General features: G+C 40.6%; 1 protein-coding gene across 1 annotated transcript; it reads left to right on the top strand.

Annotated features, from left to right (window-relative positions):
• Positions 1–14,940: 14,940 nt before the first annotated feature.
• On the top strand, positions 14,941–65,271 carry BCAS1 (brain enriched myelin associated protein 1). The gene is made up of 12 exons (XM_050907583.1): positions 14,941–15,021; positions 15,106–15,187; positions 24,500–25,083; positions 30,655–30,810; positions 31,361–31,405; positions 36,197–36,337; positions 39,512–39,547; positions 39,892–40,095; positions 48,104–48,271; positions 54,489–54,554; positions 58,353–58,619; positions 64,080–65,271. The coding sequence occupies exons 1-12, from the start codon at positions 14,953–14,955 to the stop codon at positions 64,152–64,154; spliced, it is 1,893 nt and encodes a 630-aa protein (XP_050763540.1). The 5' UTR covers positions 14,941–14,952; the 3' UTR covers positions 64,155–65,271.
• Positions 65,272–72,089: the final 6,818 nt, after the last annotated feature.

Below are 72,089 nucleotides of genomic sequence, written 5' to 3'. Positions count from 1 at the left end.
TGTACGTGGTGTTGCTGACCAAGACATTCCGGCCATTTCCAGGTACCGGTTAGTGTTTATTGCCAGGGGATGGCTAACTTGCATTTCTTACAATCAGCTGTGCCTAGATCTGTGCTGCTGACATTTCACCTCCCCACTGGAGGACTAAACTAGTGGAGGCATTCACTGCATAGTCTCAACCCAAGCCAGTACTGAAGCTAGCCAGGAGACATGCTTTTCCACCCAGAAGGCATTCTCTTTGGCACCATTCCCAAAGGCAAAGTGCAATCCCTCTGTACTAACAAGACTGATAGGTGCTTTCACCCAACCCACATTTGCTTCTGGGCTTTGTTTATCTGATCTATAATTTGCTTACTTTTGCGAGCACTACTCATGCAGCTATCACCTGGATTGTTTTATTGTATTTCCTCAATGTTGATTTTTAGAGATGTGCAAGACTTTGTGATACTACACCAAAGCATTAGGAATCTGGACAATATTGGCTAGGGACATATAAAGGGAGAGAATCTTAAAGTTTATGACTTTACAAGTCCATGAAATCAAAGGGAATGTTATTTTGGTCATGCATCTGTATAATGAGCTAGTTCCAAACAGCCCAACTGCAAAAGGTGTATTTTCTAAATACCACACAGTCACCTGTTCTGCATTAGAAAAACCTCTGTCACAGTGATATTAGCACCTCTAATTCAGTTGCTAATATACTCTAGAATAGGTTGACAAATTAACGCAACATCTGAAGTCAAACAAATCCTCTGATGCCTAGCAAAGAGGGCAGGAAGGAATCCCCACTCTTTGCCCTTGGAGGAATACCTGCTAGGGTTTTTAACTGGTAGTCAGAACATCACCTCTGCCCTCCAAAGCTTGTCTGTGAACTGAATTTTGGGTGTTATGAGGACTGCAGTGGGGCAACAGATAGGAGAATGTCATTACAAGTCCTGAAGGACAGGGAAGAAACGACTTGGCATTAAGTTCTCACCTTAAAAAACTGCATCCTAGACATTTTCAGGTTAATTTGTGAAGGAACACAATTTAACTCGCTATTGAAGAGCAAGCAATCAACAGTGTTTGGGGATGCATCTTTGAAATGGGGAAAGAACAAAAGTTTTTTTGCATTTCTTCAAGAGTCTGTATGTCTTTTTCTTGAAGCCCAAGAGTAAGGACTTCAGGTTTGGCTTCTCTTTGGACACTTGGGAGTCCCTTTGCAGCAATATCTTAGTGCTTCCCAAGCCTCTGCAAACTGATGCTGAGCATGTGGTTGGAGGTAAAGTTGTCATTCCATTTTACAAATGGGCAAAATGAAGGACAAAGTTGAAGGTTACAGGGAAAGTACAAATCCCAAGCCTTGGTCATGGAGGACAGGTCAGGTCATACCCCAGTCATCGAACAGCACAGTGTGTCAGATAGTAACCTGTCACTCCTGAAAAGCTCCACTTAAATTAGGTGAATCTTCTTCATTAAAGCTCAAAAACTGATATACGATTTTGAATCCAGAAGTAATTGCTCCAAGCTGCATCAGGCCTAGAAATCTTCTAATATTTTTTTTTTACTAATTTTGAATTCAGATGTGACAGATTAAAATCAACTCAGTTTCATTTCTGCCCCAGAAATATTGCTTCTCACTACAACATTAATATCAGAGAGCTCTCATGCAGCACTGATCACTTGTGGGAGGAATCACACCGGGAGGTTAGAGCTGAACTGCAATGTCAGAACTGTCGATGAGAGAAACTTGTTTAGCTGCTAGCTTTCTTATGCATAGCTGTCACTTTTATTTTTGAGAATTTGCAGTTTTAAATATTAAATTTAGTTATGAAGTTACTATCTGGTAATATTATCCCCTTCAAAAATGTATAATATTACTGGATTTGAGTATTACTGATTTTACTGATAATGAGTTACAGTTAGACTGTAGATCTCTTGAATTGCAGTATGAATTCTAAATATTTGATAACTCCTCTTTGCCTCTTTTTTACGTATTAACAATTTTTTTCACATTGATAATTAATTTTAAAAAAACCCCAAACCTATCAAAAGGTTTCTAAATGCATTCAAACACAAGCACCACTGAATCAATAAAACTATGAAATCCCAAGATGCGTGTCATATTTTTTGGTACATGAAACAACCGGTTTCATGAACCAGGAGGATTTACAAGAAGTCCTCCCGTGCTGCCTGAAATTCCTGCTTTGTTTCCCCCAGCTGACTTGTGTCACATTCACTGTCTGCTGAGCTAATCTGCTGGTGTAATGTCATTGACTTCTGTGGAGCTGTGCTGAAGGACAAGCCCGTTCTGTTAAAGCTGGGAGTTATCCTGAAATAAAGCTTTAGCTCGTAACAATCAAGAACTTGCTGAGTAATACAGCAGGGTCAGAGAGTTTAACTGAAGTGCTGAGATGATGATTTCAGAAAGGGAAAGGGGCAATGCAGGAGCTGGCAGAGGTCATATCTGATATTTCAGTGGAAGCTCATCTCCAGTGGTAGCAATAAAATTATATAATATTCTTATACTCCACAGCCATTCACTGAAATTAATGTTTCCTTGCATAGTTTAAAGCTTTTATCCCTTCAGTGTACTAAAGTGAGGGCTATCCATGCTTATGTTTTCACTTGACAGAAGTTTAGCAAATCATATTTTTCCGGGAAGAAAAATTGGCTCCAGCTGTCCTAATCCTGCAGTGACCTAAGGGACCTCTCCTGCACTGAAGAGGAGTATTAACTCTGCACACCGCGGCAGCTGCAGGAATTCACAACTGGAGTTGTACGTAGAGTTTTCCCAGATCATGCCCTGTGAGCATGAAGCATCAAAACAAGGTGCCTAAGAGGCCAGTCAATATTGTTTTCTTGGGAGAAGTCCCAAGAAAAGAAAAGACAAGAAAATTTGGAAATTTTCCTCAGCCCAAAGCCATGAGGGCAGCTGGTGGTTGACATAAAGGTTTAAAATCAACACCATGACAGAAAGGCAGGACTGCCAACACCGCTTCACCTTCACGGCAGTTGGCACCAGGCATTTGCCAAGCCAAAACCTGACTGTGGGGACTTGCTCTCTGCCTGAAGGCCAGCACTTATCCCCAGCTCAGCCCAGCCCAGCCCATTGTCTGCTGGTACAGTCTTAACCTCACGCCTGGCTCCTCCTCAGGACGGAAAAGCATCACAGACATGATCCACATGGATCAAGCACCCTCTTAAAGATAATTACTTCTCTTACTGCTAATGCTGCTGCAGGTTCATGCTGATTGTAACCGGGCTAGTTTCTCACTAAAGTGAAGAATGAAATACATGGTCTACAACAAGCTTTTTTTCCCGTGCTTTTTCTTTTTAGTAAGCCAAGCTCCTCACATTTTGTATTTCAGGTTTGGGAAGGGGAAGGGTGATAAACTGACAGAGGGAGAAGTACAGCCAGCAGGCTTCAAAGCTGTGACAGCTGGCAAAAGTCGTGACCCAGCCTTTGCAGAAGCTGTATTAATGAAGTGAAATATTTAACATAGTATTGTTATCATCAGTGCATATTTGATGGAAACATAAAATGCTCATACAGGAGAATAATTGTGGTTCAAATGCCTGTCCCACCCACTAAGGCACTATGTATACAATAACCCTCTGTTTCAATCCTGACACAGTAACCTTTTATCTGTTCTAGAAGCTCCCACATGAAGAAATAGCTGGTATATATTTTGTAATTCTCCTTCTTTAAAAAAATAGTGAGAGCAGGAACCTGTTTTTTTGTGATGGGGGAAGAAGAGACAATAACAGATTACCTGTTCCCTTCCTACATCAACACTGTGAACCACAGTCAGCATCTGGTGAAACTAGAGGGTGCAATACGTAGTTTGAAAAATCATGTTCAGGCCCTTTCTGGTAAGCAGTACGAGCGACTGTTTCTCATTCAGCATGGTGTTTCAGCTGAAGCGCATGAGCCAAATTCTGCTTTCACTTTAGTGTGAATCTGGAGGGATTCCACTGGGTTTGGTGGAGTTATTTCAGAGTGAGACCACAGTAACTCAGGCTGCAGCCTCGCTCGTGGTCCCCGCTGAGAGGTATGAGGAGCGTGGTAATAATTACTGATGATTCTGCTTCCCTGGAGCTCCCCACACTGAAGCAATTATTCTCTCCTTTTCATTACCCATTCAGACTGCATTGGCTAAATACAAGACAGATTCGACAATTAATACGGACTCCATAAGAGACAGTGGGGAAAACCTACTTGCTGAAAACATAATTCTTCAGTAATCACTAGGAATCGCTAACTGTAAAGGAGCCAGATCCAATAAAGCTTAAAACTTAAGCAGAACTTAAGCAGAAACAGTTTTCCCTGTAACTCTGAGTCAGGCATTTCAGTTTTGGAGGCACATGAGTTCAGATGTGCTTTTCTTTGTCTAGTTCAAAACAGCACCTGCTCTCCAAAAGAGGGGGATGTTTGTGTTGCTGGTGTGATGTGTCTGACACTACCTCTGCACCATCTTTTGAGCTCATGTGTGTCCCAAGGATTATGGATTTCACTCCAGGGATCAGGTGTTTTGGAGTGCCAGCATCTTATTTTGGGGTACGTCAGTTGTTGAAGCCCCAGGTCTGCAAGAACATCAGTCACCGCACTGCCTCTGAGTTTCTGGAAACCCACTCTACAGTGGGTTACTGAAGTAACTGATATTGACCTGACAAATCTGAACCTCAGAGGTGTCATTCAAAGTTTCTTAGAAATGCAAGTTTACATCTGAAGACTAAGAGTTGCTGTGTTGTTTGCCATCTGCCACCTGCACTAAAGTGTCGGATGGGACAGAGTCTCTCCCTTTCTTCTGAAATGACTGTGCCAGTGTGCAAAAGCTCTCACTGCCAGGAGAGCCTTCCCTGAGACATGGTATTAAATGATGCATTTGGCCAATGTTTTCATTGGGGAAAATTCCCACTGGGATATTCAGATGATATTAAATGTAGTTTGGACGTTCAGATTAAGCTGAAACCACAGAAAGGTGGAAAGGGAAATGGTTATGTAGCTCCTGATGGATATATTGAGTTTCCATGAGAAACGACTCTACGTCACCAACTCCATTTACTTTGGTGTCTGCTTCCTTCCAGCGCTGGCTGGAACAAATCACCTACTTCAGACTCGCAATCCTGCTGGATTCCTTGTCCCTCAGCCTGTTTCTCTGACCAAGGAAGGCAGAAACGTACTCAATTTACCCTTTCCACTGTGTCATGGTTTAATCCCAGCCAGCAACTAAGCACCACGCAGCCGCTCCCTCACTCCCCCCACACAGTGGGATGGGAGAGAGAATCGAAAAAAAGTAAAACTCATGGGTTGAGATAAAGACAGTTTAATAGGACAGAAAGGAAGAGAAAAAAAAAAATATGACAATAATAATGATAAAAGAATTAGAATATACAAAACAAGTGATGCACAATGCAATTGCTCACCACTCGCCGACCGATGCCCAGTTAGTTCCTGAGCAGCGATCCGCCCCTCCTGGCCAACTCCCCCCAGTTTATATACTGGACATGATGTCATATGGTATGGAATATTCCTCTGGCCAGTTTGGGTCAGCTGTCCTGGCTGTGTCCTCTCCCAGCTTCTTGTGCCCCTCCAGCCTTCTCGCTGGCTGCGCATGAGAAGCTGAAAAACCCTTGACCTAGTATGAACACTACTTAGCAACAACTAAAAACATCAGTGTGTTATCAACATTATTCTGATACTAAATCCAAAACATAACACTATACTAGCTACTAGGAAGAAAATTAACTCTATCCCAGTCAAAACCAGGACACACTGTCTTCTTGGACAGGAATAAAATTGAACTCAACGAACTTGGAATTTTTCACTGTAAACAAAGCATCTTTTATTTCACAACTCATCCCTGTTTACAGCTGTTACTCAGCCATCAGTGCAGGGCAAACCCTGCAGGCCTCGGAGGCCGGTGTGTCACCCCTCGGGCAGTCGGTCCAAACCTCCTCGGGTGCCGAGGGCAGGCGGGTCCTGCCGGGGGGGCCTGGCTCTGGGATTTAGGTGGCTCACACGGCTCTCCCCACTTGGGATCCCGGGTAAATTAAGCAATACAAATGTTGGGCTGGTCCTCCCTCATCTGAAAGAAGAAGGAAGTCCATGACTCACTTCATCCATCCTCTTGGGACTGAAGCAGGAAAGGCTGAGTCAAAGCTTCATTTGTACTTTGTCTGAAACTGTCAGAATTTGACTGGACTTATGCCTAATTTTTTTTCCTCAGCTGTTCTCCTGCAGGTTCCTTCTCTCAGCTCTCTCTAGTGTTGCTAAGGGTGTATTGCTGCTCATCCCTCCTGCTCTGCTAAATAAACTTTGACCGTAACAGCCAGACGGAAGTCCTCACCTTAAATTAACAAGTCAGCCCCTTTCAAGGCTACATATAGCAAAAGCAGATGCAAATACAGACCAATACTAATCCGCTCTTCAATTGTCAATATTTGAATGGTGTTGGCTCTCATTCTGGACAGTAATAAAAGAAGCTGGCTAATCAAATATAATTGTTGGGAGCTCTGTGCCATTAATTAACAGGAAGTTTTATGCAGCTGTCAGATGCGCAAGCTGAGCTTTTCCTGCAGGGGAGAAAAATTTATTTGGTGAGTTTCATTATAGATTTTAGATAGAAAAAATAGCATTTTGATCACTGAAAAATCATGAAAGAAGCACACAGTTTCCCCTGCTTTGGAGAGAATTCTCCTCTGTGCCTGTCATCTTCCCTCCCCTGCCACCCAGCTAAATAATTCCCAAGCATGAGGCAAAACAAAATTCACCGTGTGCCCTTCTGGTCTGTCCTTGATGAATACATGGGATGTCTTTGAAATGGCTGTAAAAGAATAATAAAACCAGAGCTGAAATGTACCTCAAAGAATGGATGGTTAATTGTCCATTAGGATCACATAACTGGGAAAAATTAAATCGGTATAAACCTCGCTCTGATCTCTCTAATTTAATAAGGTTACAGCAGTGTAATCAAGAAGAGCATCTCAGCGACTGCACAGCAAATTAGCTCTCAGTGTAATTGCACTGATGCTGGAGGAGTCACAGCAGAAAGACATTTCCTCTGATATTTGCTGTAGTTATTTCTGTTGTTGTAAGTGCTGCCAAACCAGGTTAGAGAAGGATGAGCTACGAGGAGGAGGGGAGAAAAGGCTTTGATCTCAACACAAATAGCCTTGATACCATAGAAAGACACATGGGGACACTGAGAGTATTCACATTGCCAGGTTGCAGGCATCCAACTCAGCTGCCAAAGTTCAGGGATCGGACTTGAGAGAGAAAGGCACTTCAGACGAGTGTCACAACCACCTCCTGATTTGCCCAGCACAGCCTATGTAGCAGCCAAAGGAGGTTTGTCCCCTCTCTTAAGCACCTACGTTAAATGGCCAAAGCTAGGCAGCGACCTTTTCTTTAAAAGTATCTAAATTATTCCTGCGCAATTCAAGTCATGAAGGGGAAAAAATGCCTGGATGAATAATGGCAAACACAATTCTGTGGAAAATAAAGTGTACAAACAACCTTCAGCAATACTACCATCTGTTTGGGCTCAATTCTAAGAACAGCCTTTTTTGAGGAACAGGAGTATTTTTATTCTTATATTCACAGCACATGCCATAAGGTGAAGTACATGATAATCCAAATTATTTTTTTCATGATGCACATCAAGATTTTAAGGCTGGATTTGATGACATTTTAGGAGCAAATAGATCCATGGAAAGCAAAATATGGTACAAACATATACTGAATCTTAATGATATTTTCTTAAAGAAATGAAGTATTTCTGGAATTAAATATTTACATCTTGCATTTCAAAATTACTTCATGATAATATTTAAACCCAAGGAGAAAGACCAAAAAATAAAAAAAAAAGTGAATGAAAACTAGTCCAGAGTCACTGAATGGGTGACCGGTTTCGCAGCCAGGTTGGTATTTTGTGCCTTAGCCCACAGATAAGCTTTGTTGCCACCACCACGTGCCATCCAGAGACCGTTCCCAAAATCATATCCTTTCTCTGGACAGGATTATGAGACTGAACTTGTGGGGTATCATCTGAGCTTGGATGATAGGATTTGATGATGCAAATCCTTCTGGCAAGGATTTGCAATATCTAAGGTGATAAAATAAGGGAAAAATTATAAAGATGCTTGACCCAATGCTTGAAGACCTGAGGAAATCAGAATATCCACTCATCCTCCCATGCACTGCTGAGGTGGTGGATGTAATCAGAAGCTCTGTTTTCATGCTTACAGTTTCTTCATCGTCCTCTGAAGCATCTGATACCATTCACAGCCAGCACATCACCCTTGTTACAGATCTGTTTCTGTTTCTTTATCATGGCTAATAACAGAATTATATTCAAAACCATAAAGCAACACAGAAATAAAAGTGCCATCCGGATGATATAAGCAAGTCAACAGGGAAAAAGATTGCGGGGATTGCAATGGTATTCCAGTTCATTTGAATCTTGAGACACATACTGTGCAGACAACGCACTACTTGAAACAAGCTGATTAATATATTTGAACACCTGAAGCTGACAGTCAAATGATCTATCTACACCAGGCTTGGATGAAAGGAAGCCTAAAGAGAACTTCTGGGAACCCCTGCCCTCGGGATATTTCATTAATAATTAAGGAGAAGTTGACATTGCGCTTTTAGTATCTTCACATCACGACAGTGTTAACAGCATTGCTGCTGTCACCCGCTGTGCTGGGGAGGAGCGTGGTCTCTCTCTGAGCCTTGCAGCAGGAGCTCCAGCCAGTCCCCAAACTGGTTTATGGTATTGCCCTGTGTGAGCCTTTCACAACTCTTTGCTATCGCTTTCTCAAACTATAAAATAAAGAATTTTTTGTTGGTATTACGACAGCCTGTGGGAACCCCAGTTCCCGAAACCAAGTTTTATTGGCTGAGGTGGTGTGAAAACTCAGAACAGAAAGCCTTTCCCTGCTCCAGACACCCCCAGTCTGAGCGTGGGCTTAGTGACTCACATAAGGGAGTAGTAAATTGTGACAATAGATTTAAAATATAAACACTTAGTCAGTTTGCACATTATGGAAGAATATTAAGATCCACTTTGACTACAGCAAACAGTCATGTCATTAAATCTACTTTGGTTTTTTCTGCTATTGTGGGAAAAATCCATATTTGGAAGGGGTTTTTAGGTGTTCAGCACAAAGTTGTGATTTCCTACAACAGAGTGTCCATGTTGGGCTGCCCCGAAGCCATAAAGTCAAGTATGCATTTGAACAGGTTTGGGTGGCCAGAACGCTCAAGAACAGAAAATATTTCGAGAAGGGCTGGGAAGGTGGACTACTCCACCCCTCTGTGTGTTTGCACCCGGTGTTTGTGAGCACTCCCTGGGCTGATTACGGGAGGCAGAGGCAGGGGCAGAGCCGCCGGCGCTGGGCGAGCAGCACCTCGCCCGGACCAGCTCCGGCTCCCAAGGGCGCTGGGTGTCCCGGCCACCCTCCCCCAGGTAACTCGTGCTGCTGCTATTGGTTTGGCTTTTCTTGGGTTTTGCTGTTGCTCTTCCTCTGCTGCCACTTCTGTCCCACGCTTGAGTAGAGTCCTGCGTGTGCTCTTGTGCTAAATGATCTCGGGAGCTCCTGCAAGCGCTTGGCTTACTTTGTTCGGGCTTTAAAGTGCCTGGTATAAATTTTCCCTTTCGGTGCACTGGCTTTTTCTGCAAAAGGACAGAAGAATAAAAAGATCAGCTTTCTGACAGGACGTTTCTACCAGCCGGGTTGGGATTGTTCACCTTTGTGGCATTGTTGAACTGTTCCCTCCCTGAAAGCCCAGGGTGTGAATGTTTGAACTATTTTGCTTTTGCCATTCGGCTACAATGCAGAGTAGCTGAAAGAATTGTATTAAAAACTGCCCCTAGAGCCTTAAGGACTGTAATTCTGCATGTCCTGGATGCACGGCCAGCTGCCAGGTTGCTATTCAAATTGTTCTTGGGTGTTTCTTGTTTGCTCTAGGTGAGTCATCTCAATTCTTCCTTCTGTCCCTTCACTACTGTCTATTTTGTGTCCATTTCTCCTCCTTAGCCACTGACAATGCTCAGATGCATTTGTCCCCTGGTTTCATCATACCCATCACGTGTCTGAGTTATCTTTTTCTGCAGGAAAGCAATTGAGAGCTGCACTGAAGGAAGGTAAGGAGACTTTCTAAAACCCTATCCTATTATGAGCCCTTCCTTGGATCCACATGAATCAGAGCAGGAGCTCTGCCTTTCTAGCTGGACACTGACATGTCCCCATGTTCACCTGTTTTCCAAGAGGCAGGATGAAGGGCAGGGATGTACCAAAGGGCTTAGGCTGCAGTCCTTGCCCTGCGGCCACAATGCAGGCTGCTTTTTGCATGAATTAATGTGTGCTAGGTCCTTCCTCTGCCTCTGGAATATATGCAAGTTTATTTAAGTCTTTCCCCGACACTTGCAGAGTGGACATATCTATAACGAAATGAGATGCAAAGAGAACTAAGTAAAGTTGATTATTTTTTCTGACATTTAAGTACAACATATGGCAAGTTTTAGTGAGTGTACTCATTAATTGTGTACTTTTTTTATTAATAGACACCGTGACACAGGCGATTGTAATATTCTAGGTTTGTCAATACATTAGAAAGGTCAGGCTTATCTGTCTTTAGCCAGAGTACACAGTAGATCACGGATTTTGTTGTAATTTTCTCTCATAGTTTTCAAAGCTTTTACCACCCTTCCAGGACCAAAACAATGATTTTTGAGAGTGAGAGAAAAAGGAGAATTTTATGAAGCCTTGAGCTTATGCTCAGGGCACACTATGGTTCATATAAAGTTAAAAAAAATCTAAAAAATACAATTTTCTTTTGGATTATTTTCTGCACTACAATAGAAGCAGTGAAGCATAATTTGGGAAAGGAACTGTTTCAGAGCTGTGTCTGATCTGGAGGCTGGTAGTTCATGTTCCTTTTTAAACCAGTCAGGCTGCATTCCAGCTGGTCTGAATGAGCCCCCCACGGGGATAATATCCTTGAAACTTAATCAAAAAATCTGTATTTAGAAAGGAAGCCTAAGGATGAGAATGAGCTTACTCCAGTTCCTCTTGACTTCTAAGGGTTTTCTTCTCATTTTGAAAACAGTTCTTGCATCAGGATCAGCTTTTCCCCTCTCAGTCCCTGAAAATTGTCTTGTCTCTGTAACATTGTCAAATCTCCTCTCATAAAATGGACATCTTGCCAACAACACCTCCCAGGTCTAGCAGAGATTTGCTCCATACTCACAGCTTACTACAGACACCAACTTTGTGCTTTTCAGACGTAGAACAAAGGGCACAAATAGGTCCTGCCTGGTGATTGTACCGCTAATAAATAACCATGATTAATAACCGAGACAGACCAAAAACACCCAATGGAAAGACAAAGTCAGCATCCCAAGAGATACTCCAGGGTTCACAGCTGGACAGAGGTCCTCGGTAGCTGACAATGTTCCACTAGGAACAAGCGCGTGGCCAGATCCTGAGAGCTCCCCAAGAGTCGCAGTTCTCAGGGAAGTCACTGCACGCTGGGAGTCCTCAGCATCTTTTGAAAATCCATTTGCTTGCGTGAGGATTTTAGCTGGGTGCCAAAATGGGGCTTGGTGCTTAGCTTTTGGCAGTCCACGTTCAAAATGGTGGTCTTTGTAAACGCATTGGTGAAAAAAACCACCAAATGAGAGCCTTGTGGGAGCCTCTTACTTTTCAGGAAACCTCTTTGGCTCCACATTTAATAATTTCAGCTGCAAGAGAAGGTGTTTCAAATGAGAGAAAAATGGATTTGTTCGTATAAACTAGAGGCCTCAGCACTTTGGGAAAAACGTAACCATTTCATGTTAATGACAGAGCTGGAGTTGCTCGTTTATGCAACTCTAGAGCCACATATGGGTGCAATCAGATGCAATAGTCTTTACAGCAGCAATTTCTAGATGCGATGGCAGAAGCGAATAGCTGTGACATTACTTGCTTGGGAACTTGAAACTCTGCCAATGTGATACCATTTTGTATGTGTATATTATCACTTCTGCTGATACTCAGTTTTGTCTATAGGTGGCAGTGACCTTTCATTTTTTCTTTAAAATAGGGCAGAAGCATACATACATATGTATCTTCCTAATTTTACTGAAGAATCTGGGCCAGGACTGTGAGGCTGTGCCATTGACTGAGCTCTGTACCCAGAGGAATGGCCACAGACTTGCCACCTTTCTTCAGTAGCCGCTTTGCCCCAGAGCATGCCAAATGTGCAGTTGTAATACCGCTCATACAATGCAAAACTCAATGCAATACAATAATCAATTACTGTTGCAAGAAGAGAAAAAGTCTGAAGACATATTATATATGTGCATGGTGGAGAACTGCATTTGCTGGATCATATTCCCAAGAGGGTTACGTAGCAGATTTGTCCAATTTTTAGCAAAAATAGCCTCCAAGTCTTGTCCAGCTTTCTATGAGAGAGAGGGTTCTGGTGAGTGAAAATCTTTAAAAATTCCACATGACCACTGTGTGTGTTTTATTTCAGTGAGAATTATAAACTTGATTGTAGAGAATGGGTAATCTCTCCTAGAGCAAAATATGCCAGAGATCAGAGCCTGTGATTTCTGCTCTGTATCAGTTAAAGATAACTTACCTGACATGGGTAGAGCTGCATTAACAGGAAACTGGAGAAATTGAGAAACAAGCTACAAATCATTGTCAAAATAAAAAAAAAAAAAGGAATTTTACTTCTCTCGCTCCCCACAGATATGTACTGATTTTACAGCACATGTGAAAAAGGAAGCACGTAACCTGCAAATATTCCATCCAACTGCTTAAGTTGTCTCCTGGCATAAACCAGGCGGCCTTGTGAATGGAAAACAAAAGTAAATCCTCCAGATTCAACCAGATACTGAATTTACCATCAAGACTAAGCAGTAGGATTTGAATCCTGTTTTCTTCACTTCTGATAGGATAATGCTTAAAGTTGCTAGGAAACAGAATTACATAGCAAGGACAAGAGGCCATTGTACATCCATGGGGAAATATTGGCTGTTTTCCACCATAAATCAGAAGTTCTGATTTATAGTGGAAATATCAGCTGAGAAGATAAAATCCCTGTAAAAAAACTCTGCACTCTGAAATCAAGGCTCAGTCCTACAGCCACTATTTATGCAGCGATTCTCAGCAGCGCACAACTGCAGTTCATGTTTCAGCATCAGTGGGGGCCGTTCAGTGTCCAGCGCAGGATTAGGCACTTAGCAGAGAACAATAACCATCTCTGGAGAGAGGCCCAGCTTGGATTTCATGTCAGCTAGGATGCAGCATAGTATAGAAGCCAGATCTGGACCATCTCTGTAAAGCAAAGGTTTGTAGATTGGCGTTAGTTAAAAACCACAACCAGCTTGAGCCCTGTAAATAGTAACTGGAAGCAGACACTTGGGGCTGTGGGCTGAAAGGAGAGCTGCCCCCCGTTCTTGTATTCAAATTCTAGTGAACATGATTTAGCAAAACTACTCTTTTCCTTCTTTTCTCCAATAGCCAAGGGTTGTTTAATTAAAACACTAAAGAAGTTGCTCTCATCCATACCTCTGCAGCTTCACTGATTCATACAGGCATAAACCAGAGCAATAATAAAGCAGAAGGACACTTGGTACCCATGGTGACTGTGCAGGACATCCAACAGGATGAGCACTGAGGCTGGAGCTGGCTCCAGCCCTCTGCCTTCCTCTCTTTGGAGACCTTCCTCTTTCAAGGTGTGGCTCAGAATAGTTTCTCCTTATTGTTTATTTGTGTAGCTTTAACAGTATATATACATATATATCCTGAGCCAAAGTCAATAGGAATCTTCCTCTTGACTTCAGTCTGGTTTGCCCTTCAACCATGTTGCAGGGAGTGTGTTTGGCCCCAAAGAATTTACAGTCCTAAAGCATAGTGAGCTCAGAGGGTACATAAATGTATTTTAAATTAAGGGAAAAGGAAAAGAAAAAAACAGAACAAAAAACCCCAACAGGTTTATGTGTACTTGTACATAGGAAAGAGGCTAAAATTGAATCAAACACGTTGCTCCTGAAACAAAGTTTAAAGAAATCAGAACAGTTTCACCAAGTGTTGAATTATCTAATGGACTAATAATAATTAGCTAGCTAAGATTATGCCTGGATTGTAGTCAGAGCTGTGACTCCAGTAGGTACGAATGTAAGAAAGCCATTTTAAACTGACTAGCTTGGGTATCAGTAGTGCTGCACCTGTGGCAACACAAGATGCTCGAAAAACACATCCAGGACGACAGATGAATGCTACGGTGGCTGGCTCGTGTTGTCTCTGACTTGCTGCAGCTACAGTCTTGGCAGTGCTCAAACTAGCAGAGGAAAATTAGCTCAGTTACTTCTGTGAGCTGCAGCCGACTGGTGAAGCTGTCTAGAGCAGGCCAAATACTTCCACAGCCACAGGCGAGAATTTTCTCCAGAATATTTGTTACACATAACTGCAGGACATACAGGGCCTCATTTTCAGAGTTTACATGCATGATGTCTTTACGTGCTGCCCCTTTTCTCTCTTCTTTTTTTTAAATGAAAACCAAGCAAAAATGTAAATCCCCACCAAGCTGCTGTAATTTATTCATATATTTTGGTCTTTTTCACTTTATTCTGCTGCTAACTCCATATTACTATCTACTGAGTCCTAATGAGTGATGCAGGTGTGATTGCATCCAGTTTTCCTCAACAAACAAGAGAAGTTTGTCAGTTTGTACCGGTTTTAGTGAGCAGCTGTGAGCCCCTATGCTTAAATGGGTTTGAGCACGAGTGGCTGGTGCAGACTGATGACTGGGGCAGGTGCCTTTGGGAAAGGGGCTTATTAGGCATTGAAACAGCCCGTCAAAGGCTGTCACCATTGGCTGTCTCTTAATTTGAATTAGGCAGTAAATTCATATTAATGAGAAAGAAAGGGTTATTTGAGGGTTTTTTCCTCTACCTTTCAGCAACTATGGGGAATACAGTGAGTGTCCCAGAGGAAGCTGAAGAAGACAATACATGCACAGTAAAGAGCTATCAGGTAAGCAAGAGCTGCCTGCTCTCGTCTTCTTTTCAAATCTCATGATGTACCCAGTCCTAAGAACTGTATTATTTGTTATTTCAGGCTCTATCTGAATCTCCTGACAATATTAAAAATGGATCTGTTGCATTTGTTCAGACTTATTCTCCTGCAATGAATGGTGAAGGTATGTGCTGGGAAAGGGTGGCATATTTGCACTTCTTTTGCCACCAGACAGGCAGAGAGAGGTTTATACTGGAGCAACAATAAATATTGGTGCGTGGTCTCAAATTAAAAGATGAGCCTGTGTTTCAGCTCTTACTTGTGAATCAGTATGTCTGGTTTTTCAGAAGCTTGAAAGGTTAATGATAACAAAAAATGAAATAGGAAAATATTTCCAAAGTCCTCTGGAAGCTGTTGGTTTAATAGTTCTAAGAATTTGGTTCTGCATCTGGACCACAAAAAGTGGTTTTATAGACTGAAGAGTTTGGTTAGCATGAAGTATTATAGGGCAGGAGTGGTTTGGCACTGGTCCCTTTCAGGTTGCTGCACAAACCTCAGGGTGTCCTGTGATAAACTACCTCTGCTTGGGCTCTGGTGGAAATAGTGCCTCTAAAAAGCCCTGGAGGAATCATTGCTGCAAGGAGCACAAATTAGGGCTCTCAAAAGGGGTGTAATGCAGCCATGGCACCAATACAAGGACCAGTGGCCTGTTAGTGAGGTTTTGTGTTTGTGGGGGATACAATGAAACGTTGTTTTGCAGACTGGAATAAGAGAGCTATTCATGTGTTGAAGGGAGAGCAAGTTGTCTTTAAATAATGTCATGGCTTCCCTCCTGCTAGCAGGGAGTTACCAGGTGATGTCGTTGTGCTCAGATGCCAGATTGAAACATCCACTGGTGTGGAAACTGATAGTCTGGAGGGGATGTAGGAGACTGGAAAAAAAAAAAAAAAACAAAACAAAAAAACAAGGGGACTGAATGCATTGAAAAAAAGTAAACTTATGCAGGCTAGAAACTAAATCTGTTGAGCTTTAAAATATTCCCCAACTACTGTGGAGGAGTAACTTTTGTAAGGCAAATGTTTGTGCTGTTGATCAGACTGCTTTGCTTTGCCAAACCCATTCTCTGGTCACAGTGGGCATAACTCTGGGACTATACAGAAACTGGGCTGTTATATGGAAAGCCACTATAATTTTCTGCTTATAAAAGAAATTAACAATTTGCCCTAGACTTAAGGTTCTATCCCCAGATTGCCTAATAAAGGTGCCTAATGATAGGCAGGCTAGAACAGTACAAAGCTTTGCAGGAATGGAGTATCTCAGGATGGATAGAGGAGGTAAGACAGTAATGGGCCAGAAAAATGACTATTGTATTGCTCCAGGTAATGCTGATCTGCTTACCAATGAGCTCAATGCGTCTCACTTGACGGGAAAAAGAAGAGAGTAGGAAACTATTTGGGGGGGACTTCTTTTAGTGACTGCAATAGAAGACATTCTTTTGATACATTCTGCATGCACTCAGCCTTCTGGGGGTGTTTTAAGCAATTTAACATTAATAAAAGAAAATTTTGCAAAATTCCTCGCAAGCTGGTTACAAAAAATGAAATAAAATTAAAAATAAAATAAAATCCAGGTCTGAGCTACTTGTTCTCATTCACAAGATTGTAAAGTCTTAGAAACCACCTCTGCATTTTTTTTATGAAACCATATTTCTGATCCTTTCAGTAGCAATTTCAACAAATGATATGATAGAAATGTGAGCACCTTTTTGTTCATCTAAACGTTTACATCTTGTTCTATGATACTGGTCCTGTGTTTTTGAGTAAGTGCATTGCTTTGACTTCAAATAATTGTTTGGTATCTTTGTTAACAATAAAATATGTATAGGGATACTTTTCTCTGTCCTGTTTGTCATTTAGAAAAAGTGATTGGCTGGGCAAAATATTGTAAGGTGGTAGGCATTTATACCTGCAGTGATGTTGTTATAACGTAATTGCCTCTGGACCTGACATTTTGCAGTGAAATGCCACTTCTGATCCTGAGCTGGGCCTTAGTGGTACCTTTCATACATAGAAACCTACCTAGTTCTCCTTTTAGAGGTAGTAGACCTTCTTGAAGAGAGCAGAGTATGTCTAATCTGCAGTGAGATCTTTGTAAACAAAATTTAACTGTGTCAGCTGCCTGTGTTTGAATTCTAGAGAATTTAGGGTATAGCACAGTAATTTATAGAGCTAGATAAGTGACAGCTGGGAATGCAGCATGGCTGACAACATTATTACCAAGAGGTCAGTCCTATTTACAAGAATTTATTCAAACTGTGTCACAAGACTGATGTTGTAACCCTGACCACCTCTCTCCTGTTACTGTTACAGGATGTATTACATACTACTCAACTACGGCCAGGGCAACAAGAGCGTGGTGGGGGACAATGACGACTTGTTTCTCTTTCTCTGTATGCTAATGAAATAAAATCAATATGCCCCTATTATGTATAAACTGTGGGTGTTAGTGTAGAAGTTGAATAGTTGGTGGGGGTATGGGTAAATCACTACTCAGTGCATCCCATTTCAGACCTATTTGGGCGGTGTTCACAGCAGGAGAGCAACTGGGTTTTTGAGTGATCACACCAGTGGCAGGCTGAACCCTGGGCTCCCCACGGAAAGGTGCCTGTCAGCACCTGAGCCCCACGTGCAGTGTTGACATCTTGAAAATCTGGTGTGAACTACATGGCCTAAGCATTAAAAATTTGGCTCCAAGTAGTTTTGAAAAGTTATCTCTGCATATTCATGGGCAATTGCTCTCATCCACAGACATGTGTGTCTCTCCTCACCTTTCAGCACCTCATTAATTTCTCCTTCCATCTCTTGTTGGCTTTGGAGCCTTTTTGAGCAGCATACAGGCAGCACTCATTTGGAGCAGTGTTACTGCAGTTCACGTCTCTGCAGATTCAGCCATGTTAATTTTACCAGTGTTTTCCTTGCATTGGATTTCTTTCTGTTTTCAGAATACAATAAAACCCAACAATTGTCTCCAGTCTCTGTAAGGAAAGAAAATACTATTTTATTATTCATTGTTAAGAGAACCCTCTCAGCCTGTTACATCCAGTTGAAAAATCTAAGCTTAGACAAAAATAATCAAAGACTAGTATGGCAATATGCAGATGGTACTGATTACGGTTTAGAATCTCTTTTCCATGGCTAATTTCCTAATGCCATCTAGCTACAATATGTCTGTTTAAATGGTTGCCTACTAGAAAATAAAAGCCTGTAGCTGTGTGTTTCTGCTGGTGTAAACCAGCGGAGTTCTGGGAAGTAAATAAAAGCCAGATGACTTACGCTGTCTGAAGACCTAGAAAATGAGTGTACACTTTACTCTTAATACATAAAATGAAGCATATGGCATTGTTTTACTTAAATGGATTACCTAATTAATGTAATTACTAAATCAGTTTAAGTAGCAAGTTGAAAAATTGGACTGTCCTGTGTGATATTACTCGTCTTTTAACTTTATTAATGATTAAAAAGCAGTTAAAATCATTAACTATTTAGATACCACTGAAATCTCACTAGTTTGTGTAATGTAATCAAGGTCTTGGTGAAATAAAAGTGCAAGTGCTGTTTGGAGATAGAAATTATTCCTACAGAAAATGTAGTTGATACTATTTCTAAAATGAAATAATGCAAGAAGTAGTACTGTAATCTATTTTAAGGTCATAAAGCGAGCATTTCTGGAGAAGACAAAAAAGCTGCAAAAAAGGCAAGTGAAGCAAGAGGATTTTATAAATAGTGTTAGATGTATGTTTATGGTCTTTGTCTTGTTAGTTTGCATTTCTGTGATTGCCAGTGATCTGACCATGTGCTGTGCATTAAATGGTATAGTTGATAAATGAGTATGAAATCTGTATCTGCCAATATAATGAAAAAAGAATCCAGAGAGTTAACTTAATATGACCAGAGGAAGTAGTGTTATTTGGAAGAGCCCCGTCACCATCTGCTTCACATCTGGGTAAGCAGATTGGTGACTGGTTCCCCACATTTGCTGCTTCTGCTCAAACAGGCTGACAGATGTGTGGACTTCGGGATTCTTTCCATGACTTGTCTTTCCTACTCCTATTGATTATCAGGGCTGCAGACATTGCACAGAGCGCTAGCATCCACCTTCTCCTGGAACGCCATTTAAATAGTAGTGGTGCCCTTACTGCTACTTCATGACATGTTGCTTTGCAAGCAGAAGGATAGCAAATTTGATCCTGACTTCTAATGTTTTGTACTGGCCTTTTTGAACTTTAAGTAATATAAGTCCTTGGTGGACAACAGGTAAAGTGAAGGTGGCCAGAACTAATAGCCATATATCTCTGAGATTTGCACTACATAGAGCAGAAATGTAACAGGAGGACAAAATGGGAAAAATTTTGTTTGTATTTGGGTGGCAATTACAGGCAGATTAAAACAATGTCCTGCTCATAAAAAGAAAGATTACGCAAGGAAGAAAAGTTCAGTTAAGATGCAACTCCTTTGTTCCAGAGGATAAATCTGATTCAGCAAATTCTGCTACTAGACAGTATCTAACAGAAATGGGTTTATTGCAATAATTCTGTGTGCCTGTAAGGTGTGAAACACAATGCATTTTAGGTTTTTTTTAAAGAATGATTATTACTATTCTTGCTGCTAGCTTTTCTTCTCCTATTTTCATTAATTTCAGTAAATCTGTTAGGTAAATAACAATGCTAGTTAACTTAGTGAAACAAAATTATTCTTAGAGCATAAATGTACTGTCAACTTTATTTGCATGGAATAGTCTAGCAAGATTGCAGAAGAATATTAGTATGTTTTCTTTTTTAAGAAAGGGGGAAAATGTCTTACTTTGGAATTCTCTAATGCTTCTGAAAACTCAGTCATTTAGTCTTGTCACAACAGTTTTTGCGGGTCTCCCACACAAACACAAGATGTACTTGGAGATCTGAAAATTCTGCGTCTACTGTAGCGTTATGATACCAACTCAGTTCTAAATAATGGAAGGAAAAATTAACCTACCCAATATCTGTAAAAATATATCAGAAATGTAAATTAGAAAATTCACTCTCTTTTTGCTGGGTATTTAGATTTTTAAGCCTCATATTAGAATTTATTTTATGGCATGTTCACATGCTAGTGGCCTACAGGAGGAGATGTCTATGCTGAGGACCTTGCCAATTCAAGTTGTTCCTCATTCAACAGCTAAAAATTACTTGCACTATGAAAGAGTCAGTAGGATAAATGGCAGGAGGTGAGAAGCTGCCAATGTAAGGCATCACAGGACCTTATTTTATGTTCCCTATATGTAAGTATTAGCCATGAGGGTGCATATAACTGCTGAAACCAGACTAGCAATCAAAGGCTAAGGAAAAGAAGCCTGTTTTAAGAAAGCATTTGAAGGATTTAACTTGGGCAAATTGAGCATCAAAAATAGATGCCTGCCTAGTACATGGCTTAGGCTGCTGCCAGAAATAAAGAGAGCAAACTAAGCTTCAGAGAAAATTGGGTTATAGTGGAGGAGCGGGGAAGGCAATCTGGAAGTGCTGGGCAGAACTGCTTTTGGTCCCATTTGAGGGAGTTTGGCTGCCATCTGGTATGTGCACCAGGCTGAAGTCTGGTTATATTCCCGCTGAAGTCTGGTTATATTCCCACTGATTAGCAAAGGCAAATCAGCTGACAAAAGCTCCGGCAGCCTTTTCATTTATGTTGGACTGGCGGCTCTGAACGTCCTTTCATGTCGGTCACATCCTCGGGATTCCTGCCCGCATCTGCCGTTCCCTCTGGTCAAGTGCTGCACCTTGGTCCCAAGCACATGTGAAATAGGTGCTTTGCTGCAGGTGCTCTACACCGATGCTTTCTGAGCTCTGCTACCTGCCTGTGGGGTTCTAGGTCCCATAGTGAACAGAAATAATTTCATGCCTGTATGGTCAGTTTTGCAGCTCGCATGGTCAACTTAAAGCCTGTGCTCGCCTTAAGGCTTTGTCCATTATAATATTTTATTTTCTGGCTCTGTCTATTAAAACCAAAGCACTTGCTTTTTAAAATTCAGTGCTAATTCTGTGGACTTGATCCCATTCTGTGTCAGCAAACATAGTGCTGTTCTTCACCCTCAGCCTATGGAAGTGCTTAAAATGCTAAAGTCGAGGATATGGAAGGAAGGGGGAGAAAGTCTGTCAGCAATTAATTCTGAGCAGGGAAATGGTATTGACATAACATTGCACTAACCATTACTCTTCTCAGTACAGTTTTTCGTATAAGTCAAGGAAAAAATGTCGGTCTAATCTAGCAAATTTCGGAAAAAATATCCTTATTTTGAGTATGCTTTTACAGAAGAGGGACTTTGTGCCGCCATAGTATTGCCTTTTTAACGTATCCTGATGAAGTGAAGGGAAAGGAAGGACAAATCTTCCGTAGTGTGACTGTCTTTTGTTAAATACTTGAAAGGAAAATGCCTGTGTAGTAGTATGAAATGCTCTCTCACAGCAGCGCTGTAAATTGTATATTGATTTTAGTTTCAGAGCAGTTATTAATCTCATTCAGAGTGAGCAGCTGTGATCTACTTGCAGACCTGGCCTAGAATCTGGGAGGTTTTACTTCTATTCCTGATTCTGCCTCTGGATTGTGGAATAATTTTGGAAAGAATGGCACTTCTGTGTCTCTTTAAAAACAAAAATATTATGCACTTTTCATCCAAATATTGCAATTTCAAAGCCTTTCCCCTTCACAGTTTGCTGTGAATATGGCATGAGTCAAACTCTTCTGTTCAGCCCACCACAGTAGTGTCTCCTCTCTGGTGGTGGGATCTGCTTTGCCTGGTGTCTGAGCAGGTTTTCCCTGAAACAGTTTGAACTGTTTTGACACAAGAGACACACTGCAGAGCTCATGCCGGTGACATTTTCCAGGTCTTTCATTCCTTCCATGATAATTAGAGATAAAAGGAGCTTGATAGGTTCATGAGCTACTTTTTGTTTGGTTGGCTTACTTAATGATGAGCTTATATTCCTATTTTTATACTAAAGGCAGTTTTCCTGTGTTTCATTTTTTTATCTGTTACATAAAGCAGAAGTTCAGCATCTATTACAATTATTTTCCAGTGGATATTGTTTCTGCTTTCTTTAGCTGGGGAAGGGTTTGCTTTTCACTTCCTTCCCAAGTTTCCAACTATAATTAGAAGTTAGTGCTTCAGTTCTTTTTCATATAGTACTACAGGAGGCTTAGGAAACTGTAACTGATACTTAGTGGCCCTGACTGAATAGCTGAATAGGTGGTTGAGTAGCTAGTTATTTGTACCTTTTCTTTGCATGTCAGTATGTTGAAATAGGTGCTCATGAAATATTGCAGAATATTACTGGCAAAGAGTTCTTGCCAGTGTGAGTTATTTTCTTATGTGAATAGTAACAGAGAATCCAGGGAAAGAATTTTTCTCTATTAGATTTTCACTTCTTTGTGTGCACTCTATTTACCTGGACAGAACAGGTTGTACTGAGGCGCTCTGGCCCCTCTGCATGCTTGCATAGGCCTAAAACACAATAAGAAAGCAAATGTCAGATTAAAAATGTCAGAAGTAGAGAAGTTGGGAGCCAGCTCCCCAGCAGCTGGTAAAACGCTGGCCGCAGTTGTGAATCCTGCTGCCACAGCCCTTACTTTGTCAGCTGTTGCCTCCACTGCTGGCAAGTATTTCAGTAAAGTCACTTGAGATTCACGCTGGCATGCCAGCATGCTCCAGCACTTCTCATCTCTTGAGTTTATGGAAGCTCCCACCTCGTGCTAGTCAGGACCAACCCTGAACTGTGAAACAAGGGTCCAGTGGGGACTCTTGGTCACTGAGTTAAGGCTGTGGGGAAGGGGATGTCGTGGCTGGATGCTGGGGCCCATTCCCCTCCTGCGTATGACCAGGGTCCCAGGCACTGCCACAGGAGGACAGTAGCAAATGGATACAGACACACGTTATACGGTGCCTGCTGATGCTTGCGTGTTGTTATGCAAAATCCTTGGGGAGGGTGGAAAGTTGGGGTAATTTAGCTGTGAAAAGCTAAGGGGTAGTTTTGAAAGCTGTGATCTAAAAATGTTCTGCTTTCCTTATCTTAAAAAGGAATTTTAAAAATGAAACTGAACACTGAAGATCTGTACTGCGGAAGACAGGTGTATTAGTCAGGTTTTGTTGGTATCTGGGGTTTTATTTCTGTTAAAGTAAAATGTGAAGGGCATAATATTGACTAGACTATTACAATTATAATTTGAAATAATTTCAATTTTACACTGAAACTGACAATTTTAAAATTCTAATTTAGCAAGTCAGTTTGAGACTGTCAGTTTTTCACACTTATAATTAAGTAGACCTAAATTCATCCTTGAAATCTGTGGCGATGATTGACGGGGAAATCAGATATGTATTCTAGTCAAAGTAGGGAAGAGAAGCTCAAGCTGAGGGGGAGCTGTAAGGTTTACCTCTCTAAGCTTCCTCTTGCTTACTGGGGTTTCACACCACATAATCTGTGATTCAGCCTCCCATCCACAAAATAGACAAAAGAAAGATTTTTTTTTTCTTTTGTCTCATTTCTTTTGTCTTCAGTAAAGCCAGAGCCTTCTCCTCCTGTCTGCACATACAGTATTAGGGATTTTCACCTCAGCTGTATTATCAAAGTGCCATTGTAATATAAAATCATAAAATATACTTTTAAGATGAAAGATTTTTTCGCATCTAAAGTGTGATGGCTGTGTGTGTACACAAGGGGGAATTACTTGTGAGAATTGTGAGAAGGGGGAAATGTGATTAAAAGCCATATTGTTTGTGGGTAAAAAGAGTCAGAAACTTAAGGATAAGAAGCCTGGCTCAGATGTGATTTATAAGTATTCAAATCAGACTTAAATTAACCTACAGACAATAGAGAAGTGCAAGTAGAAACTGCATTATGGAGAGTAGGCAGCAAGGCAAGGAACGGTGTTGGAAAAATGAATGAAATAAGTTACGACTGCAAAGCCCTGCGGGGACTTTGGCAAGCCAGGAAACAAAATCAGTCCTCGCAGTTTCCATTCCTGTTTCCCATTTAGCTTTGACAGAGGAAAGTGTAATATATTAATAATAAGGTTGTCTCAAGTTTTATTCTTTTTTTTTTGTATATCACTAATTTTAATTGGAAAGTAAAATCCTCAGCATGCTCACTGGGCTAAGTAGTCAAACCTGGGCCGTTATCTGACTTTGGCAGCTGAGAGGGGGCTGTGGAGAACATAAAATTTGCACCGACTTCAATGAGGAGTGACAGGAAAGAAAATCAGATGGGCAGGTCTGATAGATGAGCGACAGCTTGTATTTAGCCCAGGAAGGCAACAGGGTCTCTAAACAAGCTGCACTGTGTGTGGTCCTCCCCAAGGCTCCACGTTTCAGAATTAGTTTATTAAAGAGCGAGGTCACCGTGATTAATTGTACAACCAGTGTAACTTCTTTGCTGTGCTGGATAATTACTGTTTTATGCTTCTGTTTGTAGTGGATGCAAAGGCAAGTGTTGCACGGGATAATGTGGCCGTTTCTTCCCCAAAGACAATGGAGCAGAGCCCCGTTCCCGACGCAGGCGGGCAGAGTCTCGGGAGCAGTGCCAGGAGAGCTCTGCCATCTGCTAAATCCCACTCTGTCTTTGCATTTTCATGGTCTGTACCAGGGCGTACTGAAGATCCAGCTACAGATTCATCAGTTGGATCGGCGAAACTTGATGTCAGCTCAGAGGCGTCCGGAGTGAACAAAGCACCAAGTGACAGCGTGGAGTTTCCCGCAGCAGCTGGGTTGGAGGAAGGCGCACATAAAAACCTGACTCGGGCCCCGCCGGCAGCATCGCTTCATGACATCGATCTCACGACATCGGTGACACCTGAGGGAGAGGATGTGGCTGCCTCAAAGCCAAAACAAGTAACCTTCTTTGACAGGATCTTCAAACTGGAGAAGGAAAAAGAAAGGAGTAAAACGCAAATTGATACCCAGGAGGAAAGGCGGACTTCAGACCTTCCTGACGGGTGCATCACAGCGAAAGAGGCTGCTGGATTACAGAGCACATCAAACAGTGTCCCACAGGGGAAGGCAAGTGCTTGAGTAGGAATATCCATTTCACTCTTAATGAAACCTCTTAGGAATATTAATAGTGCAGGACAACTTGATGTCATGATGGCTGTGTGAGTGAATTGGTGTTGCTCTTAAAATTATTGCAGGTAACGCCCCGCAGGGGTGGCTGCATAGAGGTATGGGAGAAGAACCTATGGCAGAGTGGTAATAGCTCTGATGTCTGCCTCATGACTAAATGCTGGCATCTGACCCTGAGTTTAAATTCATTTGTATTTCTCTGCAAGGTTTGGGCAAGATAGCTGTGTTCATGCTCCAATTGCGAGGATGATGAACAGCAGCCAACTACAAATGAAAGCAAAAATACCTGAAAGTAAAACTGTTTCTTATGCTTTAGGAGGCTGGAGTTTGACTCTGGATGGTTTTAAAGAAGTTCTTTAGCATGTTTTGTGCCATTCTTAAAATAGTCACTCTTCTCGAGCAATAGCTGCTTGTTGCATACCCTAGGTACCAGAATAAGGAATATGCAGTAGCAATTTTTGCACTCTTAGCTATTGTGATTTTTTTTCAGTCAAGGAAATGTGGTCCATTAGAATTGATTTTACAGGATAAGAATGTGATATAACAAATTAAGTAACTTATCTGAGAGCATGCTAATCAAAGAAAGGAGCTGAAAACAGACATGAGTTTAGATTTAAACTTCCTGCAAAGCTTGATATCAGCAAATATACTATAGGATTAATTCTCAGGTAATTAACTACTGAAAAAGTCCATCCCCTGGATGGGGATAAGTGGCATAACTCTTACTAGTTCTGCTGGAGAGGTGCCAGTATATACTAACTGGTGATCTAGCTCAAACCCTGTCTGACATCAGGAACAGGAGGGAGAAACTAGCTGCATGGCCCCTCATCAGAATCTATGTGTAAACACCATTTTAATAGTAACTGCTTTTATTGGCCTAGTTCAGGCTTACAAATAAGACTGCTGTATGATCGCTAATGTTTTGAATAGTGTTGAACATAATTCACAAGATGCTCACTGCTTGCACTTAAAACATTGCAGGTTGTCCCCAAAAGTCTCTTCAATTTCTGTTCTTCTAGCTTGTCTTCTCTATCTTATGCCTCCTAAAATTTGAAGATCGCATTTCTTGTATAAACTTATAAATTGTAATATTTTTCTGAAGATTCATTTGTAAGACTAAACAGTTGCATTTTTGACGATTGCCCTTCAAAAGTGGCACCCATCACTAGTATTTCTGACAGCTATATATGCGCATTTAAACAATCTGTAGTCTCAACCTAGCAGAATATCAAGTCATTCACTACATAAACAGAACAGGGTGAATAATTCAGAATGAATAATCTATTCAGTGCATACTGACACTTCTGTTTGTAGCTTATAAGACTGAAGCTTTTCAACACTGTAAATTCCTGCAGATATTTTTGACTAATGCACACAAAGAATAAGTTTTGCCTGTGGCTCACAAGAATTGTTACTTTTACAATCCAATGCAAAATTCATAATTTCCTGTTTTGCTGTGATTGCAAACTACAGAGTGTGGAAGGTCACAGTTCGTGCTGTTGAAGTAGTACGATGTGAAACTCTCTGTAATGAAATAACAGTCTGAAGTAGCTTTAACCAGAAGTCAGAGTTAAACATTTGCTGGCAGCAAATAGTCATGTTGGGAAAGCTTAAGTAAGCATTTGTAAAGAGTGGCCATCAGGGGACAGGATGAGATAATCTAAATCTTATTCTGCCAGTTCAAACAGATACTAGAAGCACTGTTCATTCAGATCAAGCTTTTTTTATATCAATAATGCCTACTTTCTTATTAACTTTGAATGCTGTTCCAGTCTTCAGCTTATACGTATCCACATCCTGAACCTCACTAACGGGAATAGCCTGGAAATCCCAGGCACTCATCAGCTGTAGGTTATGCTTGGTACATGTGCAAGTGCTTGCAGGATCCTAGCCCACACAACAGCTTTTTGGTGCCTGGGGGCCTGCTTGAAGACAGGTCTCCTGTTTAACAGAAGTGCCTGTACATCTTTAACATGTGTGCTTAAAGCTGTAGCACTGAAAATCTTTGACAACTTGCAAAATCGGGATTCAAATTGCTCAGTGTAAATGAGTGGTAGAACTGTATCACAGGAAAAGGTGAAACACAGGGAAGGTGTATCACAGGAAAAGGTGAAATTCCTTGAATTTCTGGACTATAATTTTTGTCTTTCATTCTTCAGATATGAAGAGGAGTGTATGTTGGGGGCAGAGAGGAGTTAAGGACCTTTTCTGGGAAAAAAAAATCAACTAAAAACTTCTGCTATGTTGCCAGACTTTAACTCCATTTCTAAAACAAAGGCTTTGGCTCTGCCTTGCAGCACAGTTGCCTTCTGTTCCCTCTAAAGTTGCTGGTTCTCATGTAGGATGGAGAATGACCAAGTCTAATTTAATTGCTGTTACTGTAGTAACTACAAACTGTTACCAAATAATCATACTAAAAAGCCAGATATTGCTGCCAACAGTTTCTTTTTTCTTTTTTTGGTGGATTATGACTTGTAGTATCTGTAAAAGCAAAGTTTCCCTGAATTGAGTGCCAACACAAAACAAACAGCATTGCTGGTAAGTAAGAAAGAGGCTCCACAGTTGTAGCTTAAGAGCTGCACAAACATTCTGTGTTTGGTGAACCACTCTTTATTTTTGTGGTCTACAAAACTACATTCAGAACACAGCATAATTAAAACAAGGACAGAATTCATGAATTCATGAAGCATTTACTATGTAAGCCAAAGAAAAGATAAATTATATGCCTGAAATGTTTCACTGAGGCATGATTCATACTAACAAAAGTGCTGGCAGGAATACATTCTTTTGATATGTTTTTCTAATGACTGAACTGAAACTACAGTATAAGTATTTAAGGTGTTTATTACCCCCAAATTTGGCTCCCTAAAGAAATGAATTGAACATTTACATAGTATCTGTTAACTTCCAATACTGACTGACTTCTGTTATTTCTAGAGTTTTCTTTCATTATTTGCCTCTGGGGCTTTGCGCAGCATATTATGCAGTGAGTTGCTACAGAAGTTTTTGTAATTATTTGACTACGGCTCTGAAAATGTGATGTTGTAGGACTCTACATTATCTCTCCCTGATTTATATGCTGATGGCCTGAGTCTGTGCTCCTTCCTACAGCAGTATTCCCACAAAAGTGCAAGATGGAGCACAGCACCTATCAAAGTCCAGATTTGAGTTGTAACTTGGTAGCTAATGGCAGCCTTGGCTTGGGAATCCTGGAGTAGGGTCCCTCGTGCAGTAGTGGATCATTACGGGGCCCGTTTGTGCTCTGCAGGTTGGAGTTCAGGGATTTTTGGACGGCGTTGTGCCTCAAGCTCTGCGCAGTCTGCAATAGCTTTCACTTCTGCAGGGCAACGTGTGGCTTTAGCAGGGCGATACCCTGGGAGAGCTAGTGCTGCCAGTGGTGGTACCTGTCACCTCGGCAGTTGTCCCAGGCGGTATCTGCTGCTGCTAGCCGCTGTTTGCTACAGTGCTCAGGAAAAAGATCCCTTCCTCCTAAACAGAGTGCAGCCCAACACCACAGCTTGGGCTTGTGTGTGTAAAAACTAGTTTGCTTATTTTTGTTTGGTAGCATCAAGTAGTAAAGAGTTTGATAGCATCAAGCACTTCAGTTATGAAGCTAGTTCTGTTTAGCAACATATCTTCTGCCTCCTGCTTGTTTGGTCTCTTGCCTCACGCCTTTGTTGCCCCTTTTAATATCTGCAATAGAGCCAGTGTTTTTCATATGACCAGAGCTCTTTAGATGCCATCCCTGGAAGCAGGGCTGCTGAAGCTGGCATGGCCACGCGTGTTCTGCATGGGACATATTGTTCTTGGAGCCGCTCAGGCCTGTAACTGGCAGCTGGACAAAGTGGTGTGTTAGAAGTTTCTTACAAGGGTCTAAACAGCCTGTTGAAGCACTCTGAACTACTGTGCTGTGTTTCTTCCTGGGTAAACTTGGAAAACAGTGGGTGGAGAATTAGGCAGAAGTCTGTTCTTGCAAGTAAAACCTTGCATATTTAACTCCTTAAATGCTGCATGGAGACTGCCCACTCCACGCTCATCTTTTCTGATGCCAAATTAGCCCTCTGAAGTTTTAACACAGTTATGCATCTTTAGTCTACTCCTTCCTCTAGGGACCTACAGAAATGTATGTCCTCTGCAAATCCTATACAAATATTGTGGGGTTTTTTAATCACCCAGTACAGGGAAAAGTTCTCAAGAGTACAATTTTTATTTTAACTTTTCCTAGTAAAAATGGCACTGAACAACTATGTCTAATTGGCAGGTTAGAAAAAAAACCCTTGGTGTCACTTAGATCTCCAGGCAGTCTTTGAGCAGTGATTCAAAGATGCTGTTTACTGGAGACAAGTGGACAGGCTCATCAGTTTTATTTCTTGTCCTGATTTTTTCCTCTGGAGTAATCTGGGCAACTAGTATCCTAACAACTGCTTCTCTAGTCACTGTTTCCGAAGTGACCAGATGTGTACAGCTGTCTAAATAGTTGGGATAATAACTTCTGCTGAAGAACTATGGCACTGCTATGATTGTCCATTCAATAATGTCTCAAATCCCCTACCAAAGTCAAGGCCACCATCATGCTAGGCACAATTTACTTTAATAATAATTGACAGATCCAGCCCTGCACTTGCAATGTAGACAGATAGACAAAAGGGAGGAGGATTATTGGTAACACTCAGATGTTACTAGCCAGATATAGTACTTTTAAATATTAAAAAAGGAAATGCTGAATGGGACATGAGGACTTGTCTCAAGCTGCTCTCTCCTGCATAACATTTGTGTTGGCTTTACCTGTGCAGGCTCAAGGCAAAAGTGGCCAGAATGGCAGAAAATCAGCATAAAAGGCTGCCAATCTTTCCAAAACTGGTCCAAGAAGAGTTTTTTAAAAACCAGACTCTCGTTTATGTGTCTAAACAGAAACTGAGTAACTTGTAATATTACATACTTGTGAGCGCTTGAGCACTGGAAAACTATTTTTGGGCTCTGGGAACTGTAATTCCAAGAAGAGAGGAGGCAGCTCCATCTGGCTCAGAAGAATTACTTTGGGTTGTTGCTTTTTTCCTTCTTTTAATCTGTACCGTGTTTGTGTTTGCTAGATAAAAATCATTTCTGGAATTGCAGAATACAGAATATCGGAAGCAATCTTTGTATGGTACAATCAGACACTGAGCCATCAAAGGCCAAAATCTCAGTGTTTGTTCCTATTCACAAGTTCAGCCTTGAAAAGAGAAAAGTGGTGTTGTTTGGGATGCCATGTGCAACTTTACTTGTGTTTGTTATACTTGGTAGCTGAGGACAATGTTCCTCCAACCAACGGCAAATGCTGAATATATTAGAAAAGAGGGGAAAGAGATGTATAAATGCTCGATTGTTCTGAATATGTAGGCTGGAGAAGTATGGTTGGAATTAGGGTTGTGACTCTCAGAGCAACATAATGCAAGTCACAAATGTTACTTTTGCATTCCACTGGAAATTAAGCAAGCTAGGATTGAGGAAACTCTGCCCCCTTTTTTTTAGGAGATAGATGACTGCAACCGAAAAGACCTACGGCAGGACTCGGCAGGTGTCAACAGCCCCACTGCTGAGCAACCTGAAAAGGCAGAGGTAAAACAAGACGACCCCCAACCAGCTGCTGCAGTAGATAACTCAGTCATGAGTTTCCTTAAAACACTGGTAAGCTTTTGCCTTTCCTTTTCGTCTCTAGGCTATGCTTTAAATTGCTTATAAAAATCCCGTGTGGACATGTTGAGCTAAATGTAACACGTTTGCTGTCACAGGCACTGAGAAGTAATGAAGCCAAACAGATGCCTTAGAATGACTTGAGAGTGAGAGAGATGTGTAGGTACAGCGCAGTTATGATCAAATGATGATCACCTACTCTGGAAACTGCCTCTTCTGCATAGATACTTGCAGACCTGGAGGGATTTAGCTGTCTTAAGGATTTTCTGCATTTATTTTGTAATATCTCTAAAAGTTTGGGTTTTATGGATTAATTTGACGTATAAGCTTGAATAATATATCTTTGGTCCAGACACTTGTCATTTTAGCCATTGACTTTAAGTTGTTCTCGAGAAACATTATATTATAAATTTTCCCACATGGAGGGGAAAGCAATATTTGTACTTCTTTCAGCTTTGTGCTAGAAAAAACTGCTAGTTTCAAACATGATCTTTTGAAAGACTGAGTTGGGTGTGACTGTTTTTTTTTCTCAAATACGTTTAAGGTCTCCTCAAGCAAAGCTGAAGCCAAAAGTGATTCTGAAGACAAGGTAGGCAGATTCCTCATTCTGTCACTGGTTACTAGATGTTTTTGACACAGGTATTTCCTCTTCATTGTGTTGCTCTTTCCCCAATTGATATTATCATTTGAAGTAATTTTAAAATATTTTTCCCCCTGAATAAAATTGAAAGGAAGATGATCATAAATAGTGTAATTCTTCATATCATATGTTACAATCAAGATCTGAACTGTAGCATTTTCTGCAAGGCTGATGATGACCTGGTAGCGCTTTTGGTTGTTACTCTGACTTGTCCTTGATCTAAAACTACAGGTCCCTGCAGTGAAATCCTCCTGAGTCCACAGAAAACTCCATTTGCTCATAGAGCTGTGCAAACCTTCTGGTTCTTCATTTCTAGTTGTGTATATGCATGTCTCCTTTTCTCTCTCTTCACACCTGCTGGAGCTGCCACGTCCTGCTGGGGAGGAGGCGTGAGGTCCCCCTGCCTGTGGCAGCCCTGTGGCTGGGTGGGCAGGGGTGTGGGCAGCAGCCTGCTCCCACCCTCCTGCCCTGCAGTGCAGCCACAGCTACTGCTGGGTCCCCCCTTGGGGTGCAGGAGGGTGGGCAAGGATCAGCTTCCCACTGAAATCACTAAAAAGCAGAGGGAGATCCCAGCATTTCCTCTCTGGGACTCTTCAGGCTGAAGCAGCCCAGGATGGACTGTGCTACAGTCAGGGCTGATGGGCTGTTCCCATGCAGCAGCTGAAACCTCAGGAAGACGATGGAGCTGCTCTGAGCAGGACTGGGACTTGCAGGGAGAGCTGTCCTTCCCCGACCGCTCAGGGTTCTTTGCTTTACATGCAGAGATGAGGATCAAGTTTTTTTAAGTGGGGTGAATTGAACACTCAAGCTGTTCTAGTACAATGCATCAGGCTGCCTGCAAGTGTGTGTGGTGTTCCCACTGGGAACTGAAATCTGTATTGGCTGGACAGGTACAGAACCAGTCTGAGAAATGCTCCTTCATACAACAGGCAGATGTGGCCTCTTGCTTTCTTCTTTACAAACCATTTGTTCTTGGGTTCCACTAGCAAGAGGAAACTTGTTTTTAGCGTCCATGTGCAGTGATGATCCTTTATCTGTGAATTCAGAAAAGCTTCATTATTATAGCTTTCATTTGCTATTAGAGAGATTAAATATCAGATTGATCCAATGTATTTAACAAACTTGTAAAAAAAGTGGAAAAACTTAAACTGTAAAAACTAAGTTGAAAACATAATCTTCTAAAATGGAAAAATGTAGGTGTTTAAAGACTTCTCCTTTCCCCTTTTTTCCTGTTCCGTTAATGCCAAAACTTACAATAGTTTCAACAGAAGCAGAAGTGAGACAATTTGTATTAAGCTGCCTTCTATCTTCTAGAGTTTCAGTGGCTTACAGGCATATCACTGACTGCATAACTGGGAACTTCAGATTATGTCCTTACACATTGTTATGACTATAATAACTGAAGTTTTTCTTGCAATGCCTATGATAAAACTTAATTAACACACAAAGAATAAAACCCTAAAAAAGGAAATAGTCTTTCCATGCAACTATTACGTAGCCAAAATCACTATAGGCATCAACATTTCTGTTTTCTATCCTATTTTTATCCTTTTTGTGCCATCCAATTTTTTATATAGTGTGGTACTAAAATGGTGAAGTCAGTCTTTCTAGAAAGCTTGGTGAGTACACGGGGGATACACATCACTCCCTGATTATAGCTCAATAATTCTGGAAATTGTCAACCAGGGCTAAGGTCTTCCAAGATATCCAGAAAAGGTTGTTATCAAATTGCACTGTTTCAGTGAGACATATGTAGCGCTTTCAACAACTTCTGAAAAATCCAGTTGTTCAGTCCTGTTTGCATACCTGACTTTATCAAGCGGACCCATGTGCTTCTATAACAGGTGACTGTTGGTGCGGGCGTACTGTAATTTGGAAACAAATACACTGTTTGGGTTTGGTTTGCTATCACACCTGTGAGGGTAAACAAATCCAGATGACTAGCAGGATATGCAAACTCATATAGAGGTTAAATGGGAGTTGTTTTTTACAAAGAATTCCTTTATCTTCACTATCTTCCTGATACAAAGAATGACACTTTCACTATATTAAAGGAAAAATATTTTTAAAAGGTTAATTTACCAACTGTCATAGAAAAGCTGCAGATTTTTCAGCTGATATGTGTAATGAAATGGTAGTCATTTTTCCCCTGAGAAATAACTTCTGTCTTAAGGGTAAAGATGTGTTCTTAAGTGAGGCCTTCCCCTTTGCAGCCTGAGCCTCTCCTGAGTTCTGTGGGGCTTTCACACGGTTTGGCTGGCACAGGGACCGCTGTGCCTTTGAGTCCTGGTCGTACTTTCATTTTGGCTGCCCATGCACCCCCTTTGCAGGGAGGAGCTGCGTTTTATCACACAAGGGCTGGTATGTTCCCAGTGTCTCTTAGCAGTGCCCTCCCATGGCTAAGAGGACAGATGAGCTTTCTCATAAATCTGAGGAACAGCCACAGTCCACTTCAGCTTTGCAAAGCACGGCAGCGTACTCCCTCCTGCTGAAATGCACAGATGTGCGGCATCAGTGAAGCTGAACTTGGTGGTTTTTGTAGCAACATGCTGTCATCAGCGATGCCTCTGGCTTTAATCAGCTGGCTAAAGACGTGTATGCTTTCAGCAGCCTGGGCACACCCTAAATGATTGTCACTTCATCTGTGTAAACACAGGAGTCCAATACGAGTTGAGTCATACTTCCTCGGATTAATTGATCCTTTCCAAGTTTATACTGACTAACATGGCATTCAGATCAGATCTGCCCCAGACCACCTATCTGGCCCTTCTGTAGCAGATCCTGACTTGTTCCCACATCACTGTACGTTTGGGAATACTGAGAATGGTAGAGAGTACTGCAGGGAAAAATGGCCGATTTTGATGCGACTGGCCGCAGCCTCTTCACACACAAAGTACTTTGTAGGAAGCACGTAATTGCACTGAATGGAACAACCTTGAGACCAAGCTCTCAGCTTCACATGCTCATATGTGTTACGTTCTGTACTCTGGACCTTTCCTCCTACCCTATTAGTTGTGGTCAACCACAGTGCTTGATACTTCACATTGTAAATACTGTAGGCTGATACTTTCTTTGGAGTTTGGGTGTCTTCGTGCTTCCATAGTTCCTGGAAATTTTTGTCAACTCATTTTAAAGCTTTCTACAGTTGGAAGCTTTTATTTTTGCCTTGTTCAAGCGTAAAAGAAAACAGAATGAAGCTTGCAAATGGACAAGCTAATTACCCAGCAGGTGAACACTTGAATCGTTTGTCATTGAAATATAATTTTTAAAATTTTTATTTCTTCACTATATATTGGCCTGATTCTTAATTAAATCAGGAAATAAATTGCCTAAGGGAGATCATAATTAAGTCCAGGATACTACAAGTAGTAAGTAAAAAATACTACATCCTCCTCTGTACTAGGTAATCAAAAGCATCTTACTGCTTTAAAACCTGACACTGTGAGATAGTGAAGAGTGAAGAATGCTACCCCATATTATCTGTGATTAGTCATATGTTATGGGCATATGTACAGTGCAGTTACCATAGAACAGGCTTGTGTGTTAACTTGTTTGTATGTTGAAGCTCAGTTAAGCAACCTTGGATACTTCTGGTTTTGTGTCTCCCCTCCTTTTTTTTTTATTGCTGAAAAGATGAAAATGGTTGGGAAGGAAGGAAAAAAAAAAAACCCATTGGTCATAACATGAAAACTTAAGCTTTTTTCCTGGACTGACAAATCCAGAGGGTTGTGTTGAGGAGGGGGGGGACAACAACAGCAACTTGAAGAGTGAAGTTTTGAAGAGGTATTTGAATTATGATTTTAAAAAAAAAATTTTTCCAATGCTGTGAAAAGTTAAATGGAACATTTTAGCAAATGGTACTTAAGTTTTTCCAAGACTTGTAGAAAAGTCATGTATTTGAACAGGCCCACCTCTACCCTATGCAGGGTAATTCAGTCTGCATTGAGTTGCAGGTAGTCTGCTACCACTTTTTAAAAGCAGCCTGATACTGCTTTTTCCCCACATAGACATCTATCGATGTTTCTTTATTTTATAGCTCTTTGTAGTGGATTTTTCAATGTGCTGCCTAGTTTTTTAGAGATCCAATCTCTCACACAGTGGGTGACAATTCCTAAAACAAGTGCCTCCTGCAGATATTTAGAATGGAATGAAAAGGAAGGAGCACTCATTCAACACTTTTAGTATCAATCTATCATTACTATTTTTCTGGTCCTTTCATTTCTAATTAATTTAATGAACATTAATGCAAACTTGAAATATTTTATGTAGCATTTATCATGAATATTCATACTGCCCTTTTCCTAAATAATGCATTATGCAAAACATTTTAAAGTCCCTATAATACTGCAATAAAAAGAATGAAGGTCTTCTCAAAGATTTATATATGTACCTATTTTAAAATTATAAATCCCAAATTCAGTTGGTTACTCATTAATTTAAAATACAGAAGTCTCAGTCTTTGTGGGATTTGGGTCTCAATTTAGTGAAGATTTTAGGGGGCAAATTGTGGTTTAATTTTGAGTCAACTGGATTGCCCTAGCTTTTATGTTTATTTCACTACTCACGTGAAAGAAAGTCTAAGGAGAACAGAGTAATCACTTGAAAGAAAACAATTTGTTGTCCAGGGCAAAAAGGAAATATTTGTTTTTAATACTACATGTATGAGTGTTTGAATGTCTTTCATGAACCAAATAAGAACTTTGCAATAAGTATTCAACTTCAAATGCTGTTGTACAAAAGGGATCGAAAGCGGAAAAAGGCCATGGTGGGCAACCTGCTCCGAAGACAGCGGCAGAATCCCAAACTAAAGGATCCAAGAAAAAGAAGGCAGAGAGTCCCAAGCTGGGACATAGTACATTTAGTAAACTCTTTAGGCATAAGGTCTGTATGAAACTCTAGCAAGAGCAGAACCCTGAGCAGTAACAGATGGCTCCTGTCACAGAGCAAAGTTATTTAATTGGTAACTGAAATCAGCATCTGGCCAGCTGTGCAGTGCTCTGAAAACTACTGGTGTGAGCATTTCTTTGCCATGCATTATGAAAACAATCTTCATGTGCAATGTTTCTCTCGTTATACCATCTGTGAATTCAGGATTCTGAAACAATTCCTCTAACCTTCCCTGCTACGTGCTTCCCAGTTATGCTTACTAATGCTGACTAAACTTCCCTGGCCACTTAAAATAAAAGGTACTGACAAACAATGAATTATGCAGATATGAACAGAGCCTGCAATTGTAGGATGGGTTTAAGAGCTCAGTCCAACTACAAGTAAGGCTTTATGATCCACATTACCTTAAAGTGCACTGTCATGGTTAAAATTGGTGATTTGGTGAACTGGGGCATCTGATACGGCACAGAGAAGGTTGGAACACGGAATTTCCTTCAGAAATAGTTACTTTTCACTGAAAACAAGAAAGGTAATTGTTGATGGAATTCTAAGTTTAGTTTGGAGGGAAAAAGTCTGGTTTCCAAGGATACTTTGAAGTTGTTCAAAGTGCACACTTTCTGTGCAAATTGTTGTTTCAGAGGACATTATCTTATCTTAAAAAAAAAAAAAACTGAAAACTTTTGGTCTCAAGGTCCATATTTGGGCATTTCTGCATTCTCTGAAGATGATCTGCCATGATGTTCTGTGGCAGGGAAGCAGAGAACTGTAGCTTTTTAGCCCAAAGAATGCAGAAGCAGAGACCCTTCCATTGGGGGAGGAAAGTAATTAATATTTAATGCTCACTCAAAACACCCACATGGAATTTCTGGTGAGTAGGGGGCTTTATAGTCAAGGGCACAAGGCAAAGGGAGTTCTTTAAGACATTTTCAAAACAAAAATGTTCTTTCTACTGTCTCATTTTTGAGATAAAAATGTCATCTGCATATTACTGAAGGAATAATAATCTTCCCAATGGTTTTCAGTCTACAGTTCTTGCCAACAGCTTAAAGTTAAGATCTCATCTTGTATATACCACATTGATAGCTAATAGTTTTGATATTTAATACAATTAAAATATGAATTACTTGGTTTTAATGAATTAGGGCTTCCTGGTAAAACCCATACCTGGCTAGCATCTTTTTAAGGTGCTAAGCCTTATATATAACAGTTCAAAATCTTGCAACATGTTGTTGGGAGAGATGATTGGTTTTCATCAGGCTGTTTGATAGAATTTTAAAGACTTTTGGTCTGGAATGAAAGCGGTTATCTTGAAGGAATGCAATAGCACTAAATTTTTATACCAATAAAATCTGTCTTGTAAAATGTCGCTACTTTTTAAATAGTTTTTTCTTGTTCCTAAGTTTATTTTCGCAGCTTTCTTTCCACATACAAAATACAGAAGCAATAACTAAGGTATCATTTATGACATATTAAGAGTAAAGGAGATGGATTAAAACAGTGCCAACAGTTTGCTTGTAAGGCTGATCGAAAGTGGAAATTCTAATCAGAGCACTGATGTGACAGGCAAGCCCTGAAGTTATCACCTCTAGTAAAACAAAAGTAGTCCTGCTTATCTCTTTTATCCTTTGAAATGCCTTAGCATGATGTGTCAACTAGATGAGTAGGTAATGAATTCCTTTATTTCAAATAATCATTTTAATATATGTATTCATATTGAATTTTAAGCACTTCACTGTCTCCTCTGAAAGTTCTTTCTCTGCAAGTCTTTCAAAATGCACTTCTCTGTACCTTAGTTAAGAACAGATTAACTATTAGGTTAACAAAACATTGTTTTTCAGTGTCCTCTGTTTACATGAATACTAATTTTAAAGCAACTTGTGAATGTTGTTTTCAAACAGCAAGGTGCATCCTAATATAAATCCATAACATAAGCTGATGCAATGTGATTTGGCCATTTGACATCAAAGACTGAGTTTGGATGGCATTTGACAGTTGGGTCCCTGTCTATTCTTTTAATCCCATCCATGTATATTTGCCTTGTATTGCATGCCAGTTTTGCAGTATAACTGTACTGATTTATGGAATTTTTACTTGGAAGAGAAGGGTTAATCACTTATTTTCAGCATTAGTACTGAAGCCAGCTCATGGCATTACACTACTTCTTACCACTTGCTCTGGATCTTGTTCATTAGAGCTAACCACAAAAAGAAGTTCTTGGCTCCTGCAAAATAACTCTCACCTATTCTTTCAAGAAACTCGCACAGTGTGTGGCAGGCTGCCTAAACCCAGGGGTGCTAGGCTCACGTTTACTTGAGTTTGTGGCTTGTTGCTCCTCTTTTTGTACAGTTCAGATACTCATCTTCAGTGTAAGCTATGCTGGATGTTAGGGTCAATAGATACTGGTATATATCACTGGCCAGGAAGGAGTTTAACAAACTGGATCCCTCCTGTGTTTGTGTATTTTGACGAAACCAGGAGACCCATCACTGAATGATTTTTCACAAAAGAGTAAATCCCACCTAAGGCAGAAGAGTGTGAATGGATGGACTATACCAACCTCCAGCACCTGCAGATCTTCTCTTAGAAGCAGGAGTTGCAGCTCTACAAAGTTATAAAGCCACTGCTGTTCCATGCTCTTCATTTCCAGGCAGTCATCTGCCTATGTTTTATATCCCAGAAAGCAAAGCTTCTCACTTTGAAGGCGATGTTAGCATGTCCCTGACTGCTATGTAACTCCCCCAGTGGAAAAGACCCAGATCTGGCTTGTACGCGTGCACTGAAAGTTGCACACGCAGACCTAGCTCAGAAAAATCTCTGCTAATATCTTAAAACCCTGTACAAAGTCTTACCTGAAGAAACTGGGAATGCATATGTAAATACACATATTTTTAAAGAATAAGTGAAGGACTGCAAGCACAGCAGCATGAGCACAAAGCAATTCGACACAAGGCTGCAACGCTGCTGCAGGTAGCAGGATGTGAGCTGGCAGTCCCTTCAGGCAGCCTGGCCTCTGCTAGAGATCAGTTTCCATGGTTGCAGGAGCCAGGACTTTCACAAACATTCACTAAAAATAAAATAATTTGTGACACAGACAATTCCTGAACTGTGTAACTGTGAGCACTGACATTGCCAGAGACAGACTTGCCTTTGTGTTTTGTTTCCCTTCAGGCTGCAAAAGAGACCCAACAGACAACTAATACCAAAGTGAGTAGGATGATTCAAGCTATCTGTATGAATAATGCTGTCAAAGGGTAATTATTCTCACTGTCATTTTCAGTCTCAAAGATAGTGTTTTAATTTCTTTATCAATTAATCATCTCTGTTATGAAGAGTGGGTTGCTATGTAATTTGCTTCCTCTGTTCAAGACATTACTTCATTTGAAAGGAGAGGGATGCAGCTCATAAGCTGCACCTTGTTGCCTTCTGTGTCCTGTGCTGTGGTGGTCGGCTGTGTGCTTCCCTCTTGTACCAGTTGATGCCTGAATGTGCTGCAAGTATCTTGTCCTTCACACGTTTCCAATACCCTATGTGGTCATGTTTCTTTCCAGAGCACTGAACAGCAGCCTGTTACCTCTGTAAAATCAGACAAAAATGTCCCTTCCTCTCAAGAGCCACAGACAACTAAGCAAAATACAAAAGCCCCCGAGCCTGCAGCCCAACAGCAGGCAGTGGCCGGCGAAGCCCCCAAAGAGGTGACGAAGGAGAAAGCATCATCCACTCCTATGCCTCTGAGCAAGCTCTTTTGGAAAAAGGTACGTCTGGATTTCAGAGCTGGTCCACGCCACAGCTCCATCTTCACACAGCATCTAGAGTTATTGCTAAGCATAGAGTTACAGTAAAGCAGTCAAATCTGCAAAGTTGAGCATATCCCACAAGCTAAATGCACGAGGGGCATAAACGATATATGCACGTACAAACGCATACGTGAGCTTTGGGCAGTCACATATGCACATGGCTAATAATGGTAGTTAGTCTCCTGCAGAAGAATCCTATAAAACATAGTCTTTTAAATCTGTCTGTAGTATTTTTTAATGATATTATGGAAGAAGGAATGTTATTCTTTGTCAATTCAACACATTTGTTAAAACTCCCAGAGAGATTATAGCATTCTTTACTAAATTATATTATTAATAGAGATACAGCTATAAAAACTCATTTCATTTTTGAGAACTGTTTGCTTTAGTTCTAAATGTCTGAAAACCTGGAATCTGGTGGGTCTATTCTTACTCAACAGAAAAAGTTTCATACCAGAGTGGATCAGTCTTTAAGTCTGGGGGTTGAGGTCACTTGCTTGGGAAAACACATTTTTTCCTCAGGTTAAATAATGATTTTAACTAAAATTAGGACTAGCTTTGAAAACATGGTTCCTGTTTCCATGATCCTTATAAAGCTGAAGGTTTATTCTTTTCTCATTTCATTTAAGAGAAGAGCTCTATTAAACTTTACTGAATCACTGTATGTTGAATAACTGCTTTCCTGGGCTTCTGTTCAAGTTCAAATCCCAGAAATGAACTACTTCCAAACACACAGATGCTGACTGAGCGGCTAGCCCTGCAGCTGCTTTAGCTGTACTTTCCCTACTGAGCAGTGATACTGGAGATACAGTTTGGGAATGTTACTTACGTTAAAAAAAAAAAAAGGTGTTTAGATATTCACAGAGTAAACATGCTTGAAAACAATCTAAGCTTGAAATGTCTGTTATTTGGGACTTAATTTCCTGTGGAACTGAGCGAATCAGGTACTTAGAATGAGAGGAAAGTTGTGAAGAAGAGGGAGAGGGAGGCTTTTTGTACAGTTGTTATCGCTACAGAAACCACCTCCTCTGTCTGAGTAGTCTGGTTTATTTGAAAACAGATGAGAAGCAGGATGTATGCTGAACATCAGGATGAAATAAGAAAAAAGACAACCTTCTGGCAGATGGTTGTATGTAGTTTCAGTGTAAAACTGAGTAATAAATCTGGTCTGAAGTTCAGTAATTTCATAATGAAGTAACAAGGTCTTTTGTGCTTGAAAAAGAAAAAGCATGTGAGAAGGGAACATTTTCTTGCAGAAAAATAGTAAAAATCATTCCTGTGGAGGAGAAATTGGTGGTGATGGTTGGTTTTAAAAAAAAAAATCTGATAAGGTTTTGGTAAGATTTCAAAACCTTATTTTTGAAAGATTAACCAAAACTAATGTAGTTACAGATATTTTACTGCTCTGTATAATGTAGGTTCTGCCCACAGTGAACACCAGCTCCCCATATCTCATATTATAGCTAAGCTAAACTAGGTCTAGGTACCTACCCTGTGTTTCTTTAACCTTGTAACAATCTTCATGTGAAGTCCTGGGATCTCAGACATCTCAGGGGTATAAAACTCGTACCAAAATTGTCTTTCACTTCTGTTTGTTCATAATGCTGGGTTTAATTTATCCTACATTATCATCAGCTGCTTACGTCAGTGAACTGAAAGTGTTGTAGAGAACTCTACAACTCCGAGCAGGTTTTAGTTCCCACCAAAAATATTAAGGGCTAGTTAAATCATTTACGCAAATGCACTGAACTACAACAGTATGTGAACTACAACAGTATGTGAAATCTGAACTTTGTAAAATGAGCCCATTTCTGCTTATTTAGAACTCTTGGGTCTGGAATCATGCTGAGACCAAATGTTTTTGCAAACTTTCTGGAGTAAATTTCTGCAGTAGAGAACTGAATTTGGTCTTAAGTATTTAAAAAAAAAAAATCTGCCTGCTTGAGCATTGAATCCTTACCTATAAAAGGCTGATGTTGCTTTACTGGATTTTCTTGACAGATAATAATATTGTATTTCCTTTGAAAGACCCTGGTGACCCAATCAGCTTGCAGCTAAAAAAAAAAAGAATAGATGTAAAAAAAAAAAAAAAAAAGTCCTTAGACTACAGGTTAGCCTCAAACTCAGCTTGGTTCAAAGATTCTGTCTTTTTTTTTTCTTTTATCTTTCTTTCTGGCACACTTAATGTACTGCCCTTTTGCTAGGATAGAGAATCGAAGCCAGCAACTATTCCAAATAGGTATATAATTCAGTCATGCGTAGTTTTTCTTTTGAACTAACAAATAGCAACTACAACACTCAATAGATTCAGGATTCAGATCCAGCTTCTCTCTTTCCAGCCAGTCTCTTAAATATCTATCTCCTGATGAGCTTTCACTTCAAAGTAAAGCTAATGAAGTGCCTGTCAACACATTGCAGTTAATTCTGCTGCTCTGACTGCAGATGAATAAATATGTAAAAGAAAAAGAAAGTCCTTATTCAACTCCTCAGATGGAAACCACTCTGACTGTATTTGCCCCATTTCCTGATCAGTCTGCACAAGACTTTTCATAACTGTTACTCAAATGTTTGTCATGCTAGCATTTTTTTTTCAAATACTAAGGAATATTAATAGAAAATTACAGTTAGTAATTTCACATATTTGTGTTGGAAACCTGGTTTCAAGACCTTGTAGATATCTGATCAGGGCAGAGAAACATAACGCTTCATTTATCTGATCAAAGCATGCCAGTAAATGATGGAGGAAAGTGATTGAGGGACTATTATTTAGACTGCTCTGTGAATTATCTTTAAAAGCAGATATATTTTTTTAAAAACTAGAATTTTAAGCTGTTGCAATTCTGTTGCCACACAAATGCAGAAAAATCATGCCCTTTTTACTGACGGGTATTTATGCACTGATAATAGAAACAGCAAACTGGTTAGCTATTAAGTGAAGCAGAATAACACCTTTTGTTGCTAAGCCTGCAACCATACTCTGCCATAGGAAAGCAAAGATAAATATTTGGGTGGAGCGTGTGAGATAAATGTTAAAATTACCCAGGACTTACCAAGTTCCCACAGTAGTTCACCTGCTCCCATCCTGGAATATACCACCTATCAGGCAGGAGAGAAGGAGATTCTGGCCAGTTTTTGCTGGGTAAATGGATGAAGGAACTCGAAATAGAATTCGCCCTGGTTGAGGGAGTGAGGAGGACAATCAGCAACGGGCTTCTGGGGGCCATTTCACAACCTGACTACTGGCATAGCTGCCATCCTTACAGCAGGGAGGGGCCTTAACCTCGTCAACCCAGCGAATAAAACCAATAGGACTTGCGTCACAACCATGCTCCTGGGCTGTTTACAGACCAGTGTGGCTTAACCATAAGCTGACAGTGGTTACTACTAATTGGTTAATACTCTGAGCTGTTATAGCTCAAGATCTGCTGAGTGGCACCTTCAGGCAGCAGCTACAGGTCACAGGGGGCTTCAGGGTGGAGGTCTGAGAGCATGTTGATGGCTAAAGCTGAGCTACCTTAACTGCAGCAAGCTCTGTCGTCTTTGCATTGGCAAAGGAGGGCAGGAAGGTGGGTTAAAGTCTCTCTAACCCTCCCTGCTTCCTCCCTGTGAGTCTGCGAGTGGCCGGAACAGATCTCAAGCATGACTGCTCTTTTAAGTGGAAATTTCTTGAGCAAAAGGTCATCTCTCATATATATTGTTAAGATAAAAGAAAAGCTGCTTCATAAAGAAGGTATGACCCAGGAAAAACAGAAGAACTGTTCCTTGAGTCTAATGAAATGCAGTGGAGAGTGCCAGTTCAGACTCCAGCACAAGACCAAAGCAGGGTATAGGGTTTACCTCAATTTTGAGGAAAGATGCAGCAAGCAAAAGGAAAACTCCTATCAAAGTTATCCAGGTCACAAAACAAGTTACGCTCTCATAAGGCAACAGTCTGTATAGTCAGGAACCTAGATAAGAAAATGGTGTAGTAATAGTTCCCCAAAACAAGAACCAGAAGAAGACTCAGAGTAGACACAAACTTTCCACCATAACTGTTTTAAATAAGCTTATTACTAGGAGAAAACTAGGGACGCTCATTTAAGAGATGGAAGAACACTTCCCATCCATAGTGAAACAAAGAGCCTAGTAAAAAGTAAAATACTCTCCGTGGTGCATAACAATAGCTGCTGATTTAGGTTGAATTTATTACAATTTGTGTCTAAGGAAACTGGAGGCAGAATTTGGACCCATGAATCCAGCAACCTCAGTTGATGCAATTTATAGGTATAAGGTGATAACTTACATTTATGAGAACACTTATGCATTAAAGACTCATGAAGCTGATAGGGCTGGGCTGTTTGCAAATTATTATTATATAAAAAAATGCAGATTCATGCTAAAACTAGTCACAAAACTTGATATAATTTTTGTCTTTCTCCCAGGTGAAGTAAAGTAACTTAGCCCATTGCTCTAGAGAACTGTTTAGGTTAATGTAACATCATTCAAAGTTTATTGACTTTTTATCTTTGTCAAGCTCTTGCTATTACACTTTCAATTCCTGCCAGAAACACCTTGGCGATTCTCCTGAATGCACAAATGGAAATTTTAAAAACTCTATTCTTAAAAGTATGTCAGAAAACCTTCTTAGCTGAAAGGGGTTTTCCCTTCTACTGAAAGACCATGCACAGGCATTCTCTGCATCTCTGAAGTACACAATATACCATGGTCATGTGTCATCAGTCTCCAAGAATCTGCCGCCTTGATCAGTCTTATTTGAGAAGAGGATTTTGTGATGTCTCTAGAGTTTCCTTTTGTCCCAGCATATCTGAATACCCTGATCTGATTGCACAGAAGTTACGGAACCTCCAGCCTTGGAGATACTTTAGTATCAACTTGACAAATTCCTCAGCAACTTTGAGCAGGAGGTTGGACTAGGCCTCCAGAGATATCTTTGAGATCACAAAATCGTAAAAGAAAATCTTCAACATCAGTTAATTCAGCCTTACAGAGGGAGATGGGTATACAAGAATGATTCCTGGAGATAATTAGAAGAAATTTATCATAAAATTTTTAATAGCAAGCCTAAGATCTCAAACAAGATAACCTGTAACTTCTGCAACAACTTTGATATGACTAATAGTACCAAATTACTTCTTAAATTGCATAGGTGCATAGGTACAGTAGATATCTAAGTTTAAAAAAAAAAGTAAAAATAAGGTATTCTAAAACAGGATTTAAACTTTCCTAAAGCCTCCTATGGAATCCATCAACAAACATACAAGAAGTCACTGATTACTTTAAACGAATCAATCTCTCTGAATAGTTGACTATCACTTAGCTCTTTTCTTTATTTAAATAGACAGTGCTTTTCAGAGTTTGGCATCTCGCCCCAGGATGCATTTGTTATCAGTAGTGACACTAACGCCATTGCATAGACATAGCTTGAGAGCCAAAACTCATTTGGGTTGCAGCTGTGACAGCGTAGCCGTAATATGATCCCAAGCTGTAATCTTTGAATGATGAGCTCCCAGAAGCTAGGTTGCTGCTTTATTGAGCCACTGTTTCAACTCATGCAATGAATCATTTCCTTCAAGCAAATAGATCGTGAATTGATTATATGTATGTGTGAATAGGAAGAAATATAGATTAAAATTATTATAGATTGATTATCTCAAATGTTCATAAATATAAATTAAATCTACAATTCCATGGGGAAGCAGGCTGTGCTGCAGTCATCTCAGGCAGCAGGGGACAGGGAATATTTATTCCCCCATCATTCTTCTTCCCCCTACCCCACCCCCAAAATCCTCATTTCTTCCACAAAAGAGGAGTAAAGAACAAAGCAAAATCTCTCATGCTGCTGTAGAAGTCCATGGTGAGTCCCCATCTTGCACGTGGGGTCCCCTTCAACTCAAAAAGAATATGATAGAACTAAAAGGTATAATACTGAGAGAAAAATGCATAAATATATTGAATGGCTTCTGTATGAATAACTACATACATTAGGAATTTGGGGGGGGGGCTCAGAAAGGAGTTGGCAGAAAGGAAGATGACAGTAGCATGCAGAATGACTACTGTAACATAAACGGTGAACAGGAAAGATCAGTCATTGCTCAAAATAAAAGCAGTAGAGTATCAAAATTATTTAGTGACAAACAAAAATAAAGTACTTTTAAAAAAAAAAAAGCATACTTTAGCTGTAGAATCCTTTGCCACAGGATGCTGCTGGATGTCAGGAATTTATATCAACTCAGAAAACGTTTAGCTAAATTTCTGTAGGCAAAAATCCATCAAGGGCTATTAAACCAAAGATACTACATGGGAAACACCAAGTCAGACAATTGGAAAAGTATGAGGGCAGTAGTACTGTAAGCTGCTGCTGGAGGAGGCATCCATTTTTTGCCACTTTCAGAGTCAGGATCTGGGGCTGGGATGAATCTTTGGTATTATCTTTTAAATTCTCATGTTCTCATGTTCAAGTGGCTAAAATTAATTTGGTCAAAATAACTATGAGTATGAATTACATGTGAGTTCCTGTAAGTACATGTAAAAATTGTGAAATATCATTCTGAGATTTATTTACAGCAGTTCTTTCCGATAGTAACCATAGTATACACTTCAGCTGTAACTGTGTTGTATTTTTAAGCAGCAGCATGTGTTGAAATGCCAATACCTAGGGTAACTGCTTCTGTTTGATTCGGTATTGGAGGCTAAGGGTGTAACTTATCCTGCTTCTATAATGTTCTGCACCTTTCTGCAATAGGCTGCAAAATGATAAAGGCCTTGCTCCAGGTCAAATTACCTGGTTATTAGCATACTAGCTTCTTTTTACAGCAGAAGGGAAGATACTTCTTTATACAGTTATGGTGGGATGGGAATTAATTAGTGGTTCTTGAGGGCACAGAAGAATGTTATTTACCAGGGCATTTATGAAAGGCAGAATAGTCAGCTAAGGAAATGCATGTTCAGCCTCCTGCCCAGCTGTGCCTCCATCTCCTACAGCTGAAACGTGCCTCCTGTTCACGTATTCTGCTCTGCACAGGTCTTGTTCAGTTAAACACATTGAGCGTTCCCAGGATAGCCTTGAGAAGGCTGTGGAATGAGACATGCAGGAGAGTAATAAACAAATCTTACGAGGATCCGTATTTCAGACGAATTTACAAACCACATGCCTCTGGTTGAAGTACTATTATAATAGAAGGAACTTTCCAGTAATTCACAAAAGCTCAGTGGGACCCAAAATCTTTCTATAAAGGCAATGTTGCTGAGTATCCAGCAGCTTTTCTTGAACTCAAACGAGGGTCAACACTATCAAAGGGGGTGACTGTGACCTGTGGGATTAGGTGAAGTAACAGATGAGCTACTTTACTTTGTACCTCAAGAAGTCATTTATATCTTTGCAACTGGGAAGAGGAGCTAGTGTTACGAATGTGACCAGCCTGAGAACGCTGTGGCTGGGACGTTGCACTTCTGTATTTCACTAAGAAGGGTGCTAAACAGAGTTTTAACAATTAATAATGTCCATGGTGTGTTTTAATTAATCCTATTCCTGCTTTTGTGTGCAGACTCCTGGGTATGATCTTTCTCATTTTTACTGGTTTTACCTGAGTCTCATCTACTTAGGGCACATATTACTGTATGTAATTTCATTTAAATTTTCTTTTTGAATTGTAATCAAAGATAAATTATTGTGTTTGGGAGCTGGTACTGCGATTCAAGACAGGCTATTTCTTCAGTTTAAACAAGTACTTAAAATCCCATCAGCTTATATACTTTTTTGAATTGGGATGAATCTAATTCCTGGAGAAACATGTACGGATACAGTGAAGCCGAGAATGCTTTCATGCCACGTTTGTTCCTGATGTACCAACTCACTGCACTGCTGATGCACTTTGATTGTAACCTCTTTTAAAAAAAAACCCAAACCTCACTGATTAAGTCTGAATGTTTTTTCCACTTTCTTAATATTTACCAAAAATAACCCCAGAACGCATCGGAAGAAGCAGAGATCGTAAGCAATGAAAAAGCAGACGTGTCTGTAGAAGCAGTGGGTCCTGACAAAGATGAGAGTAAGAGCCCAGAAGCCGCAGAAGTGAAACCTAGAAAAGAAGAAAGTAAAACCCCCAAAGCAAACCTGAGGAAGTTTTTTAAGCTGGTAAGCAAGACACTCAATTTCAAGAGTTCAGTGACGTGTTCGTTGCAAGGCTGGGGGTGGGAACGCTTGAAAAATCTTTTGAAAACAGATGCCAGTAGGAGGGCAGGAGCGAAGCCGTGCCCGCTGCCAGCGGGGCGGGGGTGTGCCTGACCTGGCCCCGCCGCCCCGGCCGCCGCGCCTCCCCCGCGCGTTCCGCGTTCTGCATCTCCCTCTCGTGGTTCCTCCGGGAACAGCCCTGCGGCTGCCGCCGCTCCACGCACTCCCGGCTGCGTGGGCTCTGCGTTGGCCCTTTTTTTCCCCCGCGCCGAGGTAGCACAGGCGGCTCAAGGGGTTCGAGCCAGCGTTCGTGATTGCCACCGAGAGAGCCTTCAGCTTCGCAAACCGCTTCCACTGGGTGATGCGAGACCTGGGCAGGCGCTCCTAGGGGAAACCATCTGCTCTTAGCCGCGGCAGTATCAAATGTCCCTGCACCGCACCATTGTTTAAGTCCTGTGCTTGCTTCAGGGAGTCATATTTTTAGTAGTGAAATGGTTTTTGGCAGCTTATGTAGGTCAGCCAAACTGGAATGTAAAAGGATACAACTGCTCTTTCAAAGATGTTATACATTAGATGGAAAAGAAGAAAGGCACAAAGTAGAATCTAATCCTCCTTCCCAGCAGAAGACTGGAAGGAAGAAGGAAACCACTGAGGTGATAACGTGGCTGGTATCATCTTGTGGTTATAGGTATGAAGCTATCCTGATGGACTTGTGTACAGCCAGACAGTATTCCTCAAAAGAGTCTAGAAAAGCGGCCAAGAAAGAAAATAATTCAAGTCTAGAACTAACATTTCTCTGATTAAAATTGCAGCAGGCCTTGAGGATTTATATAGCAATTGATCTATTTTGGCAAGGTTTACAAATGTGTATGGAAGATTTCTATTTTTAATCAATGCTGGTTTATTTTCAGGCAGCTACATGGTATGGATGTCAGAGTAGCTTATACATTAAAATGTGAAAAATGTAGTTTCTTATAGCACGATGTAATAAATAGGCCAGGTTGTCTGCTCACAGGTACGTGCTGGTACATACAGCTGTGAACCGTCACATTGTCAAAGGTTTAAATTCGTGAGTCAGACTGTAGAAGGTACACGCAACAACCCAAATCCTGATTTATTTTTTATTTCCAAAAGATTGATGTTTCTTTTATTTTCAGTTGTTTGTTAGCCTCAGCCCAGCCAATGATGGGTACATTTACTTTTTGTTCTTCAGAGTTACTTTATTACATAGCCACTCTGGTGTATTTGAGAATCCAAGCTAAAATTCTTAATATTAGCCAAGAATTGTGCATCTAATGTGCCTTTAATTCCAAGATTTTACAAAATTAGTCAGTTTGGAAAAATCTCAACCTTATTCCTAAATCCGAGGGCACTTGTGGTCATCCTGTACAGAGGCTTGTCACCATGGCACATGCTAGGCATGCAGAAGGTGGGTCAGAAGCAATGCACATCAAACACTGATATCTGTGGCAACCGTGACTTCAAATCATGTCACCCTACCAAAAAAAATAGCACCAATTAAAAAATAAAGCAGTTCCACACCCATCTTAGTCACCATGGAAGAAAACAGAGCTGTGTTTAAAAGCGGTAGGTGTAATGCTGCTCTAATCAGAGTAGGGGTTTAATCCGGATTTTGGCCTAGAAAGGCAGAACTAATATGTAGGCAAATATCTACCCACATGGGAAACAGAATTGTACTAACTGTGTAACTGGTTTTGCAGTTTTTTGAAACCTTTAGTATTCATCTGCTCTACTTTTGGCTAACAATTTCCAAACAGATCATGGATTACTTTAATATATTTATTGCCCTTGAAGTATGTCCCAGGCTGTTTCCTCTGAATAACTTTTGGACTACTGGATCACTGCCATGCTGTTGTGCACAATCGGACCTATGTAGCTGCCGTACAGCTTTGTGCCGACTGGTCAATCAGTGTTTCTAAGGCAGACAGAAGGATTTTAAGCCACTGCTAAACAACTAGCTTCTGTAAAGCTTTTGAACTAGTGGTGAGTGCTGAAAATGCATGAAATGTTTAAGACTCCAACACAGGCTTGATTTTTCTCACAAGGAAAAGGGGGGGAAGCTCCAGTGCTGTGGGGCTGAGAGCTGAGATGAGTACTGTAAAGATGTCTAATAGGGCCCTCTTGCTCAGAGTAGCTATACTGGTAGACTGGGTACTGGAAGGTATAATTTCCACTCAGAAAAGGTCCATTTCCACTGTAGTTTTCTCTTGAGGTCTGGATACCTTACAGTGACAGCCATTAAGTAGAGGAATTCCCGAACCAGCTTTGCAATAGCTAGCTCGCATCCTGGTAGCAGCATAATTCTGGCACCATGGAGCTCAGAGCAGAGTAATTTGCACATTTTGGGAGGCTGCCATTTGCAGCCTCCCCAGTCCTCATGCTAATGTCATTAGTCTGCTGTTCATACTAACGCTAGTTAATTTAAAACTAACTCAGACGTATGAGAGTTTACACTGCAGCTCTGGCCACGGCGTGAACGTACATTTGAGGAGCACAGCAAAGGGCCTGACATCAGACCATCCCCTTGCGCTTTCTACCTGTGTGAGGAACTCAGTACTTAGCACCTCTCACCTGAAGCACTGGGGATAAAATGATGTCTTCATGGGGTTGCATCTGGTCAACCTCTTTCACTTGCAAATCTGGACAAACCTCAGCCAATGCCTAAATGTATCTTGTGGTGTTCCACCTCCCGCAGGTGACACTGGGGCAGGAGGCTCCTGGAGGTGTGGGAAATGCCTTGAAGTGACATGAGAGCCTGTACAAACCATGCCATCCATGTGATGCAGGTCACTGATTCATCCAGCAGGTCCTCTTGGAGCACTCCTCCTGCCTTGCTGCAGATGGAGCAGGCCATGAATTCTTATAAGATAGGGTCTTAACAAGCACAGGTACTTATGGTCTCTGAAACAAACCATGCTTGTCGGTGAGAAGGAATGTGGCAGGACTTCTATGATAAAATCCAGGCTCCTGTTTACTGATATACTTTATTGTTTAGTCTCTATTCTGGCAATAGAGGGATTATTGCTCTGGCTGCTGAAAGAGATTGACTTTTAATTTTACATTAATATGATTGTTTACTGGGTTTCTCTTCTGCCTGCAGAAGATGATTCCAAGGTATTCTGATAACATCCACAGGTCAACCACCCAGGTGCCTAAGAAAAGGTAGCTCATCTTCTTCTTAGGATTCAAGACTGGGACTCAAATTAAGTTTAATTCTACTTCAGTCTATTGCGAGCCTCAGACAGGCAAGTCAGGTATTCTCCATGTGCCTCAGTTTTGACATATTCTGCTAGAGAGCACAAGCACAGGCCGATAGCAAGTAGATGTTTAGATCCATAGCACTATAGTTACCACTATTGACACAAGGATAGCCATTGTGAGAACTAGGAGTAATTTACTTTGGAAAAGGCGGTGTGTATCTTGAAGACTGCCTGCTGACTGGCTCAGTACAGATGTCCCTTCTTATTTGTGATGAATTGCTTGCGATTGCAAAGGTCACAGAAGTCACTGCTGTGGTTAAAATGGGAGAGGGTTAACTAATGCTATAAAAGCTATTGGGAAATTATAGAAAGATATAAAGTATTAGTCTAAAGCCCTGTGATTCAATAAGAGATGAAGAAATACCACTGCTCTTTTATTGAACTAAACCACACCTACATGAATGTGAAATCCTGTGCTGCCAGTTGAAAGTCATGCATCATCAATCAAAATCAAATAGTTATCTTATTTACAGGGTGGGATTCATCAGACCCAATGCAGATGTCTTGATAGAAATGGCTGCACCTGAGCTAGTCACCCCAGGTTCCCTTCAAAGGCACTGAGTAGAGGTGAGCAGGTCTGAGAGCCCCTTAGGATCTAGGACATGTCAGATGATGTGAGCCCTGAAAGTTCTTGCTTTTCTCCATAGAATATAAACAAATGCAAAGCTAGGTAAGTAAATCCTTTCAAAATGTCTGTTTTGAGATATTTTGTGGAGATAAGATGGGTGTTAAATGGCATTTTTTAATCAGAATGAGCAGAAATACCAACTGTAAACTGAGGCTGTAGCCTTTGTCCTCAGCTGGGAAGTTGACTGGAAGCACGGTTGGTCTGAGACAGTGTTGAGCATGGTCTCTGCAAATAAAATATCCTACTTCTGGATTAATGAAGATGCTCCCAAGGAGAATATATCTTTCTGGAATAACAAAAAAGATCATTTCCAAATTGTCTGCAGTGTCTGTGCTGGCCTGCTTCCCCACGTGAATAAACTTTTACATAATAATTTGGAATCAAGAATAACTATTTTATGTTGTCCCAACTTACTTTTCCTTCATTATTCATGAAAATGTAGCAAGCCTGTTGCCTGTCCCCACCCTCCTCCATTTAAACATGTGCTGATCCACCCTTATTGCCACAGAAAGCAGAAAACCCTTTCAGGAAGCTTGCAGCAGCAGCAGTCCTAAATGACCAAAGGCAAGGATAAGAGGTCAGCAGTGCTCTAGAGAGAAATCCTTGTGATCGTTACGTACACATTTCACTGAAGGTGAGAGGGAACTTTGTCTAGGCAAAGACCTCAAGGTCTTTACTCTGTTATTTATGTTCTGGTAAAACAAAAAAAAAAAGATGGATTATTAAAGATTGGCTAAAGCAGGGTTTTTTCTCTTTTCTGTTTTTTTTTTTTTTAAGGTTTGGTTGGGTTTTTTTTTTTAGGATAAAAGGTAACAAAGTGGTTGCTTTTATAGCATAATTTTTTTTTTTCTGAAGGCATTTAAAGACTTACTGAAATAGAAATGCAAACTAGATCTTATCACAATACATCTTCATACACTCTGGACTGAGTTTCTATCTTGTAATGTTAAGACAGACCACACTGTGCTTCCTCCCCTCCATTTCTGCAACCTTTTACACAGATAGTCACGAGCATAAACATGTAAGAGACTGCACAGTAGCATGTTCCAGAAAGAGAATTTTTCCCACAATTTGTGACAAATAATGAATTGTCATGGAGTAGTTTGGTTTTCTATCATGCTGCTGCCACATATTGATTTTTCTGTGGTTTTGTAGGAAAATCAGAGACTGAAATAGGTCCTTGCAATAACACCATACATAGGATCAAGCCGATACTGTTGTGCTTCAAGTAACAAATCTACAAGCTGCAGAAAACCACAAATCCGCCTGATCTATCTTTAGAACAAAAGTCACATCCTTTCATTGTTTTCATTGAACTTATGCAATGAAAAATGACATTTAAATTTGGGTGCTTTGAAATTCTGGAGTTTATTTTATGCTTTATTGCTAAGCTCTGTGGCTTATATGGTACTCAGGAGAATACCACATTGAACCCTCTAACACGCTTTTTAATTAAACATGTACATACTATTCCTTTTGTTTCTTTTATATTACTAATTGTAACTAAACCTTAATCTAATTGCCACAAATCTTGTAATATTTACTCATGGAGCTAGTTTTGTCAAACAGGTTCTTCTCATTTTTAAATCTAGATAGAAGCAGGGGATTGTACCTTAAAAACATATTTCAGGTTTGCTCTGAATGACCTGCCAGTGCTACAGCCTCAGGGTCTGCTCTGATTGTCCGGGCTGGGAAGAGTGGGCACCAAGAAGGGCCGTTACTTAGATGTACATAGAGAGAAGGCATAAACTGGAAAGTAAAAATTGGGAAAAATGGAAGCTGATGATAAAATATAAAAATATATCTATAAAGCTGAGTGGGTTTTAATTATTCACGGGATATGCACTTAGTATGATCGTTAAATAGAAAGGAAGTCCCACTAGATCTTATAAGACAGATTTGCCTCTGAAAAGCAAGCAAAAGCTCTTTCCTAGAAAACTACAGTGGCAGGGCTGATAGCACTGTCCTGATTACCGGCTGATATGATCTCTGGTCCACTGAGACCTCATTCGTATTTCTCAGGCCTTAATGGGAAAATTGACTTGCAAGAGACAATCACTTCACATAGAAAAGAACGAGCAAAAATCTACCTTGGAGATGTGTGTATTTCAAGAATGTTGGTAGAGTTTCTGAAATGTCTGGGTTTGTTTTAGTGTTGTAAAGAGTGTCCTTAAATCAAACCTTGCATTTTTTTGATTTGTGTGTGTTCATATTGAATTAATGCCTCAAACAGGAACCCAGTTAGAAGTCCTATAATCCTTTGTTATTTTAGTCAGTCAAGGGTGATGGAGGGACAACAAGTTCAGAAGAGGTAAATGGCCCAAGCCCCAGTCACCAAGTAAGTGCCTGGATTTTTTCATCTTTTGGTGATGGGTTGTCACCTACTTCCATATAACTCTAGCTTTTGAAATGTAAAAATCACTGAAAGAAAAGTGCTACTGCTCACTGAGCTTCATATATTTACATATTTCTTTACTTATCTATTTATTTTACCTATTCATACTATTAAAGAAGATTTTAAAGGGTCAGTATCAGATTTAAAAAAAATGCTTTTTTCCAGGTGTGTTCCTTCTCTGAAAATAATTAGCTTTTCTATGTTCAATTTTATTCCTATCTCTCTTGCTATTATTTTACTTTCTGCATGTACCTTGGCTTATGCAGTGAAACTAAATACACACAGCTAGAATAATTTTTACTTTATTGATTTACTTGTCTGCTGAGGAAAGGATCATTTAGGTGGAAACTCTATAGAAGAGAAATGAAAGTGAGAATGAAAACCCTTCACTGCAATTTAACAAAAGCCATGAAAATATTTTTTCTTACTCTGTTTTTGTTTCTTTCATTCTGTGTTCATAAAGGTTAAACCAAAACTCTGGATGTGACCTTTACTTTATATCCTTTATGGCTTTAAAAATGCTTCAGAAAAATCACATTTTCATTAGAAATACAAATACTGTTACCTTTTCTGAGTCAAACCCTCATCTGTTGCAAGTCAAGCTATCCAGAATAATTACATTCAGTAATGAGAGATAAAACACAGGTTCTGTGTATGGACATAGGGTTGCCTTTAACCTGAGAGCAAAACTGAAGTTGTATTGAAAACTGACCTTTCAGAATTTCCTTTTTTATTTCTTTTTTTAATGAATAGTAAAATTATTTTCTCACTCTTCCTATTTTCATGATGTCCTATGATACTAAGGCTGATCTTTATGAATTATTTCTCTAAAAGCATCCCAAATATAGAAGGTCTTGTCTTTTGATATTTATTCCTTGTTTCATACAACAGCTTTGTGAAATGATCTGGGTAAGTGACTAAAAGTTAGTCCTGGATCTACTTTTTATTATTTTAATTAGCAGCCAGTTTCCTTCCATTTTTTAAAATCAACTTATTAGTCTCCCTTCTCTTGCTTGCACTGGTGTAAATTAGCACAGTTTTATTACACAGAATTGCTCAAGGAAGACTGTATCTGCTGTTGATTTTTTTCCTTTTTTAGAACGTCTGTGAAATTATCTCCTTAAATTAGGCTATCGCATCTCTGGAATGCTGTGATTCTTCTTCGCTTTTCATCACTGCCATTCTGTATGCTACAGAAATGCATTAAAACACTGATCCAAAAATCTGCGGAAATTTAGGGGTCTGCCTTTTGCGCTTAAAAAGCAGCCTTGGATTAAGGTCTCCTGTAACATGATGGGGAAAAATACTATCCTGTTAATCTTTTTTTTTTTTTTTTTTTTTTTTAGTGGCACTGTTAATGTTGAGAGAGTAAAAGCAATCTGTCAGGTGCAGATCACCCTTTAGAATAAGAAACATTAACATGTTTCATTATTCATAGGCTTCACTTTGTATTTCCTGAGCTGCTCCCATCAATATAAAATATGCCAATTTCCTGCCTTTCAAGGTTAATATGAAACACCTCAAAGAGATTATCTGATTGGAATTTTTTTTTCTTATTTTGCCTGGAAAATGTATTATGAATATATTTTTTTTTAAAGTGTTTTGTTTGACTAACATCAAAGGCCGAAATCTGCTCACAGAAATAGTCCTGTTGCATCCAGTTTGGATTTGGCTGCAATACTGTAACTATCAGGCACCTACACAATCAAACATGTGTGGTGAGGAAAACTCAACTCTAATTTTACACCCACAGAGTAAACCCACAGATTTCACAGAGTGTTAATAACGGTTAGAATTTGTTCTGGCACCTTTGAACTCAGATGTATCCAGTCTCATAGCTGTATTTTGGGTGCTGTGGTTGTTTTTTTTAATTGAATGTGCACATTTGCAATTGTACCAAAGAGAAACATTTCAAAAGCGAGCTAAGGCAAATAAGAGTAAGAAGGATCTTGTCAAACTAACCAAGGGGTTCCGCAACTGAGAGCTTCCCGTCTGATAGCTAAAATGAGTCAGAAAGAAAGAGGCAGAATTAAATTTGGGTTTATGAAGTTCTGTTTGTCCTTGTGCTGGGAGAGCTCCCGCATCACTTGGATGCGCTTTTGGGTGCCCAAGCAGGGGCCTCTCCTCAAGCAAGGTGAACAAGACGCAGGCAGTGTGTGGTGTCTGTGCAGCCCCAGACGACGGTTCTCCTGTACTCTGTTGTTGTTGAATTTGCTTTAAACTGTTGACACTCAGATGGTACCTGCCTGTGGTGTATGCGGCTACTGATCACCTGCATCTCCAGGTTTCATGTGCCGTCTTCACGTATCTCCTGCAGAACTAGAGCAAAGACTAGCTCCGTTACTGTATTTTTTTACGTCTAAAAGCAGACAAATCCAGATGTAAGCAAATATAGACCCATGTGTGTCTGTCCTTTGGAAAAGAAGATAGTTAAATACAGGCGCATATTTTGTTGAGGACCTAAGCTAACTGGTAAAGATTGAATGTATTAAATGATTGCAGGTTCTATAATTTAAGTGTGGGTTTTTTAAGATTAGGTGGGAAAGAAAGGTGAATCAAGTGAAAAAGGCCAGTGGTAGTATTGCTACCCTCTCTCATTCTTGTTTCCCCAAAATTAGAGTGGCTTGAGGGTTTTTTAAAAATAGATATGAGAGGTGTATTTGCATTCTGTTTCTCTAAGAGTTTCTGCTTTCAGGTTTTTCTCTGAAATCATGATGTCTAAAAACGTTTTTGTTTTTAATGAAAGCTAAGCTTGTCATGTAAGTGTATAACCCTAGGCTTTCAGAACACCACCAAATATTTCAAGAGTAGTGGTAAAATCCCCAAAGTTGGAAAAATTACACAGCATTAAGCTCTGGGCTGTGCCCTGAGGGCAGATGTAAGACTTCCAGCTTTTCAACATGGCAAATTTGTGTGCTATTTTAATTATTATGTTAATAAATAAGGCAATATGGGGTTTTGCATAAGAAAAAAGAAAATCCCATTTGCAAACAGATCTTCTAGCAAAAACATATCTAGTCATTTGCTACTCTGCAAACAGTGACAGTTACATGGTCTTATCCTTTGTTTACCAGATCTGATTTTTCTCCTGTGAACTTCAAACATATCCCGTTCTTCTGAGTTTCGGAATCTTTACTATAAATAGGTGCTCTGTCATTGTGTTTGTCTTCGGAATATTTGCTCTCTCTTCTTTTGCACTTGTACATGAAATTTTCTATGGTGCTGTGGCCTTCCATAGCCAAACCCTATGTTGTTAATTTTTTGGTGGAGTGTTGCAGTTTTATAGTGGAGTTGTTTTTATCCTTTGCTTTATGGTGTCTTTTACTTCTTTTCTCTCCCAAATCTTTCCCTTGCACTTTTTGGGTGCTTTCACAGTCTGGGATGCAAAAGCTGGGGGAGTCTCAGTTGGCAGTACATGCTTGTAACTCTTGCATCTTCCATGCATGTTCTCTGTCTTCTAAAACAGCTTCGGTATAGACATAGACGTAAATAAAGCAAGTCTATGCAGGGATGGTTTGATCTTGCAGTCTTTGCTCATGTAAGTAATTCTATCGGCTCCCTGGGAGCCCTTCCCTAAGTCAAGGCTGCAGGAGTTCGTCCCAAACTCTGTAAATGAAAACCTGTTGGACAGCAGGATTTCTCCCTGCCAGGTGGCCTTTCATTTTTTAATATATTTATGGATCGCCTTCCAAAATGTTTACATTTCACACTAAAAATAACCATTGTTTGAAACTGCTTTAGACATTAAACTCCACAGAGAGGCCAGTTGCCCCAGCTGAAAGTGAACCTGTGGGCCAAAAGAGCAAAGAGAGTTCAAAAGACAAGAAGTCTACAGTGGAGCTGAGCAAGCAGAAAGGCAGCAAACAGGAAACCAGGGAGCAGCCAGACTCCAGGGAGCAGCAAGCAGCCGAGACCGACTCCATCCAGAACGGAGGAGACGCTTCAAAGGAACCCTCCTTCAAGAAGACAGAGAAGAGGCAGTCACTTGGAGGGTTTTTTAAGGGCCTTGTACGTTAACTTGATCTTATCTTTTTAGTTATTTTTCAGCTGATTTAAGGACCAAGCCTGCAAGCTGTTAACCATGTGAGATTTGTGCTCGGATGGAGTGCAACTTCACAAGCAGCTTGCAGGACTAAGGCCAAACAACAGCAAGTTTTTGGGCAAAGGCGAGAAAACTTGGGCCTCGGGGTACTGATTCACAGGCAGGTATGGTTTACTATGGGAGAGCTATAATTGTTCCCACACCCCTGTTTTAGAGGTTCATGCCTCGGCTGCGGGGATGACTCAACCGTTCCTGTAGCAGGGACTGAACCACCTACAAATTACAGTGTGTTTATTAAGGAAGAGTGGAGGTGGTGCCGGTTTACCAGAGTAACCTGCCTGCCATGACGGTGGTTCAGCTGCTGCTTCAGAGCAGCTGGGACATCCCTGCAAGGCGGGAAATCCCTGCAAGGAAAAAATCAAGGCAGACCACTGGCTGGGTGGGAACCAGCATAGTGGTCACAAGGTAAGCGCCTCGTGTTAGCAATCAGTTATAGACTAGTTAAAGCACACAAAAAAATACACATGGTATTTTTTCTTCCTGCCTTTTGTTAAATCTTACCCTAAATTTGCTATGCCCCCTTCACTGAAACCTGAAATGTAGAAATGAAAGAGTTCAGCATACTAAAAATCTGGGTTTTCATAAGGCTTTGGTATTACTGATGCAGCTAGTGGTTCCTCGGAGCATTAAATAGATGGAAATCTCCCCCCCCCCCCCCCATGTCCATATTCAGGGGCCAATGTAGAAACAAAAGCACAGGTTAGACCTGGGACTGCCTCTCAAGCCTCTGTAAGAGGGCAAATTTCCACTGCTTTTTATAAATCAATTGGAAGGATGCAGTTTGCTTCTCTTTCCTCACACTGTCACAACAGCAATGCATCCACAGAGCTATGGGGTCATTTTTAGCATCTTTTTGGAAACCTTGTGTGTAAACTGAGCTTCGTCACAAATTTCAAGTGATGTAAAGAACATAAACAGATTTAACTGTTACCTGCAATGATTCCTAGTGAATCTAGCCCCCTGAGAGACTTACAGCTTTTCTTCCTTCCTCCCTACCCTGCTTCGAAGGCTGTCAGGAAAGAAAAAGACAGCTAGGCAATCCTCCAGGCCTGAAAGAAGAAAAGTCAAGGAATATAGATTGAAACGGTAATGCAGACTTGAAAATTAGCCCTGTTAGGACACAGGGTTATAAAGTTAGGCTGCCATGTAGACCAGTATGACTCATTCAGAGGCAGATGTTTTTCCACATCATAAGAAGTGTTTAATTTGCACACATTTCACAGAATTACTGTGTATCCTACAGAGGGCAATTTGCATTACCAAAATAATTACACATTAGAAGGGGAATTAAGAACAAAAGAAAAATAACTTTCTGTAATATTGATTAGCAACAGTTCAGCCACTTCTGCTTTCTGTTTCACCCCATTGTTCTGGGTTAAAATCCTGGTCCACCACAAAATCAGTGGGATTTTCCTGTAGTTTCAATAGAGCAAGGAAGTCCTGGAGCTCACCTGGAGTAACTACCAACTTGCATTGGCTTCCACTCATCTTGGCTCCCAGTGAAGGCAAGAGGAGAAATCTTTTTGCTTAACACAATGTGAAAAAGCCAAGGTATTGTTTTTATACGTACCTGTGAATTATACGAGCTGACTGAAGTTATCAAACTCATGCATGCTCATGTGCACTTTTCTTTCCTCACCCCCTTTGCCTCCAAATTCTGGATGAAATTTCCATTATGCACAACGTTGGTGCACGTGTGTAACATCTGAGCCACGCTCACAAGCATGGTGTGTAGGTGTCGTATCCTGCTCTGGGTATTGGCAACCTCCCCCCAGCAGTGAAATCAGGAGTTCTGTTACTTAAACCACTTAGATAATGGTAACAGATCTCTTACGTCAACTGGACGGGAAGAAGACGGCCACGTTTTTCTGGCATAGGTTATCTAGATAATGGGGCGAATGTTAACTACCTCTTATTTCTGGAGATAATTGAGATTTGTTATTCTGGTCTGGAGATTTGTTGAAATTAAGCACTGACAACCCTCCTTTGTCAAAATTCTCACTGTAGCCCCTGTGTGAGAAAGGGTTTGTCTGTTGACAATTGCACTTTATTTTGTATGGTGTTATTCACCCAAGCTCTATCCAAAAATCTTTCATAGAGTTTACAATAGATACAAATTTAGAATTATTCCAGAATGGGAGATATGAGGAAGTGCAAGCTAGTGAGGAAACTTGCTTTCAAGTGCGACTTCATGAAAGACATAGAGAGAGGCAGGAAAGGTGTCTCTGATTGAAAGGGCAAGAAAAAGTTTTTTGATCAAGAGAGGAGATTGTGAAGAGGTAAAAAGACCATCTGGGGAAAAAAATGCAGAATAAATGTAGAGGAAGTAGAGATGTTCTGTGAGATAATTTTGCTTGCTCGAGTAGCATGCCAGACAGTATGGCTGCATAGTCCCTCATCTTCTGTTGCAATTATAGAAGCCAATAGTATTCCTGCAGCTTCCCTCTCCCATTAGCAGAAGATGGCACTTAAAAAAAAAAAAAAGTTTTTGATAACAGTATAGCTGATTTGGTCAGTTTATTGTGCTTTTGAACTTGGAGGGAAAAAAAACCACAACAATGAGGTCTGTGTATGGAAAATATCTCACAGAAAATGACTACCTCTTTTTGAATATTCCCAAGAAGATTACCCACACCTAAGAAACCTAGTTCTGCAATGCTTCTCAAATATAATCTACACATCTCCTAGGTGATCATACTAAATCGCAGGAAGATGTAATCATTAATCTAAAAGTATTAGATCACACACAAACCAATGCCAGAATTTCCATTTCAAGATAACAGCTCAAATATCTGGTAACAACCCAGCAGAAATATTAAGCTTTATGCTGATAAAATGGAAGCAGGAGATATTTAACAGAGGATCCGGCAGGCCTTACTTGCTCACATAGCCTGTGCCCACCGAGCTCCTCCTAAATTCTGGCGAGCTATGTCAATAACAGCTATTTTAACACCACTCTCTCCTGAATCTGTTGATTCCTCTGGGAAAGGGCACAGAGTAAGAGGATGTCATAGTGCAGGAATGCAGCTGATGAGAACACTGCAGTTCAAACATCTGCTCCCAGTTGGGCTAACAAATGCTGAAACTTTCGATACAAATGGAGCCACTTATGCAAGCAAATAGTGTTACGGCCCGGCTGCGTGGTTTTACCACAGATGATAAGGTCCAGTGGTTGTTCCTATGGTAAAAGAGATTAATTTATAAGCTGTATAAAATGCAAAGGTATTTAGTGAGTCTTAGAAAGATTAGATTAGAAAGAAAAAGAAAAAAAAAGATGATTAATGACATTGTTTTCTGAGCTGGAATAACTCATACTTAAGTTGTCAGAAGCTGGGAGTGCTTAGCATGTGGAAACTATTCTGACCTATTCTGATCAGAGTATCTGGTATACTGACACAAACTTCTCCTGAGCACAAGCTGGAAAAAAAATATACTCCAATACCATGACATTCCTGTGTGTGCACTTTTAAGTGCTCTGCTCAAAATAATATGTTCCAGCTTAGCGGTCACAAATGCAGACAACTTACCACTGCACTGAAAGGGGTTATGCAAAGTAACTGAGAGCAAGACGTGAGCTGGTGGTACCTGTGCTTCTGAATCTGAGGGCAGAGCTGGAATTTGTCCGTTAAAAGGGCAGGAACAAAGTTCTTTATTTCACACCAGACTTGGAAATTCCAGTTTAACAAGAATCATCAGCCAGTCTCCCTCAAAGCTTCCTGCTTTAATCAGCAATCACCTTGAAAATGGGTGCAGCAGGGAGACTGTAGTATAAGCAAACAACATATGACACTTCTGTAAATGCGCTAAATGAGTCAAAATGGGGATTATCTCAAATGAGCTCCCCCTCCTCTACTCCTCCCTCCACCCATTTATAGGAAGAATGGCAAATAGTATCACCTTGTTTCCTAGATCAGTCTAGAAATGGCTTAATATCTTCATGCATCAGACAGGAACAGCTACAGTTGACAGACTCCATTACTTTTGTAATGTGAGAAATCTTTTAACTGGTGTGTAGGTTTTTAGGGCTGCTGGATAAATTTGGAATGACTAGCTCGTTTGGTATTGTTTGATGGATATTAGAAACTATTACATTTTTTTAATGTGTCTTCCATTTACTGCTACATATAAGTGGCCAAAAAATTTTATTTTGTTCTAGAGTGTCTTCCAAACTCAACATCAGTGTAATCAGAAGCAAATCCATTGCAGCCAGTTGAGCTGCACAAGATTACAGTTAGCTTAAGATGGATTCTTTTAGTCCATTATGATTTTTGGCTGCTCTTTTTTATACTTAGATTCTCAAAGGTGAAAAGTTAAAAGAGTATCAGTGAGGTGGAGTCTAATCAGTATAAAAAACCCACTGTTTTTACTTCCCTGAAAGGGACGAGGAAGTTGAGACCTCTCACTCTCCTGGTCTGACACAGAATAGTCCTATGATGACCTGAAGTGATGAGTCAGGCTTCTAGTGTGAAACGTACTGTGTGAAAGGACAATTCACACATGATTCTGCACTGTTCCTATTGTAGGAAAAGCACATAGCAGTCATCTTTAGCTTTGTCATGCAGTTTTTTCTGTTTAGCATGTAATGATTTAGGCATCTGGCTACAAACAGGATTGGCATCCTACGCAATGTCAACAGTGACCTCTGAAACAGTGTTTGTGGATCCATTTTGCTGTCATGTTCTGAAGTTTCGATGGCTTCAAGGCTAGTAAAATTAGGCCAAGGCATCTTAAACTAAAGCCAAGTTTTTATCAATTACTAGTCAAAAATTGAGTTGGTATAGCTAGATCTATGTATTTCCTCCACCTAAGCCAGATTAGTGTCTTGAACTCGTTCCAAAACCAGAATTATATTTGTAGGGTAAAAAAGCTTTATCACTCTAGCATTGTCAGATACTTGTCATGCATAAAAGTATTTAATGTTCCTTTAACTTAGAGCAGACCAAGGCTGGCTATAATACACTATTAATCATGCTTGAAGGACTCTTAGCATGGTTTCAGTGAACCGTTTAGGCCAGGGAAATTTTAGAGAAAGTTATGCCAAAACTACAATACTACAAGTACACAGCAATGTGTCTCTGGTGTGTTAGTCCAGTTTCTAAAGATAATTGCTTTCCATGCTGACTGGGAAAATTATATTAAAATAACCAACACATTTAGGCAAAGTCGCAAGCAGTAGCTTTCTGGGATTGTCATGATACAGATGGTGCTCATATACTTATGTATATTAAATAAAGGGCAAATTAAGAAAAGCAGAGAGGTGAAATGAGTGGAAAATATCTGGTAGCAAAACTCTTACGCATAATCCCAGACTTAACTGTTTTGAAATATTTGAAAATTTTTCTAAATTTCTGTATCTTATTCCACAGGGTTCCAAAAGGATGTCTGATGCAGAAGTGCAAACAGATCCGGTGTCTATCCTACCTGCTGGGAAATCCAAGTAATGAATACACTTGGCTGCTGAAGGATCAGCAGCTCTCTGTAAGCTCCCTTGCAGTAGACATGACTCATTATTTTCCTTTACATGGCTGTCATCAAATGCCTGAGGCTAAAGCAAACATTGGTGTATCATTTAAGGTATATCATTTACAGGGTTTGTTCATTAGATGTTAGAAAGCAACTTTAAAGATCATCAAGCAATGTGTAGTATACTTAAAGAAAGGTCATGTGGATGATTTTAAGTCTATAGAGGGTAGAGTATGTAAGGTAAGAAAGTGGCAGTGAATTAAATAAATAGCAGAAAAAATGCATGTGACAAAGGAATGCAGTTTGTGCAGCAAGGCATGAGCAACAAATCCTCAGCTTTAGAGAGCTTTAAAGCAGCCAGGGAAAAAAAAAATCTCCTTTGATAAATGTTATACTTAAATGTAAAAACAACCAAGTCACCTTTTGTGGTTTTCAATAGAGCTGAAATTAGCAAAAAGTCTGCAGTATAATAGAATCAGTGGTTATAAAGTTATGCTTTGTATTGGTTATTAATGTAAATTAAAACGCTAAAATGCAAAGGCTTTACATGATCGAGGCAACTTCTCTCTTGTCTTGGTGAGGTGGGATAACAAATTAAAAACTATTTAAGGTTCTAATAGGAACACAAGGGGGCACCCGCATCCCCACTGTAGTCCTAACTCCAAGGCTGTACCTACAATCCTGTTATTAATGTTTTTCAGATCATAGGAAACTTAGTTGTTTCGTCAGATATTTGTCTATATCCATACTTGTAATTAATCTTAATAAAAACCAAAATCAAAGCTGTCCAGGCACCTCCCTGCTTCACAAGACTCCTGTAATAACTGTAGTTAATAAATTTTACAGAAAATTAAGATTTCTGGTTATTCAGCCCTGGGCTAACCTGGACAGGGAACGTGGGCCTGACATTTTAATCCACACTAGCATCTGAATGATACAGTACTGTATATTTTGACCTCCTTATGATTAAATAAACGAATACTTATCCTTTCAAACAAATAATTTGCTGCTTTAATCTTAAAACAAAGTTTGTTATTTACATCCCTGTTTTCTGATGATTGATGTGACATTAAGGCATAAATCAACACATAAAAACCCTGCCTGTGGAGTGAATAGCTGTCTTTCTTTCTTTCTTTGAGTAAAGATTATAACTGGTAATCAAGTGAGAATTCTGTAAAATCTGCAGAATTACATTTCTAACTAGTCAGAGAAGACAGAGGTTAAAAAGCCTTGTTTCTCCATACGAGCCACTGTAGGTAGGTGGTATTTTTGCTCTGGCCTCTGCCAACCTGTGGACTTGCGGCAGATGACCAAAACTTGCCGCTGGTTCTATGCGCAGAGAGCACAGACAAAAAGTCCATTAGTTATAATAGTAGTTTCTGTTCTCCTCCCTAGCACAATGGGCCTTTGATGCCATATAAAGTGATATCAATCAAGAGTGACTGCTTACAGATTTCAAACCTGATTTGTAACGACCTACTTCTACATCTGTGTAGGACCGGTGACTTCTGTGCATCCCCATTTATGGTAGCATGAGAGAAGAATTGGGCTTGTTATATCCAGCTTTGCTCCACAAAAAAGTCTTAGGCTTTGTCTACACTACAAGAGTATACAGCTTTAAATCAATGCATGTAAAGCTACATACGGTGAGACAACCACCATGGTTACATGCTGGTATGAACGTGCCAGATGTCAGCATAGTGAGTGTTATCAGAAAAGAGGAATAAGCTTTCATGCTACGTGCTGACTTCATACTGCTGTAATTGCCTCTGTATTAGAATAGTATTTAAGCAATTTTCAAATAAAAATATGCTCTGGCTAATTATGTTATAGACTGTATATATATTATTATATTATAGATAGTGTAGATATTCATATTATATTATGGATAGATCAGGCCTTCTGTGGAAGAGAACGACTCTTCCCTAGTCCACACTTTAGGAGCAGGTCTGTGTTGATTGAATTCTGTATTCCTGAGGCAATTAGGACCGCTGACCACATGATTTGACCGTATCACTTGGCAATGGGGCTAATTTCAGGAATCAGGAAATCCTCTTGGCAGAAAAACAAGAAAAACAGTAAGTTTGGCTGTGGATGCCCCTTATGCCACTGAGCTATTATTGCAGATGAAATAACGGTTAGTGTTGGCACTGCCTCCCACGTGGAAACTCCCCTTTTTGTTTGATTCCTCTCTGATAACAGGAAAAACACAAGCTTTGAAGAAGCAAGTCAGCCTTCTCATAAAGCAGCAACATATAGAGCCCCAAGAGGAAGAAGGGTCTTAGGAGATGCATCCACAGTTAAGTTGAGCTTCCGCATTCTACATGCCATATAAGAAACATAAAAGTACAGCTTTTATGTTCAGGCCCGGTAAAGCTTAACAAGTCATTTGGAAATCAAAGCTTTGGAAGAGGCTCAATCCAAAACAAAGGAAAACGGCAACAAAAGCAATACATTACATTTAGACTCTGTCGTCAACAAATAAGCTCTGGTTTTATGCATAGGATCTTTGAGGGGAACTGAAGCAGATCAGACTGCTTCAAGGATCTTAAGGTGTGTTTCACGTAGAATTTTAAGAAGCTAATGCTATTTCATAAATATAAAAATCCCAGGGAATGGATTAAAATTGCTACTTTTTGTGTAAGAAATGCTTCCCTCCAACGGACAGACATTTATCCCCCCCTCCATAAAAGAGCACGTTCCCAGGTGAGGTTCGGGGCTCCGCCGCACGTGTCCCGCTGTCTCCAGGATGAGCCCTCCGTGAGCCAAGCCGCCATCGCAGCATGGAGAAGCGAGCAGCTTTGCAGCAGGTTGGGTGCCGCAGCGTTTTTGTAACCTGAAAGCAAATTATCTCCCATGAAAGTATATCTGAGCTCAATTGTTCTTCTCTGGAAGCTGTCCAGATGTTTAACTTCATTGCACTTCAAGAAGGTTTTTATAGCTAACTCCTGGCAAAACTGCCCTGCGCTGACTCTTACAATGCGCAGCCCGAGTAGAACAATGTGATTTCTGGTATTAAACAGTCTGGTCATTAATTGTGTGCGTAACCAGCAGCTAATTACCATCACATGCAAAACAGGTAATAGCACTTTAGCAGCTATTATTTATTTGGTGTAAGCATTGTCTACAGACCCTTGCCTAAAAAAAAACCCCAAACCCCTGGTGGTTTTTCAGCCTGCCCTGTCCACTGGTTGTCTTGTGCGTGTCTCAGAGGGGGTGTCTCTGAGGGGGCCCCATTGGAGGCCACGGCCAGGGCGGCTGCAGCGAGGCCTGGCCAGACCTGTCTCTGTGGCCAGGCCTGTCTCCATGTCCACCCGGCCTGAAGTCGCCTGCCCCTGTCCCCAGGGTGGGGAGGGGGACTGGCAGAGTTGTCACACTTCCCCCCACATTTTAGGGGACGGAGGAAAACTGAGGCAGTGCTGAGGGCTGGGCCTGGCCCATGTCTGTGCTCGGGGACAGTAGGTTTGTGATGGCTGCCGTGACCCCACCTGGCTTTTCTCTGGTGGGAGTGCTGGGACAGGGCCTGTTGGTGGCTGCAAAATGGCCACGAAGTATAAGGAATCGCTTGGTGGGTCGCAGAAAGAAAGAGACCTTGCTGCATGCGACCTGTGGGGGCTGAAGTGTTGCTTTAAAGGCCAGTGCCAGGGCAGTGCCGGCTGTTTGTGTGGGCAGCCACCACACCTTGGTGCTCCATGACCTGGTCCACATGCTTTCGGGCCCCCTCGGCCTCCTCTGCCTGCTGCTCCTGCCCCGGCCAAAGCAGGGGGACTGCCAACGAGTTTCGGTGGGTCCCAGCTCCTGCAGAATATATGCCTGAAAATATCATAATTACACTCTTGTTCCTGTATAATAGGATCTTCAGAGGTTCCTGTTGGGCCACCTGTCTGCTGAAAGCATTTGCTCTGTTGAATTGTGTGCATCCATCAGTCACGCTGTATTTGCATTCCCAGGGAGGTCTGCAAAGCGATAAATGCCTCTGAGAGTACCTAGAAAGCACAGACTTTCTCCCTGTTCACCATGCCAGACCTGTATCTACCCTCAGCCTGGTGTTAAGCTGGAGCAGCTTCCCAGTTGGGAATCTGGTTAGGATCTTGCCCCTTGTAAGTACGAGATTCTTCGCTTTAGGAGACGAGGGGTCAGTCTGCTCACACTGAGACCAGGATTTGACATCTAAGAGTAATAAAGCTGCTTCCAGGGTTTGCATGTTTCACATTGCTAGCTCTGCACCCAGGGCTTAGAACATGCTTTAAGACTACCTTAATACCTTTTTATATGTAAATGTTTACAGCTGGCTTTGAGGCAACTTATGCAACCAAATCCATAGTTTCATACATAGAAAAGATAGCGCGACAGAAGATAAACAGAAAGGGTTAGTGCACAGAGGAGTTGTGGCTGTGGGAACTGACCCCATTTGTGAGGTTAGACATGGAATAGCTCTAACTTCAGTATGCTCATTTGAGCATATCAGTGAAGAATCTGGATTTGCTATAGACTCCACCTCTTCTGGATAACACACCCAGGTCTTTACTGGCAACTTCAGCAGTTTAGCAGTTGTGAGAACAGAAAAACAGGAAATTCTGCAGCAGCCTTGACAGAGGCTGAAGATGCGTATTAATTCCTTAAAGATTGTATTATTTTCTGAAAAAAAAAATTATCATAAGCCTTGAAGAAGAATAAAACCCTTATCAACACTCTTTGCTTTTACTTAATCATTTCCTATTAAATTTGTCACCTACTAAACTGCATAGGAAAACAGCCTCCTGCACAGGAAGCATTAGTGATTTGACTTTAAACCGGAAAGGTACAAAGTCCAAATTCCTTCTTTATCACATCCCACTGTAAGCAGGTGATGCAGCATTTGACACTACCCCTTCACCTACCTTTACATAGAGTAGGAGTAAGGTCCTTTATGATTTATTGGAAGGCATGGGGAATGATAAAGGCAGACCCTGGACACAATCTTCAGGACATTTAAAACATGATTAGAATTCTGCAGACTCATCTTTGTTGCAGTACTTCACAAATTTTAAGGATGTTTGTGATTACTTCATTAGAGCTGTTCGGAAAACATAAGGGAAGTGAGGATTAAGTTGCAGAGTTTTCACTTTTTTTTTCTGTCAGCAGTTCCTAGTCAACTGGAGAAATAGTTTCTTAGTTGGTATAAACTGAAATTGTACTACTTGAGTAAATGAGATTGAAGTAACCCAGTATGTTAAGGCACTGTCATCACAGGAAGCTTTCTCTTTGCAGCTTTTGAGCACTGGCAGTGGCTGTCATAAGTGAAGGAAAAGAATTGCTTGTGAAAAATTTGCTTGTAAAATTGAGCTTGCCTCTGAAGCAAGCTTTTTTCTTTTTTTTTTTTTTTAACCACTGATTCACAGTATTGGAAAAGCATATAATTATCAAATGCCCTGCTCCTACACAAATAGATTATATAGCCCCTGATAAGCAAAAGACCGATAGAAATAAGAACATATGTCTGTCTGGTAGAACTGAAAATCTTCCTATCACTCATTCACTTTAGAAGGCCCAAATCAAAACACTGCTGTCACGATTCCTCTGCAGGCAGGTTGTCACGGAGCGCTGCATTCAGGGAGCGTCTCCCTTCAAGGGCACAAACAGAGGGTTTAGAAGAAAGCGTGGGATTTTGCCAGCAGCTGGCTTCAGCCTCCACCTGTGTGGGCTGGGAGGGAGCGTGGGTTAACGGGGCAGTGGGCAGCGCTGTAATCGCTGCTACAATGGGAGGCTTGTAGGAACAGCAAGGGTTTAGCTTACAGATGTCCTGCTGTCTGCTTCTGATCTCGTATCTGTTCCTTCTCAAAGCCTTCTCACTCAGCCTCTGTACAGGAGACCATAAATTCCTATCTCTGCATAGTTTACACTATTTCTAGTAAATATATGAACATAAGTGCTTGTTGCCACCACTCTGGAGGTGATACCATGTTATGTGTGAATGCACATCATGCTTTGCTGCTGAGGAGATCAGGTTCATATAAACATCTAGATAAATAGATACCTGGTGAGTTCCTAAAGCCTGGTGATTCTTACTGGAAGTACTACAGGAGACTTGCAGAAGTAAACCTGTACTAGATCTTCAGCTAAAGTATTTCACAGCTTTAGGTACTTATCTCTGTAAACTAAAATCCCTGGGTGTGACCTGAGATGACTGAAAGGTGTCCTCTCGCTCAGCTGCCAGAAGAATAGGAGAGCAAGTAAGTGGAGACAGTAACCTCTTAAAAGTCTGCAGCACAAATTAGCAGGCATCCTTCATCAAATTCAGCAATCAAGGGTAGATAACTTTATTAGTACCTATTTATTGACACAAAATGGCTGTATCTATATTCAAATCCCCAATCATGGAGCAGAAACTGGTCTTAGATGTTATAAAAACAATTCCCTGTAGCCAGAGAACCCACTAACAGTGCACACCAGAAGTATTTTGGTGACTGCAGCTAAGTGCTTGCAACTGTGCTAGCAGAGCACCCTTGCCAGGGACATGAGCTACACAAATTCAATTCCAGTGTGACTAAATCCATGCTAAGGCTTTTATCGACGTTGTGACTATACTTGAAAATTATTCTTGGCTCTCTTCTCCCACCCTCTCCCTTCCACGCAATCCTACCAGTAAAACTGCCAAGTAAAAACTAGGTTTTTGTCTCCATCAATCTGCTGTTGTGGTGGGGTCTGCAGGTCCCACAGAGACCTAGCAAGGGTTAATTACTGCAGTGGGGTGAGTCAGCCCAGTTGATTCTCATATATGAGTTGCTGAGAAGGTTTAAGCTCCTTTGAAAGGGATTGGGAAAGAAGATAGAGCTAGCACATTAGCTGCTAGAAGAAAGGCCAAGTTCGGACAGGACAAGGTAGGAGCTGTGCATTACTGAACCATCCCTCAGGCAGACAGGCCAGTGTGGGATTGTTTTGTTGTCTTTTCAATCTGGAGTATGTGCTCAGCCTTTCACGTGGAGTCTGTTTATGGCCTCCCAAGGAAACAACAGTCCTTGATAGACTTTTCTGGGTTTAGCCTTCTCTGGAGTTTGTGGTCTGATTTGTCTGGAAGTGCTGTGGCAATGCCTTAGCTCAAGCCCTCATTAAAAACTGACCTTTTGGAAGTGTTGCACACCTGTAACCCAGTGAAGTGATATGCTCTCCTGCCTTTTTGTTAGAAGCCTAAATGTGGACTTAGCCACCTAACTTCAACCCTGAAAACATAAACAACTTTGACCTCCATCAATATTTATTTAAAGCTGAATGGCAATGCTAAAATGTAAATTTACTGAAGCCCAGACAGTAGGAACATTCACCACAGAAATAACAAGCTTACTTTTTAAAGTTGCCTTTCCCTGTAAAATGTGCTGGTGTTTTGCAAGTAGGGGATATGTCACTTTAAAGCTTCACCGAGAGACCCAAGCAGGGCTTGTATTGAGTATCTTGATGTGAGAGACTGATGGTGGACTTTAGCACATCAGCATCAGAAAGCCTGCCTGTGCCAGACAGCATGAAATATTGTATCTTGGGGGTTTTGTGTGTTTGTTTGTTTGTTTTTTACTTTCTCAACAAGTAAAAATCTCTACATATCTTAAGGTTGTAGTCTGTCTTCATTGTTGCAAAGAGGTTTAGAAACAGTGCAAAAGGAACCTGAAGCCTGTGGTGTGTTCAGAGTGTACAGGAGATGTGGCATAGCAAGAGTTAAGTCAAATCTGCCTCCTTTCATTGTCCCATGTCACCGCGTCAGTCATGATAGCTGACCTGCAGTGATGTAATATAATATGGACATTGAGGCTTTTAACAAATGTCACTTTGAAACAAAGCATGTGCTTTTAGAGAAAGTTGTTTTAACTGAACCCAAAATTAAGCATTCATCAACTTGTCTCCTGTAAAGCATATTGTTCTAGCTTGGAGAAAACTGAAACTAA

This window comes from Gymnogyps californianus, chromosome 17, assembly GCF_018139145.2.
Source record: "Gymnogyps californianus isolate 813 chromosome 17, ASM1813914v2, whole genome shotgun sequence".
NCBI classification, from domain to species: Eukaryota; Metazoa; Chordata; class Aves; order Accipitriformes; family Cathartidae; genus Gymnogyps; species Gymnogyps californianus.
This window is presented reverse-complemented; position numbering and strand designations above follow the sequence as displayed.

Excerpts from the sequence above, each read along its gene's own strand:
- BCAS1 (XM_050907583.1), top strand. The coding sequence starts at position 14,953 with ATGGGGAATACAGTGAGTGTCCCAGAGGAAGCTGAAGAAGACAATACA. Across the intron at positions 48,272-54,488 it reads TGAGGAAGTTTTTTAAGCTG|TCAGTCAAGGGTGATGGAGG; the intron begins GTAAGCAAGACA and ends TTGTTATTTTAG. Across the intron at positions 58,620-64,079 it reads GAGGGTTTTTTAAGGGCCTT|GGTTCCAAAAGGATGTCTGA; the intron begins GTACGTTAACTT and ends CTTATTCCACAG.